The sequence below is a fragment of the Salvia miltiorrhiza genome, chromosome 4 (genome assembly GCF_028751815.1).
Source record: "Salvia miltiorrhiza cultivar Shanhuang (shh) chromosome 4, IMPLAD_Smil_shh, whole genome shotgun sequence".
NCBI lineage: Eukaryota > Viridiplantae > Streptophyta > Magnoliopsida > Lamiales > Lamiaceae > Salvia > Salvia miltiorrhiza.
The window spans coordinates 15667334-15724889 of record NC_080390.1 but is presented as its reverse complement, the minus strand read 5'-3'; the positions used below and the strand labels follow the sequence as shown (position 1 = coordinate 15724889).

General features: G+C 40.4%; 2 protein-coding genes and 1 long non-coding RNA gene across 4 annotated transcripts; 2 read left to right on the top strand and 1 right to left on the bottom strand.

Annotated features, from left to right (window-relative positions):
* The first annotated feature begins 21672 nt into the window (after nucleotides 1–21672).
* LOC131019822 (uncharacterized) lies at nucleotides 21673–22546 on the top strand. Its single transcript, XM_057948434.1, has one exon. The coding sequence runs from the start codon at nucleotides 21791–21793 to the stop codon at nucleotides 22472–22474; it is 684 nt and encodes a 227-aa protein (XP_057804417.1). The 5' UTR covers nucleotides 21673–21790; the 3' UTR covers nucleotides 22475–22546.
* Nucleotides 22547–44851: 22305 nt separating this feature from the next.
* LOC131019828 (uncharacterized) lies at nucleotides 44852–47226 on the top strand. 2 transcript variants are annotated; one of them, XR_009100467.1, is made up of 5 exons: nucleotides 44852–45127; nucleotides 45632–45685; nucleotides 46484–46565; nucleotides 46650–46871; nucleotides 47203–47226. It is a non-coding gene; the product is annotated as an uncharacterized LOC131019828 (long non-coding RNA). The 2 variants fall into 2 exon arrangements; XR_009100466.1 differs by lacking the exons at nucleotides 44852–45127; nucleotides 45632–45685 and having other exon boundaries at nucleotides 46350–46565.
* A 4752-nt stretch (nucleotides 47227–51978) lies between these two features.
* Nucleotides 51979–52587, bottom strand: LOC131023061 (uncharacterized). The gene has a single exon (XM_057952604.1). The coding sequence runs from the start codon at nucleotides 52585–52587 to the stop codon at nucleotides 51979–51981; it is 609 nt and encodes a 202-aa protein (XP_057808587.1).
* Nucleotides 52588–57556: the final 4969 nt, after the last annotated feature.

Here is a 57556-nt window from a genome sequence, read left to right as displayed (position 1 = left end):
TCAATGGTAGATGGGTGTGTTAAAGGAGGCTAGGGTTTTGTGTGTGGAGTGTTGGGGAAGATGAGTGATGGAGAAGAAGAATAATGAGAGAAAAAGGGGGAAAATGGGGTTTAAGGGCTGAAAAACGCGACTCCGCTCTTTTCCTGCGGTCATGGCCCGCGCCCATGGTGCTCAAACGTGGGCAAAACTCAGGGAACCCGCGGTCCAGCCCCGCGTCCGCGGGTGGTGACCGTGGGGGGGGACCCGCGGTCCCAGCCCGCGGCCGCGGGTGGTGACCGCGGTACACCCCTGGAATTGAGCACCTAGCCCGCGGTCCCACCCCGCGGCCGCGGGTGGTGACCGCGGGCGATACCTTCCCCACGGACGCGTGACCGCGGCCGCGGCCTCTGTGCGTGGCTGACTTTGTCGGCCCCGTTTTCCCTCGTCCGAGCTCCGATTCGGGCGCCGTTCACGCTCATGGATTCCTCTCAAGACGTACTTCGATCCTATGCTCTCACAATTCTCCAAACAACTCTTGATTTGCCCTGAAAATACTCAAAAACTATACCAAGCAATCAAAACTTCATAAATACTCAAAATTGGGATACAAACACATATATGCAATCAATTCATGGGGAAAAATGACAACAATTCGTGTGATATTGAGGTATGAAATCCATGTTTGTCATGGGTCTATTTAGTTCTTAAAGCATTTTGGGCAAAGCACAACTAGCGATAGGCCATCGTAGAGAGCGTGGATGTTGTCCGGAGTAGTTGATTTCCATTAGCTGACCCTTCTAAGGAATCATAAACTGAAAGGATAGATTGGGCAGGGGTTTGTTGTGTGCGTGACGAGTGACAATAGGGGCACAACAATTCTTATGCCTATAACCACTGGTATGTGAATATAGTGACTAATCTTTGCACCAATGATCGAGTGTCAATTCATGTTTAGTGATTCGAACCCAAGTCAGAATTGTTTTGTTATTTGATTTATCTCTTTTGTTATTTCAGTTTAGATTGGATATCCGTTCTGCCCATAACTACGTTTTGGTCAGAACACCGAGGAAAACAAAACCTTTTTAGTGACACCCTTGCAGGAGAAGTTACTGCTCAATTCCCTGTGGATTCGACTCTGGACTTACCGCTAGCTAAACTAGTTGTGGGCACATGATTATTTATTTGCACAAAGCTCAAACGACAGCTTCGTCAAATTGGCGCCGTTGTCGGGGAATTGAGAGCGCTAGTAATTTCTTTTGTGATATTTGTGTGAGTTTTGCCTTCACGTTTGTGTATGCGTCGTACCAGGAGTGCAGGTAACGAAGATCTTTTGTTCCACGAGGATATCGAAAGAATTGCTCGAGAGAACAACGCTGCTAGACGCAGGGCAGAACAAGAGGCACAGACCAGAGAGAGACAATTAGAAGCAGAGAGACAGAGAGCAGCGGAGAGAGAGATGGCAGAAAATCCAGAAGGGCAGAATATTAACGCCAACAAAACTCTCCGAGACATGATGTTTCCAAGCAACCTGAACCTCCGACCCTCAGCCATAGTACTGCCTGAGATCACTGGAAATTAGGAGCTGAAGCATACTCTTATCCAGATTTTGCCCAAATACAGTGATATGCCCGGAGAGGACCCTCAAAGACATCTCCAAGACTTTGAAATGGCATGTGGAACGGTGCGCACCGCTAGCCAAGCACTTGGCGAATACATCCGACTCCTCACTTTTCCGTTCTCTCTGTTAGAAGGAGCGAGGGAGTGGTTGTATGATTTACCCGAAGTAAGTATCCGAACATGGCAGGAGCTACAAAGCAAGTTTTTGGAGCGATACTTTCCAGCTGCCCGGATCCAGAATCTGAGGACTCGAATAAGCAATATAAAGATGGGATCAGCAGAAGTTCTATATGAGTATTGGGGAAGGTTCAAGCAAATGCTGGCCAAATGCCCACAACACCAAATACCGGATCATGACCTTATTAGGTATTTCGTGGGAGGACTCCGGAGGTAAGATAGGCAATGGTTACATGCTACATGTGGAGGATCGATCTTAAACAAATCCGCAGCGGAGGCTTTCAAACTCATAGCCGACATGGCAGAGGAATCGAGAGATGAGGAAGGAACTATAGTCAGGAACCCTCTGACGCCAGCCACCTCTGCCCAAGACGAAAAGTTGGATAAGCTGTGCAACATGTTCGAGAAGTTTATGACAAACCAAGGAGCAACCAATCAGGGAAATCCCAACATTCGGAAGCCTGTGAAGGCATGCCAACTCTGCATGGCAACTTCACATGCAACCGATGAATGTCCACAACTTTTCGAAGATGAAGAGCTTAATGCTATTGGACAACAGCCAGGAGGAAACAATGGAGGGCAGAACCAGAAACCTTTTGAGCCCTACAGACAGCAGTATAACAATCAAGGATGGAGGCAACATGAGAACCTTAGGTACGGCAACAACCACTATTTGGGGCCAAACCAAGGGCAAACGAGTAACCCACCACAATACTCGCAACAACCTCAACAAACAAGAGGGTCTTCCTTATCAGAGCTAGTGCATCAAATGGCTCAGCAACAAGTGAAGTTCCAAAGTGAGACCGAAAAATTCATAATGGAGACAAGAGGAGGAATGCAGAATGTGAACTCCCAACTATCACATCTTGCCCAAGCAGTTGCCAGACTTGAAAGCAAACAAGGGACACTCCCGTCCCAAGTGGAGGTGAAGAAGGTGAATGCCATGACACTCAGAGGAGGAAAGGAACTACCCGAAGTGGTGACAGAGAAAAAACGAGAAAAATCAGAGATTAACGAGCAAGTCGGAATGGGATCAGCAGATGAGGAAGAATTTGCCAGAGAAAAAGAGGCAAAGCTGAAGGCGATTGGAAAGGGAAAAGAGAAATCAAGCCAGACCGAACCCATACTTCCTTTTCCAGGCAGAGCAGCCAAGGAACAAGAAAAAGAAGAATTAACCGAGCTGGTCAAAATCTTCAAGAAGGTGGAAGTCAATATGCCCCTTTTGGTCGCATTACGCTCTATGCCTAGATGTGCGAAATTTCTCAAAGAACTCTGCACTAGGAAAGTCAAATACACTGATGATGCGAAATTTCAAGTGGGAGAATCTGTATCCGCAGTCTTACAAAGAGATATGCCGATAAAATGTGGAGATCCTGGGATGTTCTACATTCCTTGTGTGATAGGAACAATGAAAGTGGAGAAGGCGATGCTCGATTTGGGGGCATCCATCAACGTTATGCCCTTATCCATGTACCAGGACCTGGAGATAGGACCGCTGAAGCCCACCCGAGTGGTAATCCAACTGGCAGATCGATCAAGTGTCTACCCAGAGGGGATATTGGAAGACGTGCTGGTCAAAGTGGAGGAACTCATCTTTCCAGCGGATTTTTACATTCTCGACATGGGGAAGTCAAAAGCACGAGATCCTGTAATGCTTTTGGGCAGACCATTTCTAAAGACCGCCAGGACTCGTATAGATTGTGATACGGGCAAGCTGACATCTCAGTTCGAAGGAGAAACGGTGACCTTCGACATATACAATGCCATGAAGCATCCAGCCGATACAGAGATGGTGAGAAGTGTAGACATGATCGAGAAAGTTGTTGAGGAGGTTTTGCCCAGAGCAGCATTCAAGGAGCCATATGACATAATAATCTAGAATGCCATAACAGAGGAGGACTTGCAAGAGGAGCAACTGCAAGAGGCGGTGAAAGTACTAAATGAGTGGAGCGAAGAGGTCAGCTACACTGAGGCACTAAAAATCCCAACCTTGAAGGAGGAAGACCGACTGGTGCCTTCGATCCAAAGGGCACCCAAGCTCGAGCTGAAGTCTCTGCCCAAACACCTAAAGTATATCTTCTTGGGCGAGGATGACACGTTGCCCGTTATCATCAACTCAGAGTTGACACTTGAAGACGAGAACAAAGTCAAGATGACTTTGGGGAAGTACAAGGAAGCAATTGGATGGACCCTAGCCGATATCAAGGGCATAAGCCCCACCGTATGCATGCACCACATATTGCTAGAGGAAGATACAGTTCCAGTCAGAGACCCCCAGAGGAAACTAAATCCAGCCATGAAGGAAGTAGTGATGAAAGAAATACTCAAACTATTGGATTTGGGCATAATATACCCAGTATCCGATAGCAGGTGGGTAAGCCCAGTGCACGTTGTGCCCAAGAAGTCGGGCATACAAGTGGTGGAGAATGAATTCCGAGAATTGATTGCTACAAGATTGCAGACCGGCTGGAGGGTGTGTATCGATTACTGCAAGCTAAACCAGAAGACAAGGAAGGATCACTTCCCTTTACCCTTTATCGATGAGATGCTGGAAAGACTTGCGGGGAATCAATATTTTTTCTTTCTAGATGGATACTCAGGTTACATGCAGATTTGGGTCGCAGAGGAGGACCAGGGCAAAACGACATTCACTTGCCCTTTTGGGACGTTTGCCTATCGGAGGATGCCATTTGGGCTATGCAACGCCCCAGGCATATTCCAAAGATGCATGATGAGCATATTCTCTGACCTCTTAGAGAATTGCATCGAAGTCTTCATGGATGATTTCACGGTGTATGGGAAAACTTTCGACTCGTGCTTAGACAATCTGGAAAAGGTACTGCAGAGGTGCGTGGACAAGAGCTTGGTGTTGAATTATGAGAAGTGCCACTTCATGGTCAGAGAAGGAATTGTGCTCGGACATGTAATATCAGGCAGAGGAATAGAGGTGGACAAAGCAAAAATTGAAATCATTGCCAAGCTACCATATCCAACTAACATTAAACAGCTACGAGGATTCCTTGGGCATGCTGGATTCTACAGAAGATTCGTGAAGGACTTTGCAAAAATTGCCCAGCCTATGACAAGGCTGCTACAAAATGAAGTGGAGTGGAATTTTGATGAGGATTGCAAGGAGGCGTTCCAGATCTTGAAGAACAATCTAATCTCCGCACCCATAATACAGCCCCCTGACTGGGGAATGCCTTTTGAGGTTATGTGCGACGCCAGTGGATATGCCATAGGGGCAGTGCTTGGGCAGAAGCGGGGAAAGGAGAGTCACGTCATCTATTATGCCTCAAAGACACTGAATGGAGCTCAAGTCAATTATTCCACGACAGAAAAAGAGATGTTGGCAGTGGTGTTCGCCTTTGAAAAATTCAGATCTTACCTGCTTGGAGGAAAGACCACAGTCTACACCGATCATGCGGCTCTGAAGTACCTTCTGGCCAAGAAGGAATCTAAGCCCAGGCTGATTCGATGGGTTCTGCTACTACAAGAGTTCGACGTGGAGATAAAGGACAAAGCTGGAGCACAGAACCAAGTGGCTGATCACCTCAGTAGGATCGTGAGGAAGGAAGAAGGGGAACCAATCAAGGAGACGTTCCCGGATGAACAATTGTTCTATGCCCAGGGAAAAAGAGAAGATCCGTGGTACGCTGATTTGAGCAATTACCTCTGCTCTGGGTATGTACCCCCTGGGTATACTTACGCCCAGAGGAATAAATTGGCCAAAGATAGCAGAGAATACATATGGGACGAACCATACATGTGGAAGCAATGCGGGGATCAAATGCTTCGGAGATGTATCCCACAAGAGGAGCAAGGAAGCATCCTAGAATTCTGCCATTCGAAGGAGTGTGGGGGACACTTTGGGCATAAGAGGACTGCAGCTAAGGTTCTGGAGTGTGGTTTTTATTGGCCAACAATCTTTAAGGACAGCTACACCATCTGCAAGAATTGCCCACAATGCCAGCGAGAAGGGAACATCACCAGAAGGAATGAAATGCCCATGATGCCCATTATGCCCGTGGAAATCTTTGACATTTGGGGAATGGATTTCATGGGGCCCCTTCCCAGCTCGAGAGGAAACTTGTACATCCTACTGTTGGTGGATTATGTCTCCAAATGGGTGGAGGCAAAAGCATCACCAACGAATGATTCAAAGGTAGTGGTGAATTTCTTGAAGACTAACATTTTTTGCAGGTTTGGTGTACCCAGAGTAATCATCAGCGACCAAGGATCCCACTTCTGCAATTTCTCGATCGAAAATTTGTGCAAAAAGTATGGAGTCCAACATCGAGTCTCGACAGCCTATCACCCACAAGCCAATGGACAGGCCGAGCTCTCAAATCGCATAATCAAAACGATTTTGCGAAAGACCGTTGGCCCAACAGGGAAGGACTGGAGTCTCAAGCTGGAAGATGCCTTATGGGCATATCGGACTGCATACAAAACTCCATTCGGGATGTCACCATATCGAATGGTGTATGGCAAGAGGTGTCATTTACCGGTGGAATTGGAGCACAAGGCGTTCTGGGCAGTGAACAAAGTAAACTATGACTGGGACAACGCAGGGCAGGCAAGGAAATTAGAGATCCAAGAGCTCGAAGAAATCAGGAGGGAGGCATACGACAATGCTGTTCTCTACAAAGAAAGAATGAAAAAGAGCCATGATGCCTTGATCACCAGCAAGCAATTCAGCCATGGGCAAGAGGTCCTGCTGTACCAGACACGGTTCAAGTTTGCATAAGGGAAGCTTAGTACCAAGTGGACCGGCCCATTCGTGGTGAAGGCCCAATTCCCAAACGGAGCCGTGGAGATTGGAAACCCGAAATCTGGGAAAGTGTTCAAAGTGAATGGACAAAGGTGGAAAGCCTATTATGGGCATAAGCCCGACGCTGGGGAAGAAGTGGATCTCGACCCAGCCACAAGCACCTCGGATTAATTGGAAGGTACCACGTCATGCCCAGGACGATAAATAGGGCACTGGCCAGGAGGTAACCTGGTATTTCTGTTTAGTTTTTTTACTTTTAGGTTGTTTCGTTTTTCATTTTTTGTTTGCCCAGAAGCACGGTTATGCCCACAGCTATGGGCGAGTTTTCTTTTAGTTTTCCCGCCTTCGCGGAAGTGTGAATGTGTTTTGCAGAAACAGGGAAGGAGTTATGGGCAAAAGGACAGTCGATTGGAGAAGCAATGATTCAAGGGCAAAAGGGGGCTCTCGGGCAGAACGCGGCAGAAACCACCAGACGCACGTCACGTCAAGTGACAGTTGTCAGCCCTTATATCCCCCAAAAACCCTAAAAACCCCTACCACGACGTCATTTCCTTAACTAGTCAACTTCCCATAATCACCACCATCTTCCCGACCTTTCGAATACCAAAACCACCATCAGCTACCATGGTATCCAGCAGACCCAAAAACAAACTGAGAGGAATACCCGACGGAACAGAAATCGATCTTACCGGAGAAAACCCCTCACCGTCAAAACCAAAAGTACCGAAGAAAGCCCCACATAAAGAACCACTTCCAATGGAAACCACACCTACTCCCTCATCCAAAACCCTAGCGCTAACTGAGAGCCCCTCGCCGGTGGACGAACATGCAATCGAGCAACTCACGGCGGAAATCGACGTCCCTACTCTCGGCGACGGAGACCAGCATGTAGTTGAAAGAGAAAGCAAAGCGACACCGGACAAGGCGAAGGAAAGCAAGGGAGAGCCATCCAAGAAAAGGCGCACCACAGCTGTCCAGAAGAGGAAGAAGCCGGCAGCCGAGAAATCGGCCATGCCAGCCGGAGAATCATCCACTGAAGGAAACGAACCATCTTGTTCGGCGGCGGAGAGCGAAGAACAGGGAGATTCCGGCGAGGAGCAAGAAGAAACTCCGGCAAAAAGGAGGAAGAAGGTGTTAGATCCAAACCCAATGATCAAGGGAGAACCGGCATCTACACCGAGGAGCAAGAAGATGGCGGAGAGAGGGATTGCTGTGCCCAAGATTCCGGATATGGACGCACTAAAACCCCTGGGCATAGTGGACAAGGTAAAGGAGTATTTCAACAACATCGGATGGAAGGCATTCTCGGATTGGCCAGGGCACGCTTACGAGGAGGTGGTGAGAGAAGTATTTGAATCAGTACAGGTGGACATCAATCAAACTTGCGGTCCCTTGGGCATGAGTTTCTCCATGAATGGGGAGATCAGAGACATGTCCATAAATGAGCTCAACCAAAATCTTGGGATGATTAAGCTTAAGGATCTGTAGAAGAAGGACTACAAAGAGGCGAGGAAAGGAATCCCCACATTCACTGCTCAGGAATGGGATGAAATGTGGGCAGAGATAGGAGATGGAGGCCAGTTCAGAACTCAGAAGGTTAAGGGGCACAGAATTCGCGATTCAGCCCTAAGAGTTTGTCATCGCATTCTCTCTTACTCCATTTTCGGCAAAATCGACAGCGGAAATGCTATGTCCAAGAAGGATCTCTTTATCCTTTGGGCAATGCACAGCGGGGTGAGGCTCAACTTTGGGGCCTTTCTGATTGAGCACATCGATTCCATAATCAACAAGCCAAATCAGAGGCTTTCCTGCATTCAATTCACCACCGCTTTCGCCGAGATGAATGAGATTGAGATTGAGGAGGGGAACACAAGAATTGAGCCTGAGAAGTTGAACATTGAAGCCCTAATCCGCATGAAGGACGTCAGAATGGATCGGGGTATTCCCAGATTTATCAATCCAGATGAGAGGGAATCTTCAGCAGCTGAAGCCCAAGGACCAGTTGAGGAAAAAGGGAAAGAGAAGGTGGAGGAGCCAGAGTCGGAAGAGGAAGGAGATAGGCTGGATAGGATTGAGAACAGGATAATCGAGACCCAGGAAGCACTGGCGGCAACCCAAAAGGCCCTCCTGGCCTTTTTCAAGCATCAGGGGTTCAGGTACCCACCTGCACCTGGTCCTTGAACTCTAACCTCCCTAGGATGTTTAGTTTTTAGTTTGTTTAGTTTTGTTGCGTCTTTATGTTTTGTGTTTGGTCGTTTGTGTTGGTGTTTCTATTTTTGTTCGTCTGTTTTTAGTTTGTGTTTTCCTTGACCCCTTCTACGCACCCACTTTGCTCAAAGCAAAGTGTGTGTGTGTGGGGGGCCAAGACGTCTGTTGTTGCTTTACCGGGTAATCCTTGTTCTCGCACCCTTTGCCTTAAGGCAAAGTGTGTGAGTGGGAGGGAAGACCCAGTATCTTTTGTGTTTTTAAGTTTGTATCAAGCATGCTGTACATTCGAGGTTTCTCAGTTTGTGATGATTTGAAAGTGCAATTTTGTGAGTGAGATTAAGCAAACTCTATGCCGTATGTAGTTGAGGACGATGGATAGGGAATTGGGCATACCTTGTGAGGATTTGAGCTTTTAAATTGTTACTTTATGCCAAAACAATTCTTTCTTTCATTGTGTGAATTTTGACATCTTGATTAAGGGGAATGCTAGAACTTGCCTTGATTCTTGGTCGAACCCTGTGTACACAGTCTAGGTGTATTGAATGATTTAGGTATATTCTTTCTTTAGCCCACTGAGCCAAACTGACAAACCCTGAATCTATCACTTGCAACCCTTTTGAGCTTAATAATTATTTTGAATTCACTTATAAATTTGCCTAGATTTGAGCCTTCCCGGTCAAAACTGAACTTAAGGGCAAAACATAAAGAAGGGGAGAATGGTGTAATGGATCCTATGGGCAGGACTAGTGCAAAGAAAACGCAAAATGGGAAATCTAAATCCCAAAATAGAGAAAGTCCAGAAAAAGAAGAAAAAGAAAGAGAAAAGAAAAAAAAAAGAGGAAGAATAAAGGGAAGAATGTGCTTAGGCCCGTAAGAATAGGCAAGGATCAAAAGAAATTGGGAAGTCAGTTGCCCAGAATGAAGTTCAGTATGACCTTAGCCTCGTACCAAAAATCCTCACCTGATGCCTTAAGCCACATTACAACCCATGAAAGACCTAATGAGATGCACCTAGGACTTTGACTAAAGGGGAAGATATTAGAAGATAGGCAAGCTTATGGTCAGAACCCAATCAAGATGTCCGGAGTGTAAACACGAGCCTAAACACTTGAGAGAAAGAGTGAAATGGGAAGAACATCCTTATGCCCACAACCCGATCTTGACTCAACTGATGGCAATTTTGATTGTTTGATCCAGCTACTTGTTGTTTCTTTTGATTTTCATTTTACTGTTGGACTGAGAGAGTTTAGCATGCTGTGTGTTTTCGTTTTTTTTATGTTTTGTGTGTCTTTTTCGTTCGTGTCTGTTTCCTGGGCAAACTTATGCATGCACGCTTGAGGACAATCGTGTTTAAAGTGTGTGCGTGTGATGAGCCCAGGTTTGTGCTCTGTTTTTGTGTTTGTTTTAAGTCTAGATCGAGTCTTTTTCCGTGTGTTTGTGTGGTTTGGTCGCCTGGGAGGGCATAGTTCAATGACAGGAACCAACTTGCGGGGAAGAAGCCAAAATGCCAGAGAAATGGAGTATCAGAGGATTCGAAAAGGGCAGAGGAATCGTAGCCACCAGCGGAGTCAGCTTTGCCAGAGAAGTCTGCCAGGGCAGAGGAGTGGCAGAGGAGTCTGCCAGGGCAGAGGAGTCCGCCAGGGCAGAGGAGTCTGCCAGGGAAGAGGAATCAAAGGGCCAGAGGAGTCACAAAAGCCAGAGCGGAGACGATTCCTCTGGAAGCCAGCGGGGAAGTCATTCCTCTGACCGCCAGCGAGGAAGCAATTCATCTGGACGCCAGAGCAGCCAAGTCAGCTGAGCAGAAGAATCCTCAGAACATTCCAGGGGTCGGAAGCACTGCCACCTCTCGTGAAAGAGGTATGCGCCAGAAGCAAAGGGATTGTGGAAGCAGGATTTTCCCTTATGTCCATAAGTACCGCACGAGAGCTGGCAGGCGAGAGAAAGAAGGAAGGAAAGAGAAGACAGAGGTGCAACAGACGAGCGAGGAAGAAGTGCAAGTGGGAGTCCGAGAAAGGCGGAAGACGGTAGCTATCCAAAAGAGACCGATAAGGCCAAATCACAGCCTTATCCAAAAGGAAATATATCTTCATGAAGATTAGGTCTGAAAAAGGATACGCATCTCCATGCTTGCATGGATCCGGCCGCAAGTCATGGGCTGGGCCTTCAAACCCTAATGACTCCTATAAATACCCGAAGAGCTTCACAAGCCAAGGGTGCTGAAATTCCGTCCTGTTGTGCATTATTTTGAGAGTTAGAACCAGCCCAGGCTGTGGGCAATTTCCTAGTACTTTACCATTTTATGCTTTGCACGGCACTTTCGGCCGTAGGTACTTTCATTTTCATTTAAGTCATTTCAATTCCAGTTATGTTTTCTTTTATATCTTTTGCTTGTGTTATTTACGTTATGGTTGGCTAAGTTTATATTCTGATTTGGGGTAAGATGATCTAAGCATGAATGAATAAACTCGAGAGGTCTAACTTGGGCATAATAACTATATGATCATATTCCCGATACACTAGGTTTGATTCCAAAAAGGTTGTAACAACTTGGTTAATTAATTGATCACTAGTTAACTAGGGAGTTCTGGCCACAAGTAATACTTTGGGTAAAAGGCGAGTTGCCATCGACCTCCAAAATAGTACAACTGGTGTTGGAGCCGTGACTGCTGTGAAATATCGGCGTAAGAGTCAAGTGGGTCTATTTAGTTCTTAAAGCATTCTGGGCAAAGCACAACTAGCGATAGGCCATCGCAGAGAGCGTGGATGTTGTCCGGGGTAGTTGATTTCCATTAGCTGACCCTTCTAAGGAATCATAAACTGAAAGGATAGATTGGGCAGGGGTTTGTTGTGTGCGTGACGAGTGACAATAGGGGCACAACAATTCTTATGCCTATAACCACTGGTATGTGAATATAGTGACTAATCTTTGCACCAATGATCGAGTGTCAATTCATGTTTAGTGATTCGAACTCAAGTCAGAATTGTTTTGTTATTTGATTTATCTATTTTGTTATTTCAATTTAGATTGGATATCCGTTCTGCCCATAACTACGTTTTGGTCAGAACACCGAGGAAAACAAAACCTTTTTAGTGCCACCCTTGCAGGAGAAGTTACTGCTCAATTCCCTGTGGATTCGACTCTGGACTTACCGCTAGCTAAACTAGTTGTGGGCACAGGATTATTTATTTGCACAAAGCTCAAACGACAGCTTCATCACGCACCCGGGCAGAAGGTATACATGTTGGCAGTGACCGATTATTTCAGCAAATGGATAGAAGCAGAATCTTTCCAGTATGTTCGTGACAAAGAAGTCAAGGGGTTCATATGGAAGAACGTGATCTGCCGGTATGGGGTGCCCAAGGAGATCGTCACGGACAACGGGTCCCAATTCATAAGCGCAGACTTTCAAGATTTTTGCAAGTTTTGGAACATAAAGCTAAGCTTCTCAACGCCAAAGTACCCCCAAGCCAACAGGCAAGCGGAATCCTCCAACAAAACCATCATGAACACCTTGATGAAACGACTAGAGAAGGCTAAGGGAAGGTGGGCAGATGAGTTACCAGGCGTGCTATGGTCCTACCGAACAACTACAAGAACAGCAACAGGGGAAACACCATTCTCCCTCGCCTATGGGATGGAGGCAGTAATCCCAACAGAAAGCGAAGTACCCACCGCCAGACATGAGCTCACGACAGACGACGGGAATCAAGAGGCCATGTGCCACGAATTAGATCTCCTCGACGAGAAACGGAACAAAGCAAACATCAGACTAGCTTCCTACCAACAAAGCATCGCCAGACACTACAACAAACATATCCGCACTCGCACATTTAAGCCGGGCGATTGGGTGTTGCGAAAAGTGTTCCAGAACACCAAGGAAACAAGTGCGGGTAAATTAGCCCCGAATTGGGAAGGACCATATCTGATCACCAAAGTGGTTGGACGTGGAGCATACAAGTTACGATCGACAGACGGACGTGAAATCAACAACAGTTGGAACGCCCTACATCTCAAGCAATACCACGCTTGATCCTAAACTCTACAAATTTTACTTTATTTCAATAAGGTCTTCTGAGACCCATATCATCTACTACAATTACTGACCTTTGCATGCAGGTCAGAACTACATTCAGGCTTGATTCCTTAATTGGGTATGTAGGCAGCTCTAAGGAGCGCAGCCCCCCTCTCCCTCCACACCCAGGGGGGAACAATTTTCACATATAAGGCGCAAGCCCCATCTCGCCCCGAACACCTTGGATTTAGCCTTAAGTTTATCAACTAAGTCTAAATGGGGGGGATAAAATTTTATGTCAAAGGCTCACGCCCATCTCACTCCGAACTTCTTGAATTTAGACTTAAGTTTCAACAACTAAGTCTAAATGGGGGGAAGAAAACTTCATTTAAAAGACGCAAGCCCGGAAGAAAACTTCATTTAAAAGACGCAAGCCCGTCCCACCCCAAACGTCCTGAATTTAGACTTAAGTTTCAACAACTAAGTCTAAATGGGGGAAGAACTTACTTATATAAGGCACAAGCCCGTTTTTCGAACCTAAGGTAAAAACCCATCGTGTCCGTCAGCGCAAAGTGCACCTTTCCCAAATTGAAAAATTTTCGCTTTGCCAGAGAAATCACACTCGCCAGAGAAATGGCTCTTGCCAGAGAAATGGCTTCGCCAGAGAAATGACTCTCGCCAGAGAAATCGCACTCGCCAGAGGAATGGCTCGTGTCAGAGAAACGGCATTCGCCGGATAAATCACCAAAAGAGCGAGGAAATCTCCCGCCTAGGGGAAAATTTACTCTTATGCCTTCGATCACGCGAGGCGCATGTTTTAGCTACGAATTTACTATCTTAAAACCAGCATGGGTTTATAAATAGCCATGTACGCGTAATCTGAAACCTACGCTATCTTTACTTGCAACACTACAACAATTTACTCTCGTGCTCTCAACAATCCAATTACCCTCTATCACCTTTCCAATCAAACACTAGGTACAATTCGCGGTTCAACAACAATTCACCGATTGATTCTATATCTATTCATTTATGATTCATCGCCACCGTAACATCCAGCGCCATTGGATACATTTTGGGCCTTTAAAAGTGCCGCGGTTCTAGGACGCCCAGTGTTATGTCACCCCGACCATTTAATACCACGTTTTTCCGGCTCACCTATTTCATGCGAACTGCCGGGAATCAAAGAAAAGGGCAACGCCCTGCTCACTATGCGCACTCTATACAAGTTAAATTGCACTCCATAGTTAAAAAAATTCCAACTATGGAGTGGGGGACAAACTGTAGTGGATAAAATCCGACTGACCAGAAGTCAGCGGAACCCTCGCTAGAGGGACTAGCGAATTCTCTGCTCGAGGTGACTTCCATGCTCGCCGCGATTTCTCTGCTCGGGGCGACCTCCCTGCTCGCCGCGATTCCTCTGGCGCCTCGCCAGAGGAATCAGCAAAGTCCTCGCCAGAGGAGTCAGCGAAACCCTCGCCAGAGGAATCAGCGAAGTCCTCGCCAGAGGAGTCAGCGAAACCCTCGCCAGAGGAATCAGCGAAGTCCTCGCCAGAGGAGTCAGCGAAACCCTCGCCAGAGGGATCAGCGAATTCTCTGCTCGGGGCGACTTTCCTGCTCGCCGTGATTCCTCTGCTCGGGGCGACTTCCCTGCTCGCCGCGATTCCTCTGGCGCCTCGCCAGAGGAATCAGCGAAGTCCTCGCCAGAGGAGTCAGCGAAACCCTCGCCAGAGGGATCAGCGAATTCTCTGCTCGGGGCGACTTCCCTGCTCGCCGCGATTCCTCTGCTCGGGGCGACCTCCCTGCTCGCCGCGATTCCTCTGGCGCCTCGCCAGAGGAATCAGTTAAGTCCTCGCCAGAGGAATCAGCGATTCCTCTGCTCTGGTAGAGGAGCGACCCCTCTGCTCTGACAGCGGCATGATCTCTCTGCTGGGGCAGAGGCGTGACCCCTCCGTCCTGGCAGCGGCGCCATAGTAAACATCTCAACACGAAAGCAAACAAATGGAATTATATGCTTACGAAAACCTAGTCAAACGTGGGTGACTAGGTCAAACGAAAGTCGCGGAAGATCATTTCCTAAAAATTCGGAGCCGCTAGGGTTTCAAAGAACATTCCAACAAACCCTAGAAGGGCAGCGACTTGGAGAGAAAGAAAGGAACGAGGTCAGGGATACGATCCCCCAAATATCGGAACGACCAGGGTTTAAGGGGACGTGCCAGCAAAACCCTAGCCGTCAGGCCCATACCTATATATACTACTTCATTAACACAATGAGGGGACACGCCGTCATTAACACTCAGACTAATACTTACGATCATTCCCAATCCAACACATTCTCTAGCACTCTTCTGCCTTCACGCTCCCAGCCTTAGGTTCTCCGGTGATCAGATCAACCGGGACGACCCAACGGCCCTCGCTAATTGCTCAATCACCTTCACCTCCATCGACCAAATCGATCCGATTCACTATTTCATTTACTTTCCATTGCTTTCGATACGATTTTTATTATTATTATTTACTGACTTGAGCGTCGGAGGCCCTTCCATCGATACCCCCACCGGTGCTCTTCGGAGGGCTCTAACGTTATTTGTGGTCTCAGGTTGCTAGTGCCCGTCGATCCTGACGTGACTGACGTCATTTCCGTGATTGTTGGATTCATCCTCCACAAGAGTGTCAAACGCCTTTGAGATATCAACTTTACAGGCCATATTTTGACCATTACTGGAACGTCTCAAGCAGTTAATGCCCTCCGAGCCCAGCATGATACAGTCGTGAATCGATCGCCCGCTAATGAAGCCAAATTGATTCCTTGACACGTGTTGAGCAGCAACAACACTCAATATCACCGGCAAAACCTTCGAAATAATTTTAAAAAAGAAGTTCGACAGAACAATCGGCCTTAAGTCAGTAACTGAGCCAACAATCTCCTTTTTTAGAATCAAAATCAACGTATTAGCATTACATCCAAGCGGCAGATAAGATTTTTCAAAGAAAGTAGTGACAGCGCGCCAAATGTCTTTCTTGATGATGTCCCAACAGTGATGATAGAACTTTCCCGAGAAACCATCCGGTCCCGGCGAGCTATTGGAGTCCATTTGAAAGACAGCAGCAGTGATTTCTTCTTCATTAGGAGTGGCGGATAACAACGAGTTATTCTGGTCCGAAACAACCTGGTCCAGAATCGCCTCCACCTCCACAATATCCGCTTACGAATGAGAATTCTCAGTGAAAAGATTAGAGAAAAACTCCACAATGTGATTCCCAATTCTATTCTGATCAACACACGTAACCCCGTCAATAGCAAGGTGCGAAAGAAAGTGAGGTTTTTTCTTGTATCTGAGCATGCTGTGGAAGAAATTGGTGTTCCTATCCCCATCTTGCAGCCAAGCTGCTCGACTTTTCTGCTGCAGCAGGGAGTTCTTCCGTGAAAGGGTAGCATTAATGCTAGCCTGCGCCTCAATCTCTTTATCAAAAAGCTCTTCCGTGTAGCCATCAACAAAAATATTCTCTTGAATCTCCGTCAACTCCTGCTGTTTTTCCATGAGCAGCCGATCCACGTTACCAAAAGTGCTTTTATTCCAGCTGCAAATCTCCATTCTCAGTCTCTTTAGCTTGATCATAATGGTATAAATCGGGTAAGAATTATTTACCGTCTTAGACCAAGAATCTTTAACTAAATCAAGGAAATCCGGGTGCAAGGTCCACATGTTCAAGAAGCGGAAAAATCGTCTGCTATTGGAATGAGTCGACTGACACCTCAACAAAAGAGGGGAATGATCCGACATATTCCTAGGAAGAATCTGTGAGAAAACCGTGTTCCAAGCATTAGCAAAGCTATCCGAGAAGAAAGCTCGATCCAACTTGGACTCCACATGCGAGGGAATGAAACGCCTCCCCGACCACGTGTATTTCAAACCGATAGTAGGAGACTCAATGCAACCCAACGCATTAATGAAGTCGCCAAACTCCTCACAAGAAATGACATTAGGCCTGCAGTTGCTGCTCCTCTCGTGAGCCCCCTTGACCGCGTTAAAATCACCCAAAACCACATAATTACTCACACTATGATTCAGGATATCAATCCAAAGTTCTCTTCTTAACAGGTACGTCGAAGCTCCATGTACAACAGCCACACGGAACTTCAAGTTCTGCCAGTCGCAGTCTATGATAACCACTTGATCGGAAGCAAAAACCACAGTAGTGCTGACATCAGGCTGTGTAAAAATCCAAATGTTAGAACACATATTAACACGCGAGTTTTGAAAACAAGACCTCAAGTTGAGAGATTTCCAGAAACTGCTGGGAGTATTTTGAAAAGCAGCCTTGGGTTCAATGATACCCAACAAAATAGGAGAAAAGGAGCGACAGTGCTCCTTAAGGACCAGTTTAGACTCATCCGTGATGCCGCGGATGTTCCAAACTAGAATATTCATCAAAACGATTAATTTTTTGTGGCTAGGGATTCCTCCCTCTCCACTTCTTCTGCCCACGATTTTGCCGCAACCTTTGTCATAATTTTAGCACTTGCCGAACCCTCATTGGTAATCACAAAATCACGGGGCGTTCTTCCAGCTTCCCAAGCTTTGTAGAGTTGATCCTTGATAAGCTCCATCGATTCAGCATTTGGCTCAGCTCTCATTTGAGGAGGTCGTCTGAGACGACCCTTTATGTTATCAGTGGTCGGATCCAGCTTACGTTCAACTCTAGCTTGTCCAGGTGGCCTACCTCTCTTCTTTGCCGTTTGCAAAATTTCTTTGTCAAAGTTCACCGCATTTTTGTTTTGCCCCGAGTTTACCACCCGCTGTACCTTAGTTTCCGTCTCCACCGAATTTCTCATCTCTGATAAGTCCAACTGATCGTTTTCAGCAGCAGCCTCAGTTTCGACTCTGTGATTCTCAACCAATGGGGAATCCATTTCTCTTCCTGTGGAGTCATTGATCTGCTGCTCGTCCTTCTCCAGCTCTATAACCTGATCTTCATCCTCCTCAGGAATCAACTCCGTAGAAGTGTTTCCTTGCTGAATCTGCTGAACTTCCTCCTCATAAACCGGTATCGTGACAGCTTTCAAGATGTCCGGCCCTGAAATGTCCTGGGAGCTCAACACATTGAATCTATAATAATAATAATAATAATAATAACTGTAAAGAAATATATAGCGTTCACTTTGATGGATGAGAAAAGGAGGGATAACAAAAATTTATGTCTTTAAATGTCTTATTTCTTATCCCACATCTTACACAAAAAAGAAGTTCACCATTTTTTCTTCCTTATTTTCACTAAAGTGATAATATTATCACTCCTTGAAGTGAAAATAAGAAATGAAAAATGCTGAACTTTTCTTTTATGTAAAACTAGTACACACCCATTCGTGCGATGCACGACGGATATCGAAATCAAAAGAAACATTTAAATAAATAAATAAATAAATAAATAAAAATAATAAAAAAATATAACAAATACAACATATGTTTTAAAAATATAATATAATAATTCAGATCAGTTACACAATAAAATTCTGAATTTAAAAATATAAATTTTCAATCTATACAAAGTGTAATGATAATTATAATTATTAAATAAATTTAAAAAATATTCGATAATGAAAATTTGCATTGTGCATATTATTATATAGTATTAATCATCATAATAAATATTTTCATTCACAAACATAAATAAAAAGTTGTAATTTTTCAATGAAGAGACGGAAAATAAAATATTTTATACTTTTCATAATTTATTCATTTTAAATTAATTTTTAATGATTTTTATACTATATTAAATTTAAGATACATATGATTATTTTTTCATAGAGAGAAAAAACTCATATTTTATATACTATATAGATTGTCAATTCTCAATCTAATATTAAATTTAATTAAGACATAATAATAACAAATATGTTAATATAAAGAAATATAAAAATTCATACAAAAATTTAATAAATCTAAATCATATTTGAAATTCTTTTTTTAAGATTTAATTAATTAATTAATTAACTATCCATAAATTTATATTAATATAAATTTCAATTTTTAATTTTTATTTTTAAGCTTTTTTTTATAATATTTTATTTTTAAGCTAAAGAGTTCTAAAATGAACATTAAATTTTTATAGCAAAAAAATAGAAATAGAAAATATAAAAATGATGTCTAACAAAAATATAATAAATAAAATAAAATAAATATTAAAATGGAATAAAATAGAAAAAAAACAAATAAAAAAGAACGTGAAATTCAAATAAAGGAGAGAGGAGAGATGAGAGATGAGAGAGAAAAAATAATAATTTTGTGACTTTAAATGTTAATAACTTATTTATTTTATTTTATTTATTTTTAACTTTACATCAAATTAAAGATCTTATCATCATCTTTAATTTAACATCCATATCGAATGTTTTTTTATAAATAAAAGTTGATGATTCTTAAAAAAGAATCAAAACAAAAAATGAAAAGTGAAGAGAGAATTTTTTGTAGAAAAAGTTAACGGATAAATTTATGGGAGAGAGAATATAATTTTTTTTTTTTTTATGGGAAAAAGAAAATTTGGCGGTAGAATTTAACCGTTAAACTGCTCTTTTATATTATATGTAGATATATAGATAAAAAACCAACACACCCTTACTCTCTTTCCTATATAAGACAATTTATAGAGAATATGCGATAATGCGAGAGAGTTGGATAAGGATTAGGAGAAGAGAGTTGGATAATCGATCCTCACTTGTAATAGGCTTTTTTATTTTTCTCTCCCTAATGATTTGGGCTCTTTTTATTCAGCCCCAGCCCAATCCTATACGGGCGGGTCAACCGTCAACGGGCCAACCAACTAAACAAGGTCAATCTATTTGAACTTAATTAAAAATGTAAAAATTATGTTTTGAAATTATTGACATAAGAGTTTCAACCCCATTAAACTATCTATAACTCAATACTAATTTCGTCCACGAATTTTTTTCACAATTTGTCCGTTTACAAAAAAATTCTCACTCCTATTTATTGTAATAGGTTCCACACGATTTCACACACATGCATTTAAAGTGAGATTCTTATTCCACTAACAATTTCATTAACATTTTATTAAAATCTGTGACGTCTATAATATGATAATTTTTTTGTGGACAAAGAGAGTCATAAGGATTGCCCAAAAAAAATTAACTCGAAAATATCTTCAAGTTCCATATTACAATAAGTTAAGTTCCTCCTATCGATAATTCCATATTACAATAAGTTAAGTTCCTCCTATCGATAATTCTTGAATCCGTCCTAGTGTGTCATTGAACTTAAACATAAGAATTCAAATAAACTAAACACTAAGGGGCGATATTTATTTTGCATGATCCATAAGATGTATGATTGAGTATTTTTATCCTTAAAATATAGAATTAATTTGTCCAATCTCACCCTTTTAATAATGTATGAATCAGACAAAACTAATCTATATAATATAAATAATCAAGAATCTTGGAGTATCTCAAAATTTCAATCCATTTAAAGAAAGAAGAAATTATCCTTCCCTATTTTAATGTATCGAGCCTATTCTTTACAAGTAAATGGTCCGTGCAACAAATTGCACTATCCCACTCAAATCTAGTGTACATGCATGCATGCTTGTTTCTTGGGTGTTCCTCTCCCCTTTTCTTGGGTGTTCTTCTTTCTTGGGTGTTCCTCTCCCCTTTTCTTGCTTGCGTTTTGTTTGTTTCGTTTGTTTGTTAGTGATTCTGCCTGTCTGGTGTGATGACTTCTCCCTTTCGCACTTTCTTGCCTCTCTTACTTCTTTGGTCCAGCTTGGTCTCCTTGGGGCACTGGTTTGTGTTTGTTTGGGTTGTTAATCTGGTTCTTTTGGTCCTGCTGTCCGGGTGTTGGGAAGGTTTCCAAAGTTTGGGTAGTCACACTTGGCGGTCCTTGCTTGTCGTGATTTGTCCGGTAGATGCTAGCAGGAGTGTCTTCACTGCGATAAGCTTAATATCTTCTCTGGTTGGTATTGGAGTTTGCTGCTGGTCTTTGCTCCTCTGATGGATCCCTCATTATGAGCATGGGAAATCACGCGGGAAAACTTGGGTTACCACCAATGGTTTCATCCCGTGATCTTGACCTTGAAAAGCACTTTTTGAGCATAAGCTTAATAAGTTTGAGAATTGATTATAAAAGTAATTGCTTTAGGAGATTCACTGCTAGCGGAGAACTGGGTCTGATCGTCTTGTTTGGTCTTCTCGCTGTGATGTCCCTTGCTTTTGTTCTTCCCTTCATCTGTGATGGTTGGATCTTTTGCTCCTGGGTTTGGTTGGTGCTTGTTTTGAGGTTGTGCCCCTCTGGAGTTCAACCTGTACTGAAGTTTGTTTGGTGGCCAGTTTGTCTTGTTTGGTTGGGTCTTCCCTCGATGGGCTGGGGCTCGTTTTGTGGTGCTGTCCCCTCTTTTTCCTTTTCTGTGTTTGTTTGCTCTTTTTTGCTGTTTCGGTTTCCTCTTCCGTCGGTTGTTGGTTTTTGGCAGATCTGCGCTTTTTCCCGTTTGCGCTGATGCGGCGTCTCCAGTGGTTCCGGAGGTGACCAGAGCAGGGAAGATTCATGATGCGTTCGGTGGGCATCCTGTGCTGCCCGCTCGGCTTGGTCCGGCCACTGCAGATTTCTCTGGATGGCCAGTGCTGCCCCCTCGGGTTTTGTTGTTGGCTCTTTTGTGCTTGAGCTGTGTTTCTTCCGGCTTAGGGGGACGACTCGCCGATGGGTTTTGGTTTGGCCGTAATCTGTGGCGGCGAATTTCCCGTCCCCCTGAACTGTGGTTTTGTTTTTTGGTTTTTCGTTAGGTCGTGTTGCGCCTTACATTGGTCCCTTGCTGTACTGCTTTTCGTTACACCGGTTTTGTAACAACTTTTCTTTCTTTCTTTTCAATAAAATTTTTATTTCAGCAGCATGCATGCTTGCTTTATTGAATATGATAAGTGACAAAGAAATCCACTCCTATACTTGAGTGGAAATCCTACGCCCAAATCCAATAGCGACAACACATACAAATTTAGGAGATATCGAAGTCGATGAGCATAATCGAGAGAGAGATGGGAAGCATCGTGTACATGGAGAGCATAATAGTGCCGATGAGCCTCTTCCTAACCATGGGCTACCACGCTTATCTATGGCACAAGCTCAAAACCAAGCCGTCGCAAACCACCATCGGCCTCAACATCCTCAAGCGCCGCGCCTGGCTGCGGGAGCTCCACCAGGGCGACGACAAGAAGGGCATGCTCGCCGTCCAGAGCCTCCGCAACACCCTCATGTTCGCCATCCTCACCGCCACCGTCACCGTCATCGTCACCCTCTGCCTCGCCGCCCTCACCAACAACGCCCTCGGCGCCGCCGGCATGCTCGGCGCCGGCGTCTTCGGCTCGCAGTCGCCGCGGATCGTCGTGCTCAAGTACGCGTCGGCGTCGATATTCCTGCTCGCCAGCTTCCTCTGCAGCTCCCTGGCGGTGGGCTTTCTGGTGGACGCCAACTTCCTCATCAACGCCATCGGGGAGTTCGCGGCGGGGGGAGGCTACACGGAGGCGGTGGTGGAGAGGGGATTCGCCATGGCGGTGGCGGGGAATAGGGTGCTGTGTATGGCGCTGCCGCTCTTGTTGTGGCTGTTTGGGCCGCTGCCGGTGGCGCTCTCGTCGGCGGCCATTGTGTGGGGGCTCTATGAGCTTGATTTTGTTGCTTCTCTCTCTAGAGTTGCTGTTTAATTTACAAATAAGCTGTTTCTATTGCACGACTAACATATTGATCAATTAGTACGATGAAATTTTCGCCATTTTTATAATTCCAACATAGGTATGAACAGTTATTACATACATTATATACAAATGACTTATTCATGTATTTATACTAACTTATTCGTTATTTTCTTTTTATATACTCCCTCTGTCCACGATAAGTGTGGTGTGGAGGAGATGATACGAATTCTAAGAAAATATTTAAAGATGTGTATAAAGTGGATAAAATGATCCACTAAAATTAATTTGTTAGGTATTAATAAATGGTTTGTGAGATGAGTTTTTTGTAAATATTATGTGGGAAATGAGAGTAAAAATATAAGCGTATATGTACTAAAATGAAAAGACCACACTTATTGTGAATGAACGAAAATGACAAAAAAGACCACAATTATCGTGGACAGAGGGAATCAATTATAAGATTTTAATATCTAATTCATTATCATTTATCATTACATTTAACCATTTTCATCGAATTTTTTTCTCTCTCTTTATATATATATATATATATATATATATATATATATATATATATATATATATATCCAAGACCTCTCTGTTTAGAAAGAGAGGAGGTTACATTTTTGTCTCTTCAAATATATCAACTTGAGTTAATAGTACCTGTCAAAAAAAAAAAAAAAAAACTTGAGCTAATAATATGTATATTCAATTTTCTCCTCAAAAAAGTTGGCGGATTAAGATCTGTTGGGCTGAGAACGAGTAAGATTGGGCCTCGAAGAATTTAGGCTATGATTTGAGATTGGAATCTACGTAAAGCAAAGCATATATAATTGTATGAACATTACATGGAAATGCTTTAAAAGAGAGGGAAAAGAAAAAGGAAGGGCTATGATATTTTTAACGATTGTGGGGCTCATATATATTTATATAAATTTATATGTTACCATATGATATGAGACAAACATGACTGGCTTCTACTTATGTACTAAGTTAGTTGTTTCCTTCAATGTATCATAAATTGTTACAGTTGAATCCATCCGGAATCATGTTAACAAAAAAAATTCACACCCACCTATTTTCAGGTATCATTTATTTATTGCATTAGAGATGCAATAAATTTTTTATTTTTTTTAGGAGGATCACCTCACGACAATACATTTTCTGGTCGCGTGCAAGCTCAAAAACACATAGAAAAGTTTAGTGTAGTAGATCAATCTTGTCCGGTCATGCTCAATAATATAGGATAAAATTGGATTTCCAAACAAATGTCTTTTCAATTTCGCAAAAGAAGGATTTGATTGTCCAAAGATAAGTCGAAAAGAACAGCACTAGAAAAAGATGTGATGACAAATGAGCCTTTAATCATGTGCATATGTACATTCTCACATGTAAATTAATTTATTCACAACAATCAACCACAGATTTCCCATACAATCCACTCCTCCTTCACATAAAATCATCGCTATATAATGTTTGTGGGTGAATTATGGGTCCATTTACTTTTATGGATAAATTTATCATGAAAAAATGAGAGATAGTAAAAATTTATACCTTTAGGATGCGTTCTCTTTGATTGTAAATTTTTCATGACAAAAGAAATGATAAACAAAATTTCACCCTTTAAATCCTTCCTTTCTTTTACCTCATTTCCTACTTGACCCTTACTCATTTCTCATTACACTACAAATGAGGGATAATATTATCCCTCCAAAAATGGTGTGATAATATTATCTCTCCTATGTAGTGAAAATGAGGAATGAGTAAGAATTAAGTAGGAAATGAGGGAAAAGAAAGAAAGGTTTTAAATGGTGAAATTTTTGTTATCCCTCATTTTTCCATGATAAATTTACGATCAAAGAAAACGCACCTTTAAATGTCTCTTTTCTTTTTTCACGTTTTATACAAAAGAGAAGCTCATATATCATTTTTTCTTTCTTATTTTCACTTCAAGTGATAATATTATATCTCATTGAAGTGAAAATAAAGAAGAAAAAATAATGAACTTTTCATTTATATAAAATATAAAAAAAAATTATTTAAAAATATAATTTTTTATTATTATCTTTTTCATAATTTATCTATCAAAAAATAAACGCACATTAAATGAAAAAGCTGCATAGAAAAGTCGTTTTCCCTTAAAGATAAAAGGGACTTGAATGCCAACCACTTCACTGTGTCGAATTATACATATGTGGCACTTTCACATTTACCCACCAATTCGAAATCACAATTTTGATTGCATTATTATTGAAACTTTATTACCTGGAAATTACCGTAGTAGGAGTAGCCACTTGTACAAATATTAATATTCTATTCCGCGTGACACTTCTGCTGATGTTTTGGCCCTTACGTTTGACCCTTTGCCGAAGCAAATTGGTTTTGGCATTATTTACTATTAATGAATAATACTCATAATATAGATCCAATTAGGGCATTTATAATGATGGACACGTGCACAAAAGTTAAATCAAGAAACCGGTAAATTGACACTCCTCATGATATGCAGCATCTTCAAATTAATTGTATTTTTCTTTTCATTAATTTGTAATCTTATCTTCTCACCACTCCACTAGGTCTGTTTGATATATAAATTGAGATAAAGGGTGATAAATAAAATTTAAATAAATAATATAAATTAAGTGAAATTATTATTATTTATAGGTGTAATATTCTTTTTTGATAGATAATATATAATTATAGATTAAATTAACAAATTACAATTTTAACCTTTTATAAATTCATATAAATATGTTTAAAGAGAAAAATAGAAAGAAAAAAAATAATATCTAATCCCAATTTTGGAGAAAAAAAGGTGGTAAGTAGCTTTAGATAAATAATACCCATGGGGAGGAGATATTAAATTTTCCAGTGGAACAGTGATATAAGAGCGGGCCTCTCGCTTAATGCGAGCCTTCCTATTAATCAATATTGCTATCAAATGCTTAGATAAGACATGATTATTTATCTATCTTGCTTTATCTAGGGCTATCAAACATGCCACTTATGGTAAGCATTGTTGCTATATAATTCACATTAACTAGCATTTCATTACTTACTAGTTCGCCCGTTCGCACGACAAACATTAAAATTAAATGGTATATTTAAATAAATAAATATAAAATATATTTTAAAAATAAAATAATCTATCTTAATCACTCAATAAAATCTTGAATTTGAATATTTTCATATACATCATAATAAATATTTTCATATACAAACATAAATAAAAAGTTGTAAAATTTTAATGAAGAGAGAAAAAAAAATATTTTAATTTCTTTATAACTTATTTGTTTTAAATTCATCTTTCATGAATTTTATACTATATTAAATTTAAGATGCATATTGAATATTTTTTTTCATGAATCAAATTTGACAATGTTTATGATGCATGCCATGAAGGCCCAAGTTACGTTGCATATGTGGACTGATTTAATCGAGTGTTTTATTTGTTTTTTATTTTATTATTTTCGTGGGTTATATTAAGATGGCTGAAATTGGGCCTTAGTTGAGTCAGTTTTGAGTTTTATACTTTGTGACTAAGGATTTGTTTCCTTATTAGATTAAGGTTTGTTTTAAGTTGTTTCCTTTTACTAGGTTAGTTTTTGCCTATATATATGGCTAATATGTTGCCTACGAAAATTGAACAATATATTTTTTTTTATCAAAAATTGTGAGTTTATTTTCTCTTGAGAGTTTTTGAATTTCTCTTGAATATTCCAAGAGAATTCATCTATCGGCGTAACGACGAGTCAACCAACCCTCGTCGGGTGTCATTCATCGTCCCCGAGTTGCTGCGTCAACGTCACGTTGGGGTTTAGGGAATTCAATTCGCCTAAATCATTCTGTGGGTTAGATTCAGAGGTTTTGGGATTCCATTCATCTATCGTTCATTATCAAGTTTTCCGCTTGCGTGTTCGTTTGAACGGTCTAGCAAGGATCGTATCATTTGGTATCAGAGCCAGTCTATTCGACTAGGTTTTTTCTATTTTGAATTTTTTTTTCTATCACATCAGATCAGATCTGTTTATAATCAGATCGTTTTCACAATTTTTTTTTCGTTAGATTAGTTTTTAGCTCTGTTTAGATTCAATCTGACTTGGGTATAACTGGAGCCGATTTGATGTATATGGTGGAAGAGATGCGGAGAATTGTAAAGAATGAGTTTAAGCCTTTCCATGAGAGGTTATATCGAATTGAGAAATCTCAACAGAAATCGGCTCAGAATTTTCTTCAGTCAATTAGGTGTCCTCGAAGGGGTCTTATGAAAGAAGAAAAATCTTGTGAGGAAGACTTCGAGAATGCTTATCGACAAGTTTATGGCAGCAAGAAAAGGCGAGGCGGAGAAAGGGATCGTGAGGATATCAAGTTGCAAAATATTCCATCAATCCAAAAGAAACACCATCATAAATCGTATCTTGGAGGGGAGTGGGATAATTGGATCTATGAGAATAAGCCATTGCTAACGCAACAATTAGAAGACACTGTCACTATCAACCAGACAAGCCACCGTTTGATCCAAAGGAGATGAATGTTGAAGTAGAAGTCGTGGTGGATATCAAAGACGAGGTATGTCTGAACCCAAAGGAGTTGGTGGAAGTTGGTAGAGAGGTTGATGTCAAAGATGATGAGTTTAATCTTAAGTTGCTAAAATTAAAGGATTCGCGTGATGAAGTGCTTGTGGAATCTACTCTAACTACTTTGGAAGCAAAGGCGTTGACGCAAGCTAAGAGCGTTGAAAAGGAGCATCGAAATAACATCAATCTAATCAGATGCGATGTTTCAAATAAATTAGGGATGATCTTGTTAAAGCAACCTAAGCTGCAATGGATGAATGATATTGGAGATACCAAGCTGATGAAGTTGGTGAAGGTTCCGTTTCAAATCGACAAGTATGAAAGTGAAGTCTTTTGTGATGAAGCGCCGATGCAAGCTACATATAAATGGTTGGAGCAACCATGGCTGTTCGGAAGAGAAGTGAAGCATGGCGATATTTTCAACAAGAACTCCTTCATGTTCAAGGTTCAAGAGAAGTCAGAGTTAGAGCCGAAGAAGAAGAATGATGGACAAGGGAGAAAAACTATAGTCCAACAGTCATTTCTTGCAAGAAACGAAGATCTGGTTTTTGATCCCGACATTTGAATTGACGACTTGAATTTTAGGACAAATCCCTTTCAAGAGGAGGGGAATGATGCATGCCATGGAGGCCCAATTTACGTTGCATATGTGGGCTGATTTAATCGAGTCTTTTATTTGTTTTTATTTTATTATTTTCGTGGGTTATATTAGGGTGGCTGAAATTGGGCCTTAGTTCAGTCAGTTTTGAGTTTTATACTTTGTTTTGACTAAGGATTTGTTTCCTTATTAGATTAGGGTTTGTTTTAAGTTGTTTCCTTGTAAGACTAGCTTTAGTTTTTGCCTATATATATGGCTGATATGTAGCCCACGAAAATTGAACGATATATATATATTATAAAAAACTGTGAGTTTATTTCTCTCTTGAGAGTTTTTGAATTTCTCTTAATATTCCAAGAGAATTCATCTATCAACGTAACAACGAGTCAACCAACCCTCATCGGGTGTCATTCATCGTCCCCAAGTTGCTGCGTCAACGTCACGTTGGGGTTTAGGGAATTCAATTCGCCTAAATCATTCCGTGGGTAGATTCAGAGGTTTTGAGATCTTCCATAATCTATCATTCGTTATCAAGTCTTCCGCTAGCGTGTTCGTTTGAACGGTCCGACAAGGATCGTATCAGTTTATAAAAGAATTAAAATATGAAAAACAAACAGGAAAAAAATAGTGAAAAAATTAGTGGTAAAAGAGAGAGAAAAAGATAGGAAAAGGATGCATGGAGGGGGAAAAAACTACTCTTTTATAGTATATTACTAGTATGCTCATTCGTGCGATGCACGATGAATATCGAAATGAAATGACATATTTAAATAAAAATAAATAAAATAAATATTAAACAAATACAAAATATTTCTAAAAATAAAATCTAATAATCCACATCAATTACCCAATAAAATCTTTAATTTGAAAATGTAAATTTTCAACTTTGTATAAGGTGTAATGATAATAATAATTATTAAAAAATTATTTGATAATGAAAATCAAAATTACACATATTATTATATAGTATTACACATCATTATAAATAAATAAATATTTCCATGCACAAAATTAAATAAAAAGTTGTAAAATTTTGATGAAGAGAGAGAAAATAAAATATTTTAAATTTTTTAAAATTTATAACTTATTCATTTTAAATTTATTTTAAAATATTTTTATATTATATTAAATTTAATATGCATATTGAGTATTTTTTTTAATGAATCAAATTTGACAATATTTAAAAAAGAATTAAATTATAAAAAACAAAAAGAAAAAAATAGTAAAAGAATTAGTGGAAGAAGAAAGAGAAAAAGAGAGGGAAAAGATGGAGGGAAAAAACTCATCTTTTCTATACTTATATAGACTTATTTTCTTCTTATATTTCTTGAATTATGACCGGAATCATCAATAAATTATGTAAATATTCAAAACCTAGTTTGTTATATATATATATATATATATATATATATATATATATATATACATAGGGGCACGCTCCAGTGAGACCCCCTATTTTTCGTGAGACACTGAGGACAATGAATAAGGCATATACTGATGAATAACGAAATTTAAAAAATTGGTAATGAATAAGACATATAAACTGATGAACAATGCAGTATATACCGATGAATAATGCAGTATATACTGATGAATAACGAAATTTAAATATTTCGCTCCCTCCAGGATTCGAACGTTGAGAAAAAAAAAAATTATCCCTCTAGATAAAATATCAGCCATAGAATTGATGAAATAAACGCACGAGATCGTGTCTCTGGTCTCACTAAAAATAGGGGGTCTCATTGGAGCACTCCCATATATATCCCATATATATATATATATATATATATATATATATAGGGTGTGGTTCTAGAGAGAACTACATTATTTGTGAGAACGGGAGAACCATCAAATCTAATGCATTCACTGTAAAAATTAATGCATTTGCTGTTAAAATTAATGCACTCAAAAAAATAAAAAAAAATTGCTCCCTTCAGGATTCGAACCCAGGATCTGCATTCATCCAACAAGATGATGTATCCACCGTAGATCTTGATGATCGAATGGCTGAAAATGGTTCTCCGTTCTTTTTTTATTTATGGTTCTTTCCTGAACCTAAGAACGCTTCTTAAAATATAAATTAGGAACTATTTTCAGCCCTTAGATCATCAAGATCTACGGTTGATTCATCACCTTGTTGGATAAATTCATGGTCCTGAGTTCGAATCCCAAAGGTAGCAAAAAATTATTTTTCGCAATTCATGCCTTTATACAGTTTATTCATGCGTGTTATACATAAAATTCATGCATTTTTTGCTGGTTCGTAATTCTTAAAATAAGGGTGGTTTATTGAATAACCGCCCTATATATATATATATATAGGAATGGGATCATGTAGATCTCTATGCTTATAATAGATCCGTAGATCCAAATCTAGACCACACATTTATGACATGTGGCGCATCAAGATGGTGACACGTGGCAAGGAGTTTCCAAGCATTTCAAGGCAAAATATGGAGAGGGGTAAAATTGGAATGTAATTTTCGGATTTAATAATTAAAAAATATATATATATATTTTTTAGATTTTCTCAAAATAGATATATTTTAGATGCATATAGTTTCCCACGAAGATAAGTTTTGACATGAAATGCATAACTTTGAACAGAAAAATGCATTTGATTTTTACAGTTTTTGTATTTTCACCACCCCACCCCGCACCACCCCCCAACCCTCCCCATTACCACCCCCCAAAATAGTCATGTTTCACATGCATATAAAATCAAACAAAAGTGCATAAAGATTTTACATAAAAATGCATTAAATTATACAAAAAATGCATTTCATTTTAATAAATCTGGTATTTTCGCCACCCCACCCCTGCCCCACCCCCCCACCCAATTTTTTTTTTAAACTGATTTTGTGACCGCTAACCCCCCACCCACCCTCTAGCCCAAAAAAAATTATATTTTTTCAAAAAATGTAATGCATTTTTGTGTGAAAGTATATGCATTTTTGTGTGAAAGTATATGCATTTCTGTGCGAAAGTATATGCATGTAAAACATGTAATTTTTTATGCATGTAAAAATCAGTTTTTCAAAAAAAAAAAAAAAAATTGGGGGATGGGGAGTCAGTGGTCAGAAAATCAGTTTTTGAGAAAATAAAATAATAATAATAAAAAAAAATTTGGTGGGGGGGTGGGGGTAGGGGTGGGTCAGTGGTCAGAAAATCAGTTTTTAAAAAAATAATTTTTTTTTGGGGGGGGGTGAGGGGGTGGGTGGGGGTGGGGTTCTGGGGTGGGGTGGGGTGGGGTTCAGGGGTGTGGGGGGTGGGGTGAAATCATATGCATTTTTATATGAAACTTTATGCATTTTTATATGAAAGTTCATGCATTCTCGTATGAAACTTTATGCATCTAAAATATACCTATTATGAGAAAATCTATTTTTTTTTTAATTTCAAAAATTACATTCCAATTTTACCCTCTCCAGATTTTGCCTTGAAATGCCTTGCCACGTGTCACCATCTTGATGCGCCACATGTCATAAATGTGTGGTCTAGATTTTGATCTACGGATTTATTATAAGCTTGGATACTACCGTAACCCAACCCTATATATATATATATATATATATATATATATTGGGGTGGGCTACCGTGAGAGCACATCTTAAAATAAGAAATAAGAGCAATTTTTAATGTATGACTTTTATGTAGAACACGTATGAATTCGTTGTATAAAGGTATGAATTGTGAAAAATAAATTTTTCCTACCTTTGGGATTCGAACTCAGGACCATAAATCCATCAAACATGATTACGAATCAACCGTAGATCTTGATGATCTAAGGGCTGAAAATGATTCTTATTTTATATTTTTAATAAATGCTCTTATTTTAGCCCCTATATATATATATATATATATATATATATATATATATATATATATATATATATATATATATATATAGGGTGTGGTTCTAGAGAGAACTACATTATTTGTGAGAACGGGAGAACCATCAAATCTAATGCATTCACTGTAAAAATTAATGCATCCGCTGTTAAAATTAATGCACTCAAAAAAATAAAAAAAAATGCTTCCTTCAGGATTCGAACCCAGGATCTGCATTCATCCAACAAGATGATGCATCCACCGTAGATCTTGATGATCGAATGGCTGAAAATGGTTCTCCGGTCTTCTTTTATTTATGGTTCTTTCCTGAACCTCTCCCTATATATATATATATATATATATATATAGGAGCGCGCTCCAGTGAGACCCCCTATTTTTCGTGTAACATGAGTACAATGAATAAGACATATAATACTAATGAACAAAACGTATATCTAATGAACAAGATGTATATACTGATGAAAAATAAAATTTAAAAAATTCGTAATGAATAAGACATATATACTGATGAACAGGGTCGTATATACTGATGAATAACAAAATTTAAAATATTCTGCTCCCTCCAAGATTCGAACCCTGCAAAAAAAAATCACCCTCCAGATACAATATCAGCCATAGGATTGATAGAATAAACGCACCAGATCGTGCACCAAATCCTATGCGTCGATTTTGCTTAATCTAACGGTAATCATTCGTCCATTAATTATTGTGTTTTTTCGTTTATTTTATATAATAAAGGTTATGATTGTTATTTAATCTTGTGCATATCCGTTTAGTTGAGCAATTATACGCCAATCAAATCTTTTATTTATGGAATATTTTAATTGAGATACGTTAGATCGTCAATAACGCATTCAGAGAATATCTCGGTCCGTTCTTGCTTCTTTGAACATAATCTTAATTTCAATGAATAATAGTTTCTGTTTACAAATTTTCATATGTTCAATACAGGTTCAATGAACATCGTATAGTGAACATAACCTTAATTTCAATGAACATCGTATTTATGCGCCGTTCAACATATTTCTCAAATTTTCATGAAAAAAATAACGTTTTTGCTACAGATTCCTTTAGTTTTTCATTAAAGTATAATTTATACTTTTAATACCCGGCATGGATTCTCTAGGTAAGTATCAACTTATTGAATGTTTAATATACTACACCATGTTCATCAGATTCATATGCAACGTTCATTGAAACAATGAACATGTTCAATATACATGTTCAATATACTACACCATTGTTGGAGTGCCGGAGGATTGACTGACAGGTGTATGCGAGGGGGGAGGGAAAATACACCTGTGGGCTATTTTTCGCAATCAAAACAAACTTAACCAAATTTCAGTTCGAAATAGATTGTAGACTGATACTGAAGATACTTCAGTGAAGTGACATCAGTCGAGCACTGGGCTTAACTGATATCCAAGTAAGGCTTCAATCTAGTTTGTAAAACAGAGTAGAGTTATTAATCTCTCTGACTATCAGTCGTAAGTAGGATTAATAACTCAACAGCGAAATTTAAACTTAATGCGAATAGCCTTTAGAAGAGGTTTGTCACTTGTAAAATTCTTAGTTACACTTTTCAATTAATCCAGTTTAGTGGAAAACAATTTGGCACAAGTAAGAAAAAATTGAAAGCAGATAAAGAACACAAGAATTTTTAACGTGGTTCGGAGACATCTCTCATACATCCACAACCAGATTATTTGTCTGACAAACACTCTGGGCTTATGCTTAGTGCACAACAAACCTACTAATCCACCCTGAATTGGATTAAAGACTTAGCAAGCCCTGACACTGTCGTGTCAAATCAGCTAATGCTATGGTAATTGGAGCCAGAACCTTTAATCTGAACTCCATCTTGGTTTAAACGGTACCAAGGTAACCACCTAGTTTAGTTTTCTGGTACTAAACAAGAACCACTTGGCTTACCAGGTGCCAAGGGACCGAACTGTTTAGTGTACTGGTACTAAACAACAACCACTTGGCTTATCAGGTGCCAAGGAACTGATTTTGCTTAGTTTAACGGTAATATTCATTTCTATCCCCATCAGTGACTTTCCCTCAACCCAACCTTCAATTAAAATATTCATTTCTCTCTCTTCCACATACACAACCCAACCTTTATCTTAAATCTACTCCTATTAGTGAGATTCACATGACCTAAATATCTTTTTTATTTTATTTTATTTTTATTCTTATATTAGTCACAATAATTTTTAAATATATTTTAAAAATTAAAATAATAGAGAAAAAAATATAAAAAAATTTAAAATTTACTTGATCATATAACAAAAATTACACGAGTAAAACAAAATTAGAAATACATAAAATAAATTACAAATACATATAGGAAATTAAAATTACAAGTACAATAGATGCAAATTACATATTCAATTAGTCGTGCCGAATTTTGCCCATATATGCTCAATTAAGTCCTTCTGAAGAGCTTTGTGAGCTTCACGATTGCGAAGTCGATCCCTGTTGATCATGTAATTAGATAAACTTGCAATTCTATCGATTGAGTAGTGAATAGATACATCTTCATTTGCAGGTAAATCCATCAAAAATTCTGTGGGATCATAATAGTTTTGGTATGTATCTCGTTCATCTTCCACTATCATATTGTGCATGATGATACAAGCCATCATAATTTTTCCCATCAAAATCCTATCCCAAATGAGATAAGGACGTCGAATAAATGCAAATCGAGCTTGTAGAACTTCGAAGGCTCTCTCGGCATCTTTTCTTACAGCCTCTTGGTGTTGAGCGAACAACTTGTGCTTTCGGAGCACTGGACTTGAAATTTGACAAATGCAGTCCAAGAGGGATATATGCCATCAGTGAGATAATAAGCTCTATCATTTTGACGACCATTGACCACATAACTTATCTTAGGTGCTCTACCTTCTAAAATATCACTAAAAACGGGAGATCGATGAAGTACATTGATATCATTGCACGAACCTGAAGTTCCAAAGAACGCATGCCATATCCATAAATCATATGATGCAACGGCTTCCAAAATGATTGTTGGTTTTCCACTTCTTCCTGCATATTGACCAGCCCAGGCAGTAGGACAGTTCTTCCATTCCCAATGCATGCAATCAATACTTCCAATCATGCCGGGGAAACCACGTTGTTCCCTAACATAGAGTAGTCTTTGCAAATCTTGTTGATTTGGCTTTCTAAGGTATGTGTCACCAAAGCAAGAAATGATACCTTCTACGAAATGAATGTCAGCATCCCTCGTGACTGTTGAACTCATTCATAAGTATTCATCAACGACATCGGTTGCGGTTCCATAAGCCAACACCCTCATAGCTCCAGTGCATTTTTGTAGTGGTGAAAGGCCTTGCCTATCCGTGCAATCGGGTCTCTATTGAAAATATTCATCGTTAGCAGTAACAACATCTACTATACGAAGGAACAATGATTTTTGCATGCGAAAACTACGCCGGAAGAGCTCCGAAGTATACGTTGGATTAGGGACAAAATAATCACTCATCACACATTGCTCACCAACTTCACATTCCCTATCACAATACCTTTTTTTTAGTGGTGGAAGAAGAAGTTCCTAAAATAAGATTGGGATTGTTTATGAGCATATCGTCAATAATGCGATCAATTTGACGATTTTGTTGATAACGTCGTTCTTCCCATTTATCTGAAGATGAAGATGAAGATGAAGAAGACATTTTGGCTTTAGAATGAGTTAGGTACTGGATATGAGGTATGTTATATAGAAAAATAAATGCAGTGATAAAATTTAATTTAAGTTGTTTGACATGTGCATGTGAACCATTCATTTATCGTTGTTGAGACATTTGGATGCATGTGAAATGGCAGGACAATTATTAAGTGTGCATGTGAATGACAGAGATTAAAGTGTGCATATGAATGGCAGATGACTCAACCTAAACACTACGCTAGATTGACTCGCAATAGGACGAGATCTATTGTAACGTGTAAGCTAACCCAAGTCGTCTCTCAAGGAAGATTTATCAGGGCTCCTAATTGTATCACAACGAAGGCAGTAAAGGTTGTCATTTGAAAACTGTAAAATTAAACTAACACTTGTAAATTAAACTTAACGTGAAATTAAACTCAGAATTAACTAGGCGAAACATAAATACTTAAGCATAAATAAATTACTAACCCTAGGCAGAATTAAACGGTAAAGTCTCTACTCAAATTTAAACGCTATTACGCTAAGAATTTAAACAACTATAATTAAAAGCTTCTAATCTAAACTGACATAAACGAAATTGCATAATTGAAAGCAAAACATAATTCAAGTAGAAGCAAAGAATTAACGTAAATAATAAATATCGAAATCATCGCGAGAAGCGAATCACTGTCACTTGCTGCTGAAATAGAAATTTTATTGAAAAAAGAAGTTTGGAAAAAACCTTGAGAGCATAGGCGCAAACAAGGAGATGGGCCTAAAAAAAGAAAGCCCAAAAAATGGAAAAAACAACTAAACCCTTGCAAAAAAGGGAGCAAAGAACGCAAAGCCAAAACAACACAAGGAAGAGCAAGCCACCCCTGCGGGCAAGGCTGCACCGAGAAGAGCAGCAGAGCAGAGCAGCAGAGACAGAGCACAAAAGTGCCAGAGCATCCAACACCAAAGATGCGGAGCCAGAGCAACGCAGACAAAGCAGGCAACTCCAGAGCCGACCACGCCAGGGCAGCAAACGCCAGAGCTGAGCGGCAGAGCCAGAGCAGGACAGTCAAAGCCAGAGCAGACCTCGCCAGAGCAGCAAGAACCAGAGCAGCCAACGGTCGTTCCCCAGATCCAGAGCAGACCAGCAATAGCTCGGCAGATCCATAGCAGACCAGCATCAGCATGGAAGCTCCAGAGCAGAGCCAGAGCAAGAAACAGAAGAGCAAAAGTGCCAGAGCAGACAGCACCAGAGCTGCAGCGATAGAGCAGACACAGACAGAGCAGACCACGATTGTACAGCAAGCATCAGAGCAGACAACCCAAGTCCCCCAGAACCAGAGTAGACGCAGACAGAGCACTGACCACAACAGGGCAGCAAAGAGCAGCCAACACCCGTCTCCCAGAGCCAATGCCATAGCAGGTTAGCATTAGCATGGCAGAACCAGAGCAGACCAGCATGCTCGCCAGGGCAGCAAACTATCCCAGAGCCAGAGCAGACCCGCAAACACCTGCAAACCAAGGAGCACGAAAGAGTACAGGCCAAACAAACAAAAGCACAAAAGACACCAAACAAAAGGCGGCAGAACAAACCCCACCCAGGATCGCCAGCCAAGGAAAGAACACCCTTCCAGCCCGGTCAAACAAACCCCATCACATCCTTCAGAACAGCGAAGGGACCCAAGAGGCTCAACAACCAAACAATCTCAAACTAGACCCAAGCCCTCAAGAACCGCCATCCTCGAGGAGTGGGCAGAGCAAGGCACAGAGAAGCAACATCAATAAAAACAACGAATCCGGTGAAGGAATATTAAACTGAATTAACGTTCCGCTTTGCCCGATGATCGTTTCTTGGATTATTATTAATTTATCATACAACGATTAATCCTAACATGCTCCTATGAATTTAACAGCTGCACGTTGGAGTTCAGAAATACCTGAAGAATTCAGAAGAATTCGTCAATCTGTCGCTGAACAGGTCAGCCAACTTCAACGCTCCGTTTGACCCCTCAAACGACCTCCAATTGTATTTTGTGCAGAAATACGACTTCTTCGTCTTCGAAAAGAGCTTTCCGTGGCCGCCTGTTTCACCTCAATCGGAGTTCTGTAGAGAAAGTTATGGCTGTTCTTCGGAGACTGCCAGAACTTGATTTCCTACGAAAATCTGACTCCAGCTCAGATCTTCTGAACTGTATCCCGCTCATCTTTCACCGTTGGATGGACAACGAACAGTGAAAGTCCCAAGAGAGAATGCTCCACACGATTTCCTGCGCCCCACACAACTCTTCAAAACCCTAATATTTTATCAGTGTGTTTTCCTGAGAGCTGACAGCTGTATTTATAATAAATATGTAGGAGGCACAGAATTAGTGTAGGAGGCGTTTTTCTCTTCTTCTAGGGCTAGGAGACTTTGGGCCAGTCCAGAGACCAGATACAAGGAATAAAGATGGGCCTCAAATAAATTAATTTATCTATGGTCAGCCCAGACCATAATTAATTTATAAATATCAGTTCATTCCACTAGAGAACCAATATTGACTTACCCCTTTATTGCCGGTGATGAGTCGGGGCTTGTATTTAGACTTATTAAATCCTCGTATTTAAAATCTCCGACATCCATTAATTAATTATAGCTCTGACAGCCTTAATTAATTAATCTCTTTTGTAATCCTTAAGCAGTACCACTCAAACCTTATTATTGCGCCTGAACTTAATCAACCTGCAGGGTTTAGCGCAATAAACATTATTGAGCTCCTTAAGGGGATGTCATTATCCTATATCGGATACGAGTACTAATACAGATAATCAGATATCATATATTAACCGCTATCACCCAAGATACAGAGTACTCAAGTTACTATATAACTCTCGCTCATAGTAAGTCAAAGTGATAAACGAATCAACATATATATCTGACATCTTATTAGTATTAAGATCTTATAAGTCACCGAGATCTCTAATTCTTCACTTAAGTCAGATAGAAGAATATATCTCACTGTGGTCCTATCAATACGTATGACGTACCAGTATAGATAAGTAGTCAAGACAAACTACTTCCATCTATACCGCAGCCTAAACCAATAACTTGTCCTAGAGTTATTTCGGCTGTGATTATATTATATCTCTTAAGGTTAATTCAATTATATGGTCTTCTGTGATCTACAACACACCATATAATCTACTTGTATAGAGATAGAGAACATACATATGCAATCATGAACACAATCAGATAGGAGATTGGATAGTGAACTTAGGAAACATTGTATACAAGCATAAAACGTCCTTGCTTTCAGTATACAAATCCAACATCCGGTCAGACCCAATTCTCCACTAACAGTGAGTCTCCTAATGCAATTACTTTTATAAATCTCATTTCTTTAAAAAATTGATTAGAAACTTCACTTTGAAGGCCATCTTCACGGGATGAAGTAATTGGGGTAATCAAAGACTTCCCGCGAGGTTTCCCATGCTCATAATGGGAAGACCATCAGAGGAGCAGAGACCATGAGCTCAAAGACCAATCAAACCATACAAACCAGAGATATTAAGCCTATTGCAAATAAGACACTTCTGCTAGCATCTACCAGACAAATCACTTCATGGAAAGCTTATCAAGATGTTGCCACCAAAACCTTAGACTCCTTACACAACCCAAGAATCGCAGGACAAAAGGACCAGGCCAACCACCTGAACCAAACACAAGCCAGAGCCACAGGGAGCCAACACTAAACCAAAGGAACGAGAGAGGCTCGGAAACACGTGAAGAAGGGGCAATCACCCAAAGCTAGCGGACCCAGGAGACCACCCACAAACCAAAAGAAAACAAACCAAAAACCAAGAAACGGACAGAAACTTCCCTGGAAAACACAACTCCCTTAAATGATAATACGAACATAAGGTAGGAGTCTCCTGTCATCGCTAACCAGCTGGAGGATATCTGGAATCGCAAAGGGCCAGAAACCTTCCTCCTCCATCGAAGAGGCCATGAAGTCAGCAACACGATTCCCTTCCCTGTAAATGTGAGTGATAATAATATGGAGCTCAGCAATGGAAGAAAGTACCTTCCGCCAACGGCTGAAGAACCTCCAAGGAACCATGTGGAAACGCGAACGGAAGAGATCGACCATGTAAGTGCAGTCCGTCTCAATCCACAGATAATCCCAACCCTGCACCACAATCTGCTCTAAAGCAATGATGAGGGTAAGAAGCTCCGCCTCAAACGCCCAGCCACGGCCAGCAGAGAAATTGAAGCAACCCAAAACAGATAAGGAATCCCAAAAAACCCCTCCAGCATGAATAAGGGGAGGAGAGCCATGAACCGAGCCATCAATATTAATCTTCCACCACGGATGAGGAGGACGAAGCCAGAACACATAAATGTAAGAAGTAGGGCGACGGGGTGTACCCGGTACCCCAAGACCATGCAGAATAAGCAGCTCCTCAACAAAATTACCCATCTCCTCCAAACTAAAACGTGAGGCTTCCAGGATGAAGGCTTTGACCTGAATAGCCAGAGCCACAATAGAAACCGGAGCCTCGTCAAAAATAGCTCTGTTCCTGAGATTCCAGAGGCTCCAAATGGCAGACATAACACCAACCCGCCAGAGATTGTTCACCTGCTTGCTTACAGGCCTTTTTATAGCCCAAATGATCAAACTCCCAATCTCCTGGATCGACGAACCATCCACCCCAAACCAAGTGAAGAGTGAGCCCCAAACCTGTCTAGCAATAGCACACTCCCAAAATAGATGACTGATATCCTCGCTCGCATTCCTGCAAAGAGGACACCAACCCAGACCAATGTAACCAGAGCGACGCATAGAACTGGCCGTAGAGAGCCTGCCCAGAATAACGCGCCAAGTCATAATGGACCGGCGCACTGGAATAAACGGAGCCCAAATCCACTTGCCTCAATCCACAGCCGGGTAACTAGGACGAACATGATCCATGGCAAGCGCAGAGGAGACATCTCCAAAATGAGAATGAGTCCAAGCCCGGCGATCCTCCCCACCACCAATAGGAACAGATACGATGTCAACAGCAATGTCTGGAAAAGCCTGCAAGAAGTCCAGAGTGAAGTGCCAAGTGTCATCAAAATAATAGTCCGAGATAGGCTGCATGAGAAACTGATAATCGACGGCCGGGATCCCAATCCTGTCAACCAGCCGGTAGCCAAGCCAGCTATCCATCCAGAACAGAATAGAAGAGCCAGAGCCAATAGAGTAATGCGTGTCACTGACCAAAGAGCGGATAGAATCCCGCGAACCCAGCCAAATCGTAGAAGAAAACCAAGGAGAATGAGGCCGCAAATAGGAATCCAAATAACGTTGCCGGAACAACTGAAAACCCAAGGAATCCGAAGTGATCAACAACCACCCCAACCTAAGCATGAAGCTCTGACTTATGTGAGAGAAAGACTTAACGTTCAACCCACCCTGGGCCTTAGGAGCACAGACTCTATTCCAAGCCACCGAAGACTGTGGCTTGGATGTGGTGTTGCCCGTCCAAATAAAGGACCGACAAGCACGATCCAGGTCATGCAGCAGCTTAGCCAGTCACTTGTAAATCAACATGCTATGAACAGCCGCGCTCTGAATGACTGAGGTGACCAGACAAATACGACCCGCCATAGACAGATGCATGCCTTGCCACTTAGGAAAGTGAGCAATAATGCGATCCCGAATGCAAGCCAGTCGAGCAGAAGAGGCTCGGCCTGCGAAGACAGGTACCCCCAAATAGATAAAAGGCAGGGAACCAGAGGAGAAGCCCAAATCCCTCTGAAGTCGGCGACGCAACTGAAGGGGGACCCCTTTGCCAAAATAAACCGTGGACTTGGCTTTATTGCAGAATTGACCAGAGACGTTAGCATAAATCTGGAGAATAGACTTTATCATCCTGCAACTGCGTCTGTCAGCTTTACAAAATAAAACAACATCATCGGCATACAGGAGATGGGAAGGGAAAAGCAACGAATGGGACATCCGCATACGGGCGATGAAGCCCCTATCCGCAGCATCCAAAAGAAGGCGGGTCAAAACCTCCTCAGCCAAACCAAACAAAACCAGGGATAAATGATCACCCTGCCGAACCCCACGGGAGCAGCTAAAGCACCCATGCTGCTCCCCATTAAAGAGGACAGAGATCCGTGCCGACTGAAAGATGACGCTGAATTGATTACAACTCGAAACAATAAACTATACCAAACTGAATTGAACGCTAACTTAGAACAAAAACTACGCTAATCTTAAAAACTATGAAAACGAGAAAACTGTAAAGTGTTTTGATGCCTAAGGTAGAAGTTATCCTGGTCCGAAGGCTGAAGGATAATTCTCATGATGAACATTAAGCCCTTTATATAGATTACCTTTCATCAACCCTAAAAACCATCAAGAACGGCCCATCAAAACTGGGCTTAAAAGATAAAGTCATGACAGCAAAGAAAACTTCAGGTTGGAAAGAGTGCTCGGCAAGTAACAGCAGTGCTGGCGAGAGTTTGCCAGCTCTGGAGCAGTGCTGGCAGCCTTGCGCGTGATTACCAGCGCTGACAACTGTGCGTGCAACTGTCAGCTCGGGACACGAAGTCAGCTCTGTAGAATTGTAGTCTGCTCTGGAGATGTACTCTGCTCTGTAGATATAGTCTGCTCTGGAGATGTAGTCTACTATGGAGATGTAGCTTGGTCAGCTTTGGAATTCAGCTCTGTCGACTTTGGTCAGCTCTGGCTGCCTTGACCGCTCTGGGGAGTATTGTCAGCTCTGGCGTGGGATCAGCTCTAGATATGGATTGTCAGCTCTGGCACCTTGGTCAACTCTGGCGAAGTTGAGCTCTGACTCTAAAAATTTACTCTGCTATGGATTTCAGCTCTGACTGAATGACATCGCTGACGGTCTTGTCAGCGCTGGCAAGGCAGCAGAGTATGGCACCACTTTGAGCCCAAATATGCATTTTCTGAACAAAATCCCCAAAATATCATTCTTTCTCCCATTTTATCAAAATCTCCTACAACACATCAAACAGACTCATATATGCACCAAATTCCAGAATATTTAACTCAAATTTAGCACAATCAAACCCCCAAATTAAGAACAATTAGGCATAAATCAACCCCCCCCCACACTTAGCCTTTTGCTTATCCTCAAGCAAAATCAGGATGAATCTAAGGAAGAGATCATTCCACGATGATTATTTCCATCCAAACATTCAACAAGTCAATTCAATTTTTTTCAATCAACACATATCTCTCAGATCATGCAAGTAACTTAAAGTTTAAGAAGCAACACAACAGTAATGCAAATAATTCGATCAGACCCAATTCTCCGCTAGAAGTGAATTCCCTAATGTGATCGCCTTTATAATCAGTATCTCCATTTCACAACTTTTCCTTTCTCACACTTTGTGTGCTTAATCACTTAGATTTCGACAGTTGAGCCATAATTCATGAAATAAAACCATTTGGATGTAATCCAAAGTCTTCTCACGTGGTTTCTCATGCTCATAGTTAAACCAGGGGAGCAGAGTCTCAAAGCTGCCACGATTTTCAGAGCTGGCCAGATTTTCAGAGTTGTCAATACTTCCAGCATTCAAACATTTCACATATAAGAATACAATCGTAGGCAATCACAATGACAACACTCCCTCTAGCATCTACCAGACAAATCACGTTTTACTTACTTACAACTGTGTTGCAACAAAACTCATACTTCTTTGCACAAACAAGAAACATATATCAAAAGCAAAACCAGAATAACCACCATTCAACACTAACCCGAAATTCACATCAAAAACCATCTCTTCCACACATTCATAACAATTAGCAAGCATCCAAGAACAAGCTAAGAACAGAGGACCAATCGCCTAATCAGAAGCATGCACATGCACTTATCAAAATAAGACACCCCCCTTCACAAAAAGATAGCCATGTCCTCAGGGCAAAAGATAAAAAGAGTTAGAGGAATGTCCCTGATTTTTTGCAGTGAGAAAAAGAAGCACGGTGAGGGGCAGCGAAGTGGTTTGTCAGCGTTGTCCTCAGGACTCGGCAAGGGGAAAGTCAGCGCTGGCGGCCTTATCAGCGCTGGACTCGTCAGCGCTAGCAGCCTTGTCAGCGCTGGCGGGTTTGACAGCGCTGTAATTCCATCATCTGCAACACAAAGAAGAACTCCCAAAAAGATTAAACCAACACGAAAGGCATGAAAACAAGAAACACAAAAGAAAACAAAGAAACAAAGAAAACAAAAAGCAAACTGTGGGTTGCCTCCCACAAAGCGCTAGTTTTAAAGTCGCCAGCTCGACTTAGAGAAACCCTTAACCGAAGTCATATTGAAGCTTCAGCTGTCTTAGTCCCCGTGAACACACATCCTCTTTGATTGCAGATGTGGGTCCTCCTAATGAGCATACAATGCTCATCGCATTTAAAAATTTTCCAACTCTTTTTCGGGAGCCAGATCGCGAGCTCTCTTCTTTCTTCTCCTCCAAGGGCAGTACGCACTACAACCCTTGCACGACACCATCATTGCATTGCAGCATGTCAGTCCATTCTTCTTCAACGGCTGCGTCCTCTTTCAAATGAGCTAGGAAGTCTTGCATTTTTACTTCCTCATGTGGCAGCTTGTCCAACAATTCGTCTACAATGGCCACCTCATCATGCAGGTTATCAAGAAACTCTTGCAAAATTTCGTCCTCCTCTCGGCAGGTATTCGTCAATTTCACCTCAGCATAATTTTGGCAGGTGCTTGCCAGAGCTGGCGGCCTGGTCAGAGCTAGCAAAAGATTGTCAGCGCTGGTGAGCTTGTCAGCGCTGAAATTTTCCACTTCTTCCACAGGGTCATAAATCTCAACATAAGAACAGATATGTAATAAAGAAGTAGAAATAGCGGGTTTCTTATCGAAAACAGAGAACGTTACCGATCTACCTGACCCGGCCATACTCAAAGTTCCAGATCCCACATCAATGCGAGTCTGGGTAGTAGCCATAAAAGGCCGGCCAAGCAGAATAAGATGGCCGTTCTCTCCTCTAAAGCCTTTCCCTGCATCAAGCACCACAAAATCTGCCAGCACTTTGATTCCTTTCACCGTGACTTCGACATCCTCCAAAAGTTCACGTGGGCTGCTAATAGCACCGTCAACTAGCTGAAGTCTCATATTAGTGCACTTTAGCTCATCTTCATTCCTGCCCAACTTCTGAAAAATATCAAATGGCATCAAATTGACTGCCGCACCCAAATCTAACATGCCCGAGACCTCCCCAGCTCTACCCAAACCAATACCAAAAATGAAGCTGCTTGGATCTCCTTGCTTCGGTAGTGGTTAGGTTGGATCAACAATCACCGGTGGCAGAGGTGGACTGGGACGTTGTATTGCTTTGATAGCTTCCACCGTTTTGCTCTTCCACTTCTCGTCAGCAAGTTTTTGGCAGGTGCCCGCCAGAGCTGGCAGCCTTGTCTGCTCTGGCTTTCCTGACAGCGCTGGCATTTTTTACAGATCTCACTACTAAAAATCAAAATAGGGATAACGGTTCATACATAACGGTTTTGGTCAAAAACCGTTATGTATGAGCGCACTTTTAGTGATATATAACGGTTTTACAAAATTTTGTTATGTATGTACTGTTATCCAAATTTATTTGTAACAGTATCAAATTAAGCGTTACATATTTGCGTTATCTATTAGTGATATAAATAACGATATTATTAAACCGTTAAGTTATACGTTATCTATGAGCATCTGCTTTATAACGATTATTTTAGCGTTAAGAAAATCGTTATATATAAGTATTATTTATTTATTAATTTTATTTTTATTTATTTATGTCATTAATTCTAATTTTTAAATAAACTAAATACCTCCCTCAATTTCAAAATCAGAAATCTAGGGTTTCAAGTTTCACTTTGAATTTCTCTTTCTCCGGTGAATCTCGCCACCGCCGCCGCCGCTGCCGCTGCTCGACCGTTCCTCACGCCCTCTGCTCTCACCGTTTCAGGTATTCCTACTCTCTTACTCGTTCTCTCTCCCCTTGCCATCTACGCTTCCTCCCCGATCTCCCTCCACCCCCTGCTCTCGTTCGCGCCGCCGCCGCGAATCGCCGCTGCGTATCCTTGCTATGGTATCCTCATCGTTGCTCCTGTCGAAAGCTCGCAGAAGTTCGGCAGTCGCCGAGGAAATCTCGGCTGCGGCGGGCGATGAGAGCGTGATTCGGGAAGATAAGCTGCGGAGCACAAGGAATCATCGGCGACATACGACTGGACCGAGGAATGGTATCCGCTGTACCTCGCGAAGCAAGTCTCGGACGACGTGCCGCTAGGGCTCACCGCAACATCTGCCGCGGTTCGAGCAGCACCAACGGTCGTCGCCGCCAGTTGCACCTCCGCCATGGTGGTTCTCGGCTATTGCTGCCCCATTTTCTTCTTCTATTTTGTTCTTTTTCTTTACTTATTCTATGTTAAATCCTTGTTCTAATTCTTCCCTAACTATTCCCCTATTTCAGGAATCGACCGAATGTCGAACGTTTTCGATTCGAGGGTGAGAAATGAGCAAAGAGGTCTGCACAAAATCTCTAACTATAGAATAGTGATTTATTACAAGTTCTAGGAACAAGTTGAGGTTTTGTTCACTGCCCATGTTAGAATTCTTATGGCTTTTTGTGAATTAATTGGCATTACTTGATGATGATATTCAACCTATTTCTAGCTCTAATTATAAAGCAAGTACTTGTGAGTGTGTATGTTTTCCCTTTGTTTCAGGAACATGAACTCAGCTTTATCCAGGCTGACACATGTTTTAAATGATCATGTTATCCTAATTAAGATTTATAAACTTGTTTCATATCACTTATTAGCATATAATGTGAAAATCTATGCTACTGAAATTTTAGCTTAATCTAAATTTTTCACTTTAACAGACCAATTAACATATATGAGTAGTTTAGTTGCATTTTCTGATTCCTCATACTGTTGCATTTATCTGGAAGGCACTTGGTTGTTTTGATTGTCCTTATTGTTTATGTTGGGCTGCTAATTTCCTATTGCCTTTACCGGTATTTTGCTTATTAATTGCATCTTCATAGCATATTATACTAGTTTTCAATTTCCAATCTATCATTGTAGCAATGGCTTATCTAGGTTCATGGGTTAAGCCCCAAAATCCTAGGGGACCCTTTCAAAATCCATGTTCTTTTCCAATGATAGATTGGCTTCTCATATTGCGTTGAACTGATTAACGATTAATCGATGAAATTTCCAAGAACAAATCTGATATGGAGACCATCTTGTCCTATATTTCCAGCCCTGGGTTCAGAAGCGGCGGCTTGCTTATGTAAAGCATAAACATGTCATTGTAGGAATCCTAAAGCATTTTAGTTCAAGTCCTTTTGGGAAGCTTAGCACAGAAGATGGAAAACCTAATGTTGATGTATTAAAGAAGTAAGTTTGGTGCTGTCACTTGTCACTATCTTTGCTTGCTATCTCTTTCAGCACTTTATTGATACCTATGATCTGGTATTGTAGGATCTTTAAAAGGATTGATGATGACGATGATGGAAAACATTTCACGCATAGAAATAGGGAGCAAATGCGATCTATTTTGCTTTGGTTGTAGCAAATGCGATCTATTTTGCAGCAAATCCTTTCATGCATGGAAAAGGATCTAGTATTGTAGGATCTGGTATTCCAATCTTGTTTTGGTTGCTTCAGCAAATGTGATCTATTTTGGGGATCAGAGCAGAGCAGGTGAGTGTTGGTATTATTGAAAAATAGAGAAATATGCAGCAACAGCAATGGTTGTTGCTCGAATGCATCTTCTCATCTGAAAATCTACCAAACATTCATATTCTCAGTCCCAATTTTCTTCACATTTATACTTTTCTTGTTTTATTGATTCTATCACACATTCACACTCACAATTTCACATATATGAGTAGATGCATAATTTGTTGTAGTCCTCTGCAAGTCGATTAACTCTCAACATTTCCTTTCACTTTGATTACAGAAGGTGAAATCTGCACCCAATCCCAGCCTTCACTCTTTCGGGTATTCCTTGGCTTAAAGCTAGATTGTACAGAAGGTGAAATCCGCGCCCAATCCCGCGCCCAGTCCCAGTTACTCTCGATCTAGCAATTAGCGTTCTTAAAGCTGGATTAAGCACAAGAGCAAAGGTAGTGTTATATTCCTTGGCTTTATTTTGGAGAACAGTGGCATGTCTATGTTCTTGGCATTGTTTACTTGACATGTTAAGCTTATCTAACAACAGATTTTTGTGTATCTTTAAACTAGATTTTTGTGTATCCCACACTAGAATTAGGATGGACCCTAACATGTAGTTACTGATATTGGGCATATTTACTAGATATTGGGATGCTGCTGGTAAATACTAGATATCCTTCATTGACATATGTACTTATAATATTGCAGGTGTATGTGCTAGCATTGTTATTTGTATGTGTAATATATTGTTAATTACTGGCATATATTTTATTTTATGGAACATTACAAGAGGAACTTAGAATTGATTGCGTTTGATTTTCATTTTTCATTTCGCGCATTTGCAGGATGGAAGCTTGGATGGATGAATGGATTGCTTTTGACTGAAAGCTGCTTCAGAGTATCATTTTTTGTTGAAGATTGTAAATGACTACTCTAGTTAATTAGATAAATTACTTGGTTGGTTAAATAATGGATGATTAAGTTATTTTGATATATTTGACATTTTGATTATGGATGGGTGAAGTTATTTGGATGATTAAATATTTATATAATATATGTTTTGGTTGTAGTATATGTTGTGTTTGAGATATTGTATATTGTATAATTTGTATTTAGGAAATTACAAAAATAGTAAAAAAAAAATGCTTAAATTCTGCATTTGAAAATACATAACGGAAAAAATAAGTTTTATAACGGTGAAAAATCGTTATGCTTGCTATCATAAGAAAACGGTAATTAACCGTTATGTAAAATATAAAAAATCGTTATGTATAGTTACTATATATAACGGAAAAAATACATTTTATAACAAATTTTACCGTTATGTATTATATTCATATAAAACGGTAATCAATGTGTTATGTATACCTTATTTACCGTTATGTATACATAGTATAGGTAACGGTATATTACCGTTATGTATGAGCGCCCTCATACATAACACCATTATATACAACGGTAATTTTGGTACATACATAACGGAAATTTACCGTTACGTATGAGCGTTTTTTTTAGTAGTGTCTGGCGATTGCTCGACAGCTCTGGCAGCCTTGTTAACTCTGGACTTCTCTTCAGCTCTGGCAACCTTTTTAGCTCTGGCAACCTTTGTTTGCTCTGGCATCCTTGACAGCGCTGGCGGTGTTGTCTGCTCTGGGAGAACAGTAATAGCTAGAGCCTGATGAGCCTGCAAAGGCTGACCGTGAAGTTTTCCGGGCTGCTGCTGCTGCAGCTGGTTCAAGGTACCAGAAAGTTGGCCAACAGTCGTTTCAAGGCGCTTGATAGTAGCGGACTGACACTCCATGTTTTGCTTGGTCATCTCCATGAAAGACTGCGTAGTATCCTCTAAGGATGACTTCTGGGGCTGAACCTATTTCTGAAACTGCTGGGGAGCAGTCTTAAACTGCTGCGGCTGCTGAAAGTTCCCTTGTGGCAGGGAGTACTACTGGGGGTACTGCTTTTGATACTGTGGAGCATTCTGAAATTGTTGAGCAGGCTGAAAATTCCCTTGCTGCTGATACCTCAGTGGATATTCTTGGGAAAAGTTTTACTGCGGTGCATAAGGCTGCTGACCTCTCCATCTGCTATTGAAGTTTTGTTGGCCTTGATTATACGTCAACCCATACTGCGGTCTGCTCTGAAATCCTTGCGCCGCATAAACTTCAGCTTCACCCTCTGGAGTATAATCTCTCATTCTATGGCATTCATTTATTCTGTGGCTAAAATCACCATAGATTCCACAAGGCTCGATGTTCTGCGTAGGTACAGGAGGGGTTTCCATCTTGCTCATCTTGAGCTGCTGCAATTCGCGCATCATGGCAGCCATCTGTTTCTGCAGCTCGCCAGTCGGTGCTACGGCGCTGGCCTTAGCCTTCTTCCCACGGACTGATTTCTGCTGGGAGCTCTCAACTAAGATTTTGAATATTTCCATTAGCTCGTCTGCAGTCTTCCTAGCAATGTTCTCTCCTACAGTGCTGTCCACCATGAATTGGGCAGTCTGCACCAACCCGTCATAGAAAAATTGCATCAACATTACATTGGTCAGTTGGTGCTGCGGGCACTGGTGCAGGAGTTCTTGAAATCTCTCCCAAGCCTCATGAAAAGGCTCGTCCGTTCTTTGGATGAAGTTCATGATTTGAGCTCTGATCTCCTGTGTCTTGTGATTTGGGTAATACTTCAGCATGAACTTCTCGCAAGCCTCCCCCTAAGTGGTTATAGAGTTGGACGGTAGAGATAGCAGCCACGTCCTCGCCCTATCCTTAAGTGCATATGGGAAGCACTTGAGCTTTAACTGATCTTCCGTAAGATTCAGCAGTGGGATGGTTTGCACTTGAGTGCAAAAGTCACGAATGAACTGCAGGGCGTCCTCATTCGGCATCCCGTAGAAAAGAGGTAGCAAACTTGAATCATTTGGCTTCAAGTTGTAATTTCTTACGGCAGTAGGGAGCACAATAGCTGAGGTGTTAGTGTTCCCTATGACGGGCCGGGTGAAGTCTCCCATATACTACATATTGTTTTGCGCCATCTCTTCTTTGTTGTGGTTGACTGGCTCTTCTTCTTCCTTTTCTAAGGATTGATCTGCACAGTCAGAGTCAGAGCTCGCGGTATCCTTCAGACTGGTGTCAGAGTAGAAAGCGTCTACTTTGGTACGCTCCTTGCCCTCAGAGTCAGAGTATACAGCGTCTGCTCTGTCACGCTCCTTTCCCTCAGAGTCAGACTCAGATCCTTTCTCTCGTTCTTCAAAAACTTCTTTGCTACAGTTCTTTTTTGGAAAATACCCGTGTTAGTGTTGTCCAAAGGAGACACTAGTTTTCTTTTCAGACTATGGCGTCCCTGCATACACAACACTTAACACACGGATTAAACGCACCGGAGGGAAAGAGTGACAGAAACAAGAAAAAGAAAAGAAAAAATAAACATAGCAAATAAAAACAGAAAACAAAGTGACACAATTAAAACGCCTAAAACCTTCCCCGACAACGGCGTCAAAATTTGACTCAACCTAAATACTACGCTAGATTGACTCGCAATAGGACGAGATCTATTGTAACGTGTAATCTAACTCAAGTCGTCTCTCAAGGAAGATTTAACAGGGCTTCTAATTGTATCACAACGAAAGCAGTAAAGGTTGTCGTTTGAAAACTGTAAAATTAAACTAACGCTTATAAATTAAACTTAACGTGAAATTAAACTCGAAATTAACTAGGCGAAACACAAAGACATAATCATAAATAAATTACTAACCCTAGGCAGAATTAAATGGTAAAGTAAAGGTTACTCGAATTTAAACGCTATTACACTAGGAATTTAAACAACTGTAATTAAAAGCTTCTAATCTAAACTGACATAAACGAAATTACATAATTGAAAGAAAAACATAATGCAAGTAGAAGCAAAGAAGTAACGTAAATAAAATAAATACCAATAACGTCGCGAGAAGCGAATTACTGTCACTTGATTACAACTCGAAACGGAAAACTAAATCAAAAACGAAATTGAAAACTAACTTAGAACGAAAACTATGAAAACTAAAGAACTATGAAAAACTATAAAAAACGTAAAGTATTTTGATGCCTAAGGTGGAAGATATTCTTGGTCCGAAGGCTGAAGGATAATTCTCATGATGAACATTAAGCCCTTTATATAGACTACCTTTCATCAACCCTAAAAACCATCAAGAGCGGCCCATCAAAACTGGGGTTAAAAGATAGAGTCATGACAGCAAAGGAAACTTCAGGTTGGAAAGAGTGCTCGGCAAGTAACAACAGCGCTGGCGAGAGTTTGCTAGCTCTGGAGCTGTGCTGCCAGCCTTGCGCGTGATTACCAGCGCTAGCAATTGTGCGCGCAACTGTCAGCTCTGGACACGAAGTCAGCTATGTAGAATTGTAGTATGCTCTGGAGATGTAGTCTGCTCTGGAGATGTAGCTTGGTCAGCTCTGGAATTCAGCTCTGTCGACTTTGGTCAGCTCTGGCTGCCTTGACCGCTCTAGGGAGTATTGTCAGCTCTGGCGTGGGATCAGCTCTGGCTAAGGTCAGCTCTGGATATGGTCAGCTCTGGCACCTTGGTCAACTCTGGCGAAGTTGAGCTCTGACTCTGAAAATCTACTCTGCTATGGATTTCAGCTCTAACTATGGAACGACAGCGCTGACAGTCTTATCAGCGCTGGCAAGGCAGCAAAGTATGGCACCACTTTGAGCCCAAATACGCACTTTCTGAACAAAATCTCCAAAATATCATTCTTTCTCCTATTTTATCAAAATCTCCCGCAACACATCAAACAGACTCATAAACGCACCAACTTCCAGAATATTTAACTCAAATTTAGCACAATCAAACCCCCAAATTAAGAACAATTAGGCATAAATCAGCAGAGATTAAAGTGTGCATGAGAAAGAAATGTCAGAAAATGTGTGATAGACATTTGCATGTTAAAAGGAGGAAAAATGTTATGGACATCGAGATGTGAAATGGCAAGACAATTATGATGGACTATCACGTGAAGAGTGTAAGAGACACTTGCATGTTCAATAGTTGGATTGAAAATTCAAACAAATTACATAGAGCAATGCAGAATTGAAATAACATAAATTAAAATTACATTATTGAAACATAAATTAAAATTACATAATTGCAAAACTACTTCGGAAATAAAATGGCAATGAGGTGGCTTTTCATCTCTTCCTCTTCTACAGATAAATGGTCCTTCGCCAACAATGCGACCAACATTTTCTTTTCCATCTTCAGAGAATTCATTTTAAGCTTTTCACGTTCCAATTCAATTTTAGTAGTCATTAACTCATTTTCATGATCTCTACTAAGTCTCAATGCACGGATTTCTTCATACATTTCATTTGATTCAGATGCCACTACCTTACCTTTTCCTTTCATTTTAGCTTTGTCTCTACATGTAGGACAAGATATAGTAGATCCGCCAGTAGTTGGAGTTTCTGGATTGGACGGGATAAAGTAATCACCATCTTCAGAAGTCTTAGACCTTTTTGTGCTGCCACCACTTTCTTGATCACCCACTTCATTGATTGCTAAGTTCCACTTCGGATGTTTACTCATAACATCATTGAAAACAACCAAATCTTGGAATTTATTGCCACCTGCTTCATAAATTGAGTGAGCTTCCATCTCTATATCTTTCTGGCTCATTCGACTTCTTTTTCTAGCATTTGCTTTTTTGCAAGCAGCAATCCACTTGTTTGCATTTTCATTAAGTCGTTTAAAACGACCTTTCATTGATTCGATATTCCTTGGGCTGATCTCATCTAGATTTTCTTTTTGAGCTTCATGATACATATTCTGCACACGTTCTCACATCATCGCCCCTCTTTGATTTTTTCCTTTTTGCTTATCTTCGCTAATGCAGATCCAAGAAGACATAAGCGCTACATCTTCTTTCACGCACCAAGCTACATTTTTTGTAGCTTTCTGATTTTTCTTTGGGTGTTCGACATCTTGAAATAAATTCCGAGATATGTTTTGTGAAATGGGATGTTCGTGAGGGGTAGAAATTTGGTTGAGGTGTGGAAAAAATTGAGAATTCTCGTAGTATTGAGAATTTTGAACATCTTCTGGATTTGAAAAATTTTGAGGGTGTCATTTGGATCCATGGCTTCAAAATGAAGAAAAAATGAAGATAGAAAATAAGGCTATTTAAAAGATTGCTGGGAAAATAAGGATATTGAAATGGTGGTGATGAAAAAAAAATTGAAGTCTATATATAGAGTTTTTTTTCCTAATTTTTAATTTTTTTATATTACAAATAACTATTAAAAATTAATATTTAAAATTATATATAAAATTAAGTGGCACCCAATGAAAGGGTGCCGCTTGGCATTTGACACTCTAATGCCTCAAGGGCGGTCATCCGCCCAATGTCATGCAAATTGGAGCAATTTTCATTTATTTTATAAACTTTGGCTTTTGTCTTCTTATGGTGACTTTCACCAAAATGGCACTGATGGCGGTGGTCTTACGTTTGACCCTTTGCCGAAGAAAATTGGTTTCGGCATTATTGACTATTAATTAATAATACTCATAATATAGATCTAATTAGGGCATTTATAATGATGGACACATGCACAAAAGTTAAATCAAGAAACGGGTAAATTTACACTCCTCATGATATGAAACATCTTCAAATTAAGTGTATTTTCCTTTCCATTAATTTGTAATCTATCTTCTCACCACTCCACTACGTGTGTTTGATATAATTTGTAATCAATAAACAACCACTAAGTTTGGTCTTAGACTCGAACTCTATTACAAACACTCTTCTCTCTGAAAGAAAAAGATTATGTAATAACCAACTAGGATTACTGAGAACATGCTCTCAAGTAATCATCAACTAGGCTAAAGATATATCTATTGATTGCCTAGTGATTCTAAGAGAGTTCTTGCAATCAGCCATTCTGCTCTCTTCTTCGATTCAATGTTTGTGAAGGTTGAGCTCGAATTGATTTTTCGATGTAGCTTTTACATTGATGATTGAATCGGATTTTATCTCTCTGCCTCCCCCCAACATACTTGGGGTGTCCTCATGAGCTTCTTATAGACAGCTCTAAAGAATAGATCCGTTGGTGGAGATCTCTTCTTCGAATCCTGCCGTTGTGAGATAACGTCTTAATCTGCTCAGGTTCTCTGTCTCCATTCTTCTTTGATAGATGGAGAAATGATCTTCTTGTCCTTTGGTACGGATGCTGCAGGCTTTTACATAAGAGAGAAAATTCTGTATTTTAAAGTCAAAGCCTCTGACTTCTTCAGAGATTGCAGCATGTCTTGGAAGTTATCCATGTGGCCTTCCCTTCTTTAGTTGAGGCGAATGCCATGACTCGTAAGTTTCTCAATTACTTCTGATGCAGTTTCCTTCAGTTGGGAGCTTTCAGTTGAGTCTACATCTCTTAATGTGTTCTGGACTTGTGCACAGCCTTCAGTCCAACAAGTCTTCAGTTGAGCTGACATCTTCAGTCATCATTGTATCTAGTCTAGCTATTCAAGAGACTCAAACAGTTAAGAGTATTAATACCAACTCTGGCTAGAGTGTGGCTATCAGTGGTGTTGGTATCATCAAAACATAAAGGCTAGATTTATCTTTTCATTTCCTAACAACCATGTTCGTCAGATTCATAAGCAATGTTCAATATACTACACCATGTTCAATGCGCATGTCCAATATACTACACCATGTTTATCAAATTCATAAGCAACATTCATTGAAACATTAATTTTAGAATCCATGAACTTACAGCTGCCAGATCCAGCTGCGGCGAAACCGCCTCTCTCTCTCCAGGCCGCTGAACACTCTGTCAGAACTACTGTGCACAACACCGGCCGTTGCGTTAATCAGCCGCCCGCACAAGGCGCGACCTTCACTTTCAGCAACCGAACTTTTCTTTCGACGTCGAGCAGCACGCCGCCAGTCCCTGCACATGTCAGGCAGCCGCGCAGGGCACCGCCTTGATTTCGAGACGCCAACCCCTTTGTGGTGAGAGAGGGTGTGGTGAGAGAAGGAAGGCGACGCAGTGGCGGCTCCTCCTAGGCCGTCCGCTGCCGGAGACGCGAGAGAAGGATGAGGGGAGGCAGCAGCGGTGGCGCTCTTTCCTTGGTCGTCCGCTGCCGAAAACACGAGAGAGGGATAGGGGGAGACGAGCGGCGGCGACGGTGTTCCCTAATTGGCCATCTGTCGTCGGTTACGCGAGAGAGGGAGAGAGGGACGACGCCGGAGGTGGTTCTCGGTGATGATTTTGCGGAAAAAAGGGGGTGGCGTGGCTGGCTTGCTGTCAGAGAGGGAAAAAGGGGCGGTGAGAAAACTGATAAGAGAAAATAGAGAGTGAGAAGAGATTATTTCATTTAGGGTTTTTACTTGTTGAGAGAAGAGCGAGAGTGAAGAGAGAGAACTGATGGAATTTGAGTAATTTACGGGATTTGCTAATCAGTATCAATTCAATAAATACAAATTTTACATTTTTAACCTTTTCGATTAAATAATTATAAATCACTAATATTTAATTACATAAAAAAACACAAATTCAGATGAGATCTGGTTCGTTGATTGGAGTGAGATGCATGACATTGATTTGGTCTTTATTCTTTATCTAAGGGAGAATGCAACCATATATATATATATATATATATATATATATATATATATCCAATGAGACCCCCTATTTTTAGTGAGATCTTAGACATGATCTCGTGCGTTTATTTTATCAATTATATGGTTGATATTGTACCTAGAGGGCGAATTATTTTCTCAGGGTTCGAATCCTGGAGGAAGCAAAATATTTTAAATTTCGTTATTCATCAGTATATACTGCATTGTTCATCAGTATATAGTGTCATGTTCATCAGTACATATGTTTTATTCTTTGGAAATAAGGGTCTCAGTGTCTTGCGACAAATAAGAAACTAAATAAAGTAAATAAAGTAAGAAGGGAGAACCATTTTAAGCCATTCGATCATGAAGATCTAAGGTGGATGCATCATCTTGCTAGATGGATGTAGAACCTGGGCTCAAATCCTGAATGAAGCAATTTTTTTTTCGAATGCAGTAAATTTAATAGTGAATGCATTAATTTGTATAGCATATGCAATAATTTTAATGGTTCTCATGTTCTCACAAAAAATGTGGTTCTCACTAGAACCACACCATATAGATAGTTAGGGGAGAGCTATAATAAGAACACTTTTAAGTATATAAAATTGGAACCGATCATAGCCGTTAAATTCATATAATTGGATGGCACAGATTAATCCCAAATATAACCTCTAGAGTGCATGGTTAAATCAAAATAGGACTAATAAGTAATTTCATCCTTTGAGTGATACGTTTTTCTGTAATTATAGCTATAGAGATATTTAACTTTATTCTACTTTCCATACTAGATCAAACCTTAAAGATATATCATTAAACTTATACTATTATTCGGTCCAATCTTCAGAGAACACTCAGCCGTTGCAAGGATGGAGATGGAGAATTTACGAAGTCATTTAATCATTCTTAATCCATATTTTAAGTTGTTAATTCACGTAATTCGTAACTAAAGTATTTTCAATTCGTGCATAGAATGAAAAATTTCCTTACTACATGAAAATATAATTCGTAACAAAAGTACTTCCAATTCGTAACATAGGTTACAACATTACAAATAATTCATTTGGGTCCCTAAATTTTCAAGCATTACTTACAACATTACTTATTAATTCATAACAACATTACTTATAATTCGTGAATGCATTGAAAATTTCCTAGGTTACAGCATTACTTCCAATTCGAGCATAATTTAATTGTAGGCTATTTTTCGCAAATCAAAACAAACTTAGCCAAATTTCAGTTGGAAATAGGTTGTAGACTGATACTTAAAAGTCTTCAGTAATTTGACATCAGTTGAGCACTGGGCTTAACTGATATACATGTAAGGCTTCAGTCTATAGTTTGTAAAACAGAGTAGAGTTATTAATTTCCCTGACTATCAGTTGAGTCGTCAGTAGGATTAATAACTCAGCAGCGAAATTTAAACTTAATGCGAATAACCTTTAGAAAAGGTTTGTCACTTATAAAATCCTTAGTTACACCTTACAGTTAGTCCAGTTCAATTGAAAACAGTTTAAGCACATACAAAGGATTAACTGAAAGCAGATAAAGAACACAAAGATTTTTACGTGGTTCAGAAACAACTTTCCTACACCACTACCAGATGATTAGTCTGACAAACGCTCTGGGCTAATGCTTCAAGGTGCATAGTAAACCCACCAACCCACTCTGAATTGGATTTTTCACTAACACTTAGCACGCCCTGACACTCTCGTGCCCAATCAGCGTCTCGCTAAGGTCTTTGGAGACAGAACCCTAGGTTTGAACCCCCTCTTGGCTTACCAAGTGCCAAGGTGAGCGAACTGTTTAGTTTTCTGGTACTAAATAGCCATTCAAACACTCTTTTCTCTCGGTTGAAAAGGGGTTTGGACTCTTCCAACTAAGATTACTGAGAACAGGCTCTCATGTAATCTATAATAAGCTTAAGATAAAACAAGAAGTGCCTAGTTTACTAAGAGAGTTTAGATAATCAGCTAGACTGATTTTACAACGATGAATTACTCTCATCTTCGATTCGAAATCTATCTATGAAAATGTTGGCTCTTGAATTCGAAAAAACTTCAGCGTATGTCTTCGAATCGGTCCAGATTGCAGACGTTTCTCAAGCTCTAT

Excerpts from the sequence above, each read along its gene's own strand:
- LOC131019822 (XM_057948434.1), top strand. The coding sequence starts at position 21,791 with ATGAGCATAATCGAGAGAGAGATGGGAAGCATCGTGTACATGGAGAGC.
- LOC131023061 (XM_057952604.1), bottom strand. The coding sequence starts at position 52,587 with ATGAAAGGTCGTTTTAAACGACTTAATGAAAATGCAAACAAGTGGATT.